This window comes from Canis lupus, chromosome 24 (assembly GCF_048164855.1).
Source record: "Canis lupus baileyi chromosome 24, mCanLup2.hap1, whole genome shotgun sequence".
Classification (NCBI taxonomy): Eukaryota; Metazoa; Chordata; class Mammalia; order Carnivora; family Canidae; genus Canis; species Canis lupus.
Window position 1 is genome coordinate 28,974,824 of NC_132861.1, and position 71,915 is coordinate 29,046,738.

Below are 71,915 nucleotides of genomic sequence, written 5' to 3' on the forward strand. Positions count from 1 at the left end.
TATAATGTTTGTCCTTCTCCGACTGGCTTACTTCACTCAGCATAATACCCTCCAGTTCCATCCACGTTGAAGCAAATGGTGGGTATTTGTCATTTCTAATAGCTGAGTAATATTCCATTGTATTCTTGTGTGACTTTCAGGTGGGTACTTGACCTCCTTGAACCCCTTGAAAAATGGGAATAGCCAACCATGCTTCATCTCTCTCCCAGGGTGGAGGGGACCCTCCCAGGTTAGCGTGGGAGAGAGACCTGACACTAGCCAGCAATGCCCCCACCGACAGAGAGAGAGCTGGGACCCAGAGACAGAAGAGATGTGGGCAAGATCACACAGCAGACTAGAGGTAGATCTAGGTTTAAAGCCAGGTCTCTAGCTTCTAGGGCAGCACTGGGTCCCCTGCCTCAGTCTAAGTGATCTAGGTTCTTACAAAAAGAAGGGTTTTCCAGAGAGGCTCTAGGTGGCTCTGGGTCTTCTAGCGGGGAAAACAGCACGTGCATAGCAGGCTACAGGCCATCAGTCCTGCTGTACAAATTGCAGATTGGAAACAGAATTTCAGGACCTGTTCCCACACTAGCCAGAGAACCACTGTGTTAGCTGGAAGTCCTTCCTGGTGCCTGGTGTCACCATTACTCTTATCCACTTAAACCCGCTGGTGGTAGTTCTATCTTTGGCACCTAAACTCAGGCTTAGTCAACAAGAGATGTTTGCCTACCCATGGAGCACAAATTCTGTGCTGAACAGAAAAAGGCAACTTTCTTCCACCATGCAGGGAAAATCCATTTGGGTTGGATTTTTATGGGGTGGAAGACGGTTTCCAGAAAGAGAAGAAATCTGAAGACTGATTTGTTTCTTTTAATCACTAGACATCTCTGATCTACTAGGTGCTGACTGCATCACATAATACTTTCATGATTGCCAACGGCTTGTCCTCAATCAGAGTTTTCTGTCAGTGGGCACCAGGGGTCCTCTACTTCTTTGCTTTTGCTTTCTTTCCTTTATTTGCTTTGTGGAGCTTAAGGGATTCATCTTGGCCTGGCTGGCCAGTGATCGAGAGTGGGGAAGGGATAGGAGCCTTGAGGTTCAGAGTCTTCTTCTGTAGTTTCAGATCCAAAATATCAAAAGTTATCTGTATCTCATACTGCAGCAGCTCCTTCAGGCATTCTATCTGAACGTGAATGGCCTCACTGATGAGATTTTCCAACTCCTGGAAGAAACAGAGCATGGCTGGTGATTAGGGCTCTGGGGAAAGCTGAGGCCATCTGCAGATAGGGTCCCTCCCTGGGATCCAGTTCTGAACATATCAGCATCTTTTTCTGTGTTCTAGAATCTTCCATTTCTCCCACCAGCTCTCTTGGCTACCTTTCTCCACCCTACTCTGTGCTTTGAGGGGATGACTGATAAGGGCTGCCTCAACTGGCTACCTTGACTTCTGGCTTTAGGTTGAGTTCAGCCAATGGGAAGCAGTAGCTGGGAAGAGAATGAAGTCTCTCGTCTCACTCCGGATCTGCTCTGGGTTGGCCATGGCTCTGATCCTTTACCTACAGTCACACCCCCATACCCCATAGTCCTCTCCCACAGTTCTTATTTTAGGTTCCATTGACTTTCTTTCCTTCCCCCTTCAGGCCTTCCCCCCTAAGTCCTTGGGGAGTATTGTACTCCAAGAAGATGCATCGTATTGATCCTATGGTTTTCAGTGTCTCTAGTTCAGGCACATGACCAGGGGCACACAGTGGAGGAGACTCTAGTCCATGAGCTTCACCAGGCAGGGACCAGCAGCAAAGTAATGGGGGGCTGGCAGGTGAGCTGGGAGGGGCAGGGAAGGACAGCTGTGCAGAGAAGAGGAGGGGGAGGGAAGGCAGCCCCTCACATCTGTGGCCCATTCACACATTCTAGAGTAAGGCTTCTCAGGGTGGAGAGAGGCTGTTGCTTGAGTTCTTTTGGGTCCTTCCTTGCTAGACATCTTAATGCACTAAGATTTCAGGGCGGCCAATGTGCTATTTCTCTGGGAGACTTGACTTAACCTTAGGAGAATATAATTTGTTTTGTGGTTTTAATTTCTCTTTAGATTTATTCTCCATATTTTTTATATATTTAAAGGAATAGGGCCACTCACTCCTTGGCTGACAATTTAGAAACATTTTGGAACATATAGGCCCTGTGTCTCTACCTCCACTCCATCCCCAAACCCCCCAACAGATGCACACAGTTGTGTATACACATATGCACACACTTGTCTCTTGTGTTCACAGATGGTGTGGCAGTGGTGATACAAGTGCCTGAGTCTAGTTTAAAAAATGAATTTGGACTCTATCAGGCCCTTAAGAGTTTGGCTGCCCTGGGGACATGCTAATTACCATTTAGCAAAGAGCTGGTCATTGAGACTCTGGATCCTGGAGCCTCAGTGGTCTTAAGACTAGTCAAGGGGGCAGCCCGATTTCTTAGATCCATGCTAGACTTTCCTAGGTTGTTTCTGACTCACCAGCCCCACTCCTTTGCCTACCTCATGATATCATCCACCTTGGGCTATCCCCATTGTCTGCACCTTCCTTCATCATCTTCCCCCACCCCCAGGCCTTGATGGATGAAGGGCCCTGAGAGAATCTGTGGTTCAGAGCCTAGAGTCTTCTTTTTGTGGAATCGGTCACTGATGAATGTTGCAGTGGAAAGAACTTGGACTTTGGGGCCAGCTAGGCTTCAGTTCAAATGTAAACTCTACCACTTGATAGCTTGGTGACCTTGGGTGAGTTAATGAAATTCTCTGAGCCTCACTAGTCTCATTACTGAAATGGGGACATGAATTATACCTCTCAGAAATGTTTTGTGAAACATGCGCGCAAACCCTGTGGCCCCTGCTCAGTTGACTGTCCCCTTCTCCTCCATCCCACGTATGCAGAAAATGGAGTCCTTCCCAGCCTTGATGTTTTCTTGGTAGGGATGGGCATTTATATGTGGCAGGTGAGCATCCTCTCACCTCTCACAGGCACAGCCTTACCTCTCTCTTCAGAACCCGGCTGGGCTGCCCGGGCACCTCTGAGAACTTTCTCTGTAGCTTGTGATCCTGTTCCATGTGCAGTGCCTCCTTCAGGAGCAGCATATTGGTGCGTTTCTGCACCTCTGCCGTACTGAGCTCTGCCACCTGCTGCTCTAGCTGCCAGATATCTCTGTCCATGCCCTCGGCCAGAGGGAGGGGCTGGGGTGGCGCACACACTTCCAGGTGTGTGACGGTCAGGTTGACTTCCTGCTCCTGGCCCAGGACATACTGGTAGAGTTTGTAGTGGCGGATGAAGGTGTTGTGGAAGTAGTCACAGAGGGCCAGCAGGTGGGTGGTGTTGAACTGCCCCTGGTAATCTCGGAGTTTATTCCCCAGAATTGTCACAGCCTCAGTGATGGAGCAGCCTGTGGGCACAGAGGGGCCAGACATTGAGTGTGAACTGAGGTAAAGCTGCATCAATAGCTAATCAATACAGGTGCTGATCCCAGGCCCTATGACACCAGAGCCCACATCCTACCAGCTATTCTATATTACCATTTAGTAGTTCTTAAAAGCTATGGAGTGCATCATGTTCCGCTTTTGCCTTGGCTTCTAGGAAGCTCAGCACCAATTTTATGTAGTAACTTACATTTATCTCATTTTTTATAGGATTATCCCACTCCTTACCTATATTTTGACTTAACTCTCATCTTAAAGGTTTACCTCAGCTGTAATTTATATTGTTTTCATTTCAAACCCTTTGGAAAGGAGATGAAGATGTAAAAAAGGGATTCTAGTAAGTGTGGAGCATGAGATAACTTAGAGAAACAGATGTTCAGGAAACCATTATCCTGGAGATGTGTGTCATAGAGCTAGGCATATATTATTTCTACCATGCAAACTGTCTTCTCCCATCCTCTTTCATTCACTCCTTTTACCCACAACTCCAACAAAAGCTTGGGGTTGTGCTGTGGTCAAGGAGGCAGGACTCTTCACAGCATATGATTGAGTTTTACCAAAGGGGGTGGTTCAATAAAGGGTGATGGCTAAATGATGTGTGTGCCTTAGTGGATAGACATCAGGCAAAGAGAGAAGTTAGACGAAGGACAAAGAAAGAACATGCCCTGGTGTAAGGAGACCTGGGTCCTCACACAGACACCATCCCTGAAGTGCACTGTAAACTCAATCAAGTGTCTCTTGCTCCCTGACTTAGTATCTACATCTGTGGAATGAGAACTTGGGCCAGATGACCACCAAGTCACATGTTTTGGTGATTACACAGTTTTATCTGTTTAAGATAGAGACCAAGCACTGGATGCAGGAAGCCTGGCTTTCCTCCTGGAGTGGAGGCCTGAGCTGTATCTAGGTCCCCTTCCTTGTCTCTCTTGTATGATCCCCCCATGGGACCCTGGTAGAGTCTCCCACCTTCCCAGCCAGAGGGCTCCATGCTCCATAAGGAAGGATAGTATCAGTCTTGCCCACGTAGTTGTTTGTAAACTCTTCCACCCTCCCATTCCCATTCTATGTTCATTTTGGCTCCTCACTCTTGGCTCTGTGTGGGAATATTTACCTTAAATCTCCCCAGAGTACTGAGATGACAGGGCATCACTATCTTAGAAAAGTAGTAGTAGATGGAGCGCTACTTCACTTTGAGCCTCGTTATAATATGTTGGAAAGTGTCACTTGGATTTAGACTTCAGCTCCTCCTTGAAGAGGTGCTTCTCCACTGTGCAGAACTGAAGGTTAGTGGGCTATGTTTTCCTTTTTTTTCAAGGCCAATCAGATGGCTCAGAGCCCCAAGAGAATGCTTCTGTTTCAGAGTGGTGTAGAGGGAGGGTTTGGAGGCTTGGGACAGCTCCTACCCTTTCTAGCTATGACACTTCGACCTTCATTCCCACAGATGTAAAATGGGGAATAATTATATTTAGTTGCTAGGATTGTTATAGGATCGAATGGGATGATATGTCCAAGTGCCTTGCACAAACCCTGCTACAAGGTGGTAATAAATAAATACTATAGGATGAATTAAAAAAAAATAAATGCTGTAGGGAAAGAAGAGTTTGTTCTTGCCCTGTGAGAAAAGTCTCTCCTGGCCACATTTATATTTCCTTCCATCCATCTCTCTATCTATTCATCCACCCACCCATCCACCCATCCACCCATCCACCCACCTGTCCACCTATCCATCCAAACACTCATCCACCCATTCATCCAAGATTAATTTGTCAACTGTTACTGAGTGCCTATTAATTAATTACTAGGCACTATGCTAGATCTGGCAATACTACGATAAATAGATCCCTGGCCTTCAAGGTGTTCACAGGAGAGACACACAAGTAAATGTTACAGTACATGTGTAAAAAGAAACAGAATCAGGTGAAGAGGAATGTACAGTTGAGGATAGGGAATCCCCCTGAGAAGATAATGCATGAGCTACATCTGAGAGGTTTAATGGGACTGAGCCAGTAAAGAGGGAGGCGCTTCTTGGGTATAGCCTGAGTGAGAGCACTGGGGCAAGAAGCTGCATGGCATGGGTGGAGAACAAGACTGGGTTTGTTGTTGTTGGCACTCAAAGATGGAGGCAGAATATGGCAAGTGTTGAGTGGAGAAGTAGGTGGAAGACAGATGGGAGGGCCTTGAATGCTGTATTCAGAAGCCAGGAGTCTGCACTGTAAGCAGTGCAGGGTCTGCACTGTGTTGTAGACAGGTTGTACACATGGCTATGCTTGCCTTGAACTTGATCCCACTGATGGTCACGTGGTGCTGGTGCATGGCGTGGCCCTGTGCAGATGGGAGTTGCTGTGGCCTGAGAATGCTAGGTCAACAGGTGTGGGCAGGAGCAGGTTTGAGTGGCAGGACTGATTGTCAGATGTGGAGTGTGGTAGCAACCTACATGACTCCCAGGTGCTTACAGTATGACACTCGAAGAGTGGTGGGGCCACTAATAGAACATGATACAGGTAGGACACTCATCTCTGACATGACCACTGCCCTCAGAGAGCATCCAGTTTGTAGAAGAGGTGACAATTACACAAATGCTCAGTCCTCAGCACAAGGCTTTGTGCTCAGTAGGGCCAATGGGTAGCTAGTGAGTAAATGGACACATTCTGATGTTAAGTGCATGATGGAACTATTCATTTAACCATCCAACAGGTGTTAGGGGCCTTTCAGGTGTCAAGAGCTCTTTCAGGTTCCAGGGAGGCCATGAAGGGCTAAGGAGAAAACACACAGAGCATAACTCTGCTCAGGGCTATACAGGCTGGGTGGGCACAGAATAGGAACAAGTGATTTTGTCACGGAAGCCAGGGAGCAACTGTCTGAGGAGATGATGAAAGAGATGAGATGTCAGAGGAGTCACCGGGCAAAGAGAAGAAGGAACGAGTAAAGCAGGCAAGGGCAACATCATGTGCAAAGGCCCTGTGGATGGAGAAAGCATGGCGCATTTGAGGAACCAAAAGGCTGGAGGTGAGGGGTTGGCAAGCTAGAAGTCAGCTGGTGAGAGATGAGATTGAGTTCTAGATGAGGTTGGGAGGTGGGCAGTGGCCTGGTGGTGCTGGGCCTCCTAAGCCCCTATGGGAGGAATTTGGTCTTCGGCCTGAGTGGTGTTAAAACAATGACCCTTTCACAACATGAGTCAGATCATGGTCTTCCTCTGTGTAAAACCTGCCTTTCCCCCCTCCCTCTGCTCCTGCCTGGCATGCTGGCATTCCCCTATTTTTCCACCATACCCTGCATACCCTTGTGCCAGGACTTGGTCTAGGATGCCCCCTTGCTGGCCATGGACATACTCTTACTCCCAGGGGGTGCCACCTTCTCACAGACACCTCCCAAACCACCCCCTCCCACCCCCTCCTGCCCATAATTTTGTTATTTACCGTAAGAAGTAAAAGTCGAAAGTTAAGTTTACTGAAAACAATTAAAAAAAATTAATTTTGTAAATTTTTTTCGTTAAAGAAATGGCAATTTTGAATGACATTTTAAGATTTAATTGCATTCCCCCTCTGGGAAAAATCAGTGAGGGAGACAAAACACGAGAGACTCCTAACTCTGGGAAACGAATAAGGGGTAGTGGAAGGGGAGGTGTGCGGGGGGATGGGGTGACTGGGTGACGGGCACTGAGGGGGACACTTGACGGGATGAGCATTGGGTGTTATGCTATATGTTGGCAAATCGAACTCCAATAAAAAATATACAATAAATAAATAAATAAATAAATAAATAAATAAATAAATAAAGTTTTAATTGCATTGCTATTATCATTATGTACCTATATAAATTGCTTCTTTGATTATGTAATTTGACAATTACAATTTACATAATAAATAAAATACATTAAAATTATTTAGAATTACAGGTGTAACATTAAGTTGGATGCTGATAGCTTTTTATTTAAAAATTTTTAAAGGGCAGCCCAGGTGGCTCAGCGGTTTAGCACCTGCCTTCGGCCCAGGGCGTGATCCTGGAGACCCGGGATCGAGACCCACATCAGGCTTCCTGGATGGAGCCTGCTTCTCTCTCTGCCTGTGTCTCTGCCTCTTTCTCTGTGTCTCTCCTAAATAAATAAATAAAAATATCAAAAAAAGATTTAAAGATTATTACTGAGAGAGAGAGAGCGCGCGCGCATGTGTGTGTGTGTGTGTGTGTGTGTGTGCATGGTGGGGATGGGGAGGGCAGAGGGATGGAAGGTAGGGGCTTGCGTGGGGATCAGGACTGGATCAGGATGCTGGGGAGCCGGGAGCCATGGAGGGCTTCCTACAAAGAGAGCATTGGAGCCCAGAATGGAAGAACAGAGATTGGCAGGAGATGGTGGAAAAGGGCACTCCCAGAGAAGGGACTGCAGGGATATAGGCTGGAAGTGGGGTACAGTGTGGCCATGTACATAATCCACATGGCTCAGAGTTTCTGGGAGGAAAAGCTGGAGTCTGGGGGACTCACCTGAGGGAACAAAAGGGCTTGGTGTCTTCAGTTTGCAAAGGGGAAGCTTGTATATGTCATGTGAAAGAGCTAGACTTCAAAACACAAGTTGGGCTCTTTAACCAGAATTCACGGACCCCAAGGAAATCCAAGGATGGGCCTTGGGACTGATCGACACCTGAAATTACATCCAGAATTTCACATGACTTTTTCCCCCCCATGGGGAGTGTGTGCATAGAAAGAATCATCACATTTCTGGAAGGAAATACAGAACTCTGACCGAGAGCTGCAGAGTCACTCAGAGTTCCTAAGCCGAGAAGGGAGGGGTCAGATGGGCATTTCAGAGAAATGGTGGTGGTGTGTGGAGGATGGCAAGGATGATCAGTAAAGGAATCTCAGAGTCTGGGGGACCAGGGTGAGGTCATTGATTTCTGGTAATCAAAGCTGGACCGTAGGTTGGTGTAGGGGCGATTGTGTGTGAAACTCGTGAGGCGAATCATTTCATCTTCTCTGGGCCCCGTGGAGCTGAATGAACATAGTGGCAAGTGCCCTGTCCTTCCTCCAGCCTGGCCTGGCATAGCACAGGGCTGGGATCACCTGCATCCTCCAGATGTGGGCAGCCACAACTGCCTGGTTTGTCAAGGCCGGCCCTTGGTCTTCTAGGTTCGGCTCCTGGTGGCATGCACAGAGCCCAGGTTTGAATCAAGAAGTCTGAGGGCCCAGTCATGCTGAGCGACCTCAGCAAATGTTGGCAAGTGCTCCCAGCTGCCTGTCATCCCGACAGGTGCTCTGTTATGGGCATGAGCTGTGGCCTTAGCCTCAGGGTCATAAAGCCCAAGGATGGACTTCATCCAGGGTCACCGGAGAAGGAGTGCCTGGGTTGGATTCTAACTTCCAGGCCCAAGACTCTTTTGACCAGCTCTGGTTTTCAGCAAAGATCATCCCAAGCTGGCTCGTGAGACACACTTTCTTGGCACTCAGACCATTGTGTATTTGCTGCAGGTTGAGAAGGTTCCAATGACTCAGAAAGCCAAGGATTAAGTCTCAGAGAGAAGCCTCTGGCTGCCGGGGGGACAGATCTGTACGTGCAGGTTGCTCTTCAATAACAGGGAGTGGCCTTCATTTGCATTGGCTGCTGGGAACTTCCTGAAGACGGTCCCCAAACCCCTGGAGCCCAGCACCTGCACGGAACGCAGGAATGGAGGAGGGCCACGGGGAGGGAGAGAGCGGGGGTGGGGTGACAACACCAGATGCTCCAGAGTCAGGGCAAAAAGGCACTGGGCTTGGACCAGGCACTCTGGCTTCCTGCCTCCCGCTGCCCCTCCTATGTGGGGTCGGGGGCTGGGTGAGAGCAGGGGAGATGTGCCATGTCCCGGAAGGGCTGGGAACAGTGAAGAGGTGCTGCTCCTCCTGGGTGGGAGTGAGGGGGAGGATCCAGGTGCCACCAGAGCCCCCTGACAAACCAGTTTGGTTGCCCCTGCCTTGGCGTGAAGGGGAGGAACCAAGTCAGGCTGCAGCCTGGCTGGCTTAACTTCCTAGCACCTGCCAGGGCTGGCCTGGGCTGGTGGGAAGCAGACAGAAGCATAGGACCCATGTCTTCACCACCATCCTGCATCCCGAACGCTGTCCCCTGCCCATCTTTCTGCTTAGGGGAAGGTTCTGCCAAACTCATATACACCAAGGTGCTGACGATAGGGACAGCTCAGAACCCAGGGTGTGCTTGCCTTCAGGCAGCAGAGGATTCTTGTTTGGGATGCTCCCACTGGGCCCCACGTGCCCTGGGTCATCTCAGGCTCCACCCAACCCCTCCTAGCTCTGTGAGGCAGGTGTACGCATTTTACCCATGACAGAAACTGAGGCTCAAGGAGTCCAGGGATTTGCTTAAGGACACATAGGTTGTGGTATGGGGAAGCCAGAACTCAAACCCCAACCTGACCCAACCATCCACTTCCAGGTAGCTGTGGGTTCTCTCTCTAGACTCTTGGAGGTGGACATTGGAAGGGGCCACCAATCCAGTTGGTCATGGTTTTCCAAAGGATGTTCTGCAATTGGTATCACATAGAAATGAATGTTCTGTAGCCAGAGACGTTGAATATATATTGAATCAAAAGAAATTAAACAGAGCCCTTAGTATGCCAGTGGGCTCGGCGAATGGCCAAAAAGGGTTGAGCGTATGCAATATTTCTCAAATTTATTTGAGGCAATTAGTTTCTCAGACCAAGAAGCATATTTCGGCAACTATTGAACTAGTCTAATCCTCTCACACTAGAGATGGGAAACTGAGGCCCTTTTCTGCCTCTGTGAATCTGACTGCTCTAGATACCTCATGCAAGTGGAATCTAAGGTAGGAATGGAGGAGGGCCATGAGGAGGGTGGCCTTTTGTGGCTGGCTTATGTCACTTAGTGTAATGTCCTCAAAAGTCATCCAGAATTTCCCCTCTTTGTCAGGCCGAGTAATATTTCATTTTGTGCATACATCTCATTTTGTTTATCTGTTCATCTGCTGACAGACTTGTTAACCCATATGAATGGGCTGCTTCTGCCTTTTGGCTATTGTGAACAATGCCACCATGAACATGGATGTACACTTATCTGTTTAAATCCCTGTTTTCAGTTCTTGGGGGGTTTATACCCAGAAGTGGCATTGCTAAGTCACATGGCAATGCTATGTTTAGTTTTTGGAGGAAATTCCCTACTAGTCTCCTGCCCACTAGGTGTTTTGTTTTTGATTTTAAGATAAACCAGTAACCACATTAAAGAAAAAAACCTACCCCAATAGCAGAATTATAAAGATTTTGTTGGTCTTTTAAAGATTTCCTGTGTTCACTATCCTGGGACTCAAAGGGCAAAGACAGGGCCACATATTTTAGATTGTCATTGGCTTTCGCCGAAGCTCTTCTCTTTGCCCAAAATGTTCCCCTCATCCGCTTAGCACATGCACCCCCCCATTGTTTCTCACCCCTATTCCTTGAGAAGTTTTTTTTTCATTGAAAAGGAAGTGTTTTTATTTTGCTTAAGTTTTTATTTTAATTCCAGTTAGTTAATACACAGTGTTCTATTATTTCAGGTGTACAATATAGTGATTCAACACTTCCATACAACACCTAGTTCTCATCACAAGGGCCCTCCTTAATCCCTATCATCTATTTCACCCAACTCCTGACCTACCACCTCATGGTAACCACCAGTTTGTTCTTTATAGTTAAACTATATGCAAACTTAAGAAGTTTGCATGCCTGATGCTAAAGTGTTTTGGCAGGAAGAACAGATGATCTTCTGGGACCAGAAGATCTCAAGGTTAATGACATTTACTGTGTGATAATTTGCAAGTTACCAAACCTCTCTGAACCTCAGCTGCATCATTGTGAAATAGGTACAGAGTACCCAACCACCTGCAATTGCTGTGAACATTAGAGAGATGTTCTGTGAGTATAGCTCAGTGCATAGGGACAGCTGAGTGGATGTCCCATCTTCTCCATCCTAGCATGCCTTGGCCATGTTTGCAGAATAGCTGAGTAAGTGGGGTCTATTAGCTGATTCATGGAGGAGGCTTTGGAGAACAGAACAGAAGTCTTCAGGCAGAAGGCTCAAAGAGACCCATTTCAGTTCAGCAGCAGGAAGAACTTTCTAGAAACAAGAGATTTATTAGCAGAGCAGTCTAGTCTTGAGCAGGCATTTGGCTGGTGAGAGGATTATCGAATAATATGTGTGTGGTGGTTTAGTGGGGTTTGAATCAGGTGATCTCTTGGGTCCCTCTTTGATTCTAAGAAGTTATGATGATTTCCAACAGGCTGACAATCTTCCATAGCCACATCTAAGGATGCTGTGGGCACCTCGTGGCCAGCTTTGCAGCCATCTCAAATTTAGCAAAGAGAGTCTTGACTTTGGATCTTCATCATCATCCTGTCCTCATTCCTGAGTTACAAATGACTAAGTAATCCCACGGTCTTAGGGACATGGGACTGTACCTAGACTAAAAATAAGCTATTTCATACTCATGTATTATCCTCTTTGATGTTGGGGGACTCCAAGACTGACCAGCATGTCCAGCTGACCCAGGGAAGGACAGGGGAAGTTAGAGGCAGAGCATGAGGTCACTCTAAAGGGCCAGAGGTCAGGTTTGAGGGCAGTGGTACCACCTGCCCACACACAGGTGGCACATCTAGGCCAGAACACATTAGCCAAAGGACACAGCTCCTCTTCTCAGTCAGGTCTGTGCCACCCACCACATTGGAGCCATCCTGCTGGGGGTCAGGATCCCAGGCACAGGCTGTAACTCCAGGTGACCTAGTTAGGAGCCCTGCCTCCAGGTGTTCCACACCTGGTTCTTCCAGGGACTCAGCTCTTCCTACATGCCAGCAGTCTCATTCCACTCACTGTGGGGTGCTTTCCCAGGCTTCATGCCTCTCAGACTCTCAGGTGCTCTGTGTACAGATCCCTTTGGTCAAGATGGAAGGTCACATGGCAGGGCATGTGCCCTGCTGTCAGACAGACCTGGGTTCAAATCCAAACTCCATCTACTGGAGGTGTGACCTGGGCCAAGTTCCTTCAACTTTGGACCTCAATTCCTTCATCATTAAAATAATGACTATGATGCAAGATCACAGTGAGGATTATAGATGCTACGTGCGAAAATACCAGAATCACAGAGTCCTCACTGAACCTCCCTCTGCAGGATGTGTGTTCTTTGGGGAAGGTTGGGGAAGGTTTCTATGGCACAGTCTTGGTTTCTAGCCTACTAACTGGCACAATCTCATCTGGAGAGCTGTGACTCAGTGTTACAAGCTGAATTAACATAGTGTCCCCCATAATTCATATGTTGAAGATCTAACCTCCTGTTCTTCTGGATGGGACTGTACTTGGAAATGGAGTCTTTAAAGAGATAATTTAGGTTAAATGAGGTCATGTGGGGGCCTAATCCAATATGACTGGTGTCCTTACAAAAAGAGGAAATTAGGACAAAGACACGCAAGAAAGGCTGTGTGAGGTGCACAGGGAGAAGGTGGCTGTCTGCAAGCCAAGGAGGGAGGCCTCAGAAGAAACCAACCCTGCTGATACCTCCATCTTGGGATTTCTTGTCTCTGGAACTGGGAGAAAATAAATGTCTGCTGTTGAAACTGCCCAGTCTGTGGTACTTTATGATGGCCTCAGCAGACTGATACACTCACAGAGGTATCTCTGAGATTGCAATTGCCCATTTGCCCCAAGAAGTGCTCTCTCAAGATTTCAATCAATGGCCTTTGTGGAAGCTTCCACTCTCCAGCAACAAAGAAGTTGTAGTCAAATTTCCCTCCTCAGGGTTTAGTGGGAGAGGCATTGGACTCAGTCCTCCCTGGAGAAGGCTGCTGGAGAAGCTACTTTCCAAGAATAGTGATGGTACATTTTCTCTTGGCTTGGGCTGGTCCTGAATTGCTGGTGGCTCCCTGATGTGGGGTGGGGTACTCAGGGGCTGGTGGAGTAAACCCTGGGCATGGCCATTAGTGTTCTGGCAGGAAAAACTGGCACAGGGTAGCTTGGGGGGAAGTAATGCCTCCTGGCAGCCCCAGGCTGCTGGGGGACAGATAGCATGGTTGCGTTTTATCCCATGGCTGCCTAGATGACATTTTCTGGCAAATCAGGAGTGGCCATGGATGGAACTACAAATACAGTGCCATGACCCACTGGGCATTCACCTGATTAGCACATCATGCCTTCACCAACTGACCATCAAGGCCCACTTCCTCACAGCCCCAGGATATGTGGCCAAGCCAGAAGGAAAAATGTTCTTCTAGCCCACATGTCTAGGGAAAGCATCAGACACAAAGCCTGAGGCAAGAGAGGCTGTTCCCCTCCCACCCCTCACCTGCTGCAATGAGCCAGTCAGAGACAGGATGCACAGGGCCTTCTGGGTACCCTAAATCTCTTCTACTCCCAGATGTGAAGTTGGAGACCTCAGGGTTCCCATATGCCCTAACACCTCTCTCCTCTCCTCTCCCAGACCCTCAACAGGGTGTGCAAAATCTGCCCACTTCCTGCAATTTCCACCAGGACAGAGCTGGCAGCTTATTGTTTCTCTGTGCTGTGTCTGGTGACTTCACTCCAGGCTCTATGAAGATAGCAGGACGGGATCTGCCCCGGGCTTCCTGCAGACTGGCAGAAGGGGTGAGGTCGACAGGACTCTCGTCTGGCCTGGGGTTGAGACCAGAATATCCTGGTGAACCATTTGCCAGGACAGAATCAGCTTATGTTTTTGAATAAAGAGCAGCTCTTTCCCTCCTGGTATAAAGGCCTGATTGGGCCAGGAGATAAGCTGGGCTGGCAGCTGTCCTGTCAAAGCTCTGAATCACTGTTATATAAACATGAGCCTCCTTAAATACCATCTGCCAGCTTTGTTATCTAGTATGCAAACAGAACTCAACCATCCCTAGCCCCAGATTAACAGCAACAACAACAACAACAACAACAACAACAACAGCAACAAGAAATCCCTGGAGAAGCTCCCTTCTAAGAAGACCAACAGTCCACCTATGGACACTAGCCCTGAAACAGAAGCTTGCACGTGAGCTGGCCAACCAGTGGGATCCCATTGTCTGCATCCTGCACCCCACCACCTGTGATAGGTGGGATGTGTACCCCAGAGCAGGGGCAGGGTGGTCTGTGAGATGGGAAGGGCTACAACTCTTTTGGGACCTGACCTGCTGTCTTGCCAGCTCTTCCTGCCCAGATCCTCTAACAAGGGTAGGAATACCTGCCTTCTCCCTTGTGCTGTTGGGCAATGGCACTTCCTCACATGTATGCCCAGGGCAGGTCATGGGCATGGGGTGGCTCCATGAGGGGCCAGGCTCAAAGTTGTCTGGACCTCCATTCTGCTGGCCTGTGATTTGAATACATCTGCAGTCTTGCCTACAAAGAGGGAAAGACAAGAAATTGTGCAGATGGCGAGCCCTCTGAAGGGCAGCACACAGCAGCTTATAGTCCTGGACTGCCAGCACCTTCCGTTCATCCCACCTTACTTCCATGTGTACAGGGGAGCTAACATTTGTTAAACATTTACTATGTGCCTGTCACCACACTGTACATTTTGCAGGCCCTGTCTCATTTAATCCTCCCAGCTGCACTAGGAATTGGAACTATTATGCCCACTATTTTAGAGCTGAGGAAATGAAGGTGCAGAGAGGTACAGTAACATTTCTGACCTCACGCAGTAATTAGAGGAGGTAGGTTTTGAACCCAAATCTTCTGACTGCAGAATTTGGTGCTAATCGCTCTGCTATGCTGCCTCTAACATCACATGGATGTGTAACACTCAACGAAGTCACCCTAATCTTCTCTCTGTATATAGGACCTATCATTTCCAGGAGCACCAAGAATCAATTCATCCATCCATCCATTCCTTCATGCAGCCCTACTGTATGCTACATGCTGTGCTTGGCAGGGGGTTACAAATAGTGGGAGAAAAATTGAAATTAAGGATCTAGATTTTCTTGTTGTCTAGCCATGGCACTTTGGGGGAAGAGTTTAGATCTGAATAGAGAAGGAAAGGGGGCACTCACATGGACACAGGGGTTGAGAAACATGAACAAGACAGCCACTGCTAGCGGCGGGTGGGTGGGGGAGTGCTTGCATGCATGTGGGTGCCCAGAGAGGATGCAGGTCCAGAAATCCAGTTGTGAATGGATGGGACTGTACTTGGAAATGGAGTCTTTAAAGAGATAATTGTGAAGTACAGAGGGCCTTGGGAAGTTGCACCATGGCTGGGAGAGAGTGGGCCAAACCTGGGCCTGACGTGGGAGGCTCTGAGATTGGCTCTGGGTGGCAAAGTCTGGGGACCTAGAGGATGAGCGGATGGCATAGGGTATGGGAGTGTGAGAAGACCCTGGGCTCTGAGATCAGTGCAGGGGGGACATTTCAGAGGTGGTTGGCAGGATGAACAGAAAGAACATTTGGAAACACCCTCCAGCAGATGGAGCTGATGTCAGGTGCCCCTTTGTCACTGGACACTGGATCAGTTAGCCCCCACTAGGATTGGGCCCCAGGTAAGGAGAGGAGTTTAACCCAGAGCTGGTAGGTACAGGAAGGAGCAAAGGGTATATGAGCCTGTGGTCTAGACCTGGGTAGTGTGTCTCAGGCAATACCAGGTGGGAGAGAAAGAAAAGATCAAGGTTGGGTCAGGAACTGGGTAGAATGGAAACAGAACTAAGTAAGCAAAGGCAGGGGTTTGGGAACAAAGCCAAGAGGAACAAACCAGGCACCCTCAATGAACAGTGCTGAAGCGCTGCCTCCTACTGTAGAGGTAAGACCTACATTTGTGGATGGACAGTGGAGACCATGGGAGTGCCTGGAACCCCTGAAGAACTGGGCCAGCTAACTGCACCTCCACAGGGCTTTCCACGTACCAGTCACTGTGCCACGTGCTTTACATAAATGAACTCATCTATCTTGAACGATCTCAGGAAGTTGGTGCCATTCCTGTCCTCGTCTTGTACTAAGAGTGATCTGAAGCACAGAGAGGTTAAGGGACTCTCACAAGGTCATACAGCAGGAAATGGCAGAACCAGGACTTGAACCAGAGCTCCAGGAATGTTGAGGACCAGTCTAGCCAGACACTGGGGTTGACTGTAGAGTGAGGAGGAAAAGCCTAGGGAAGAAGGAGGCTTCAGCTGAAATTCTATCCCCTATCTCAGGGTACTCATGAACTTGGTCATGCTCTTGCAAGTGCCCCTGTACTAGATTTCTGGAAAGCAGCGTGGGCTTGGCTGCCATGGAGATGCCATCTGGGCCAGCCTGACCATCTTCAGGAGCAACAGGCATCATCCCGAATAGCACCCTGGGGGGCCCAAGGTCAGCAGGACCTTGCTCAGGTTCTAGTGTGGCTCTATATGCATGGGCGCTCTCACTGCACCCCCATTGTATACTCTCTGCAAACCACAGCCAGCCTGGTATTGCTCTCAAGAGTCGGCTCTCACAAGTCAGTTACCTGGGGGTGGAGCGAGGAACAATCTTGTCTGCCTCCCCACTTGTGGAAGCATCCCCACTTCCCAGACAAGTCTGCCAATTTCCTTTAGCTCCTGGGCCTGCCTCTGGCTGTAGTGCCAGCCCCGTTGCTCTCAGCTTATTGTCCTGCCCCACTCCCTGTGTTGCAGAGTCAGCTGGCTTAGTGCTGGCATCTGAAGAGAAAGGCCTCGGATGGTCTCTGCTGCCCTTGGAGGGAACTGAAGCTGCTTGTGTACATTTGGAGGCTGATCCCTACTGAGCACTGCCTCAAAGTGCATGCAGCCACATCTGATCATGCCATCTCTGAATCACATCACTCTCAAGTCTCAAGTGTGTGAGGTCCCCTCCTAAGAATAATAGCTAGCTCTCGCTGGGTATTTATTAGGCACCAAATACCATGCTATGTACTTTACATATGTTACCTCATTTAATCCTTAAAGCAATCCCATGGAGTGAGTGAGTGCTCTTGCTTTTTCCATTTTCTAGATGTGTAACCAGAGGCTCAGAGGTGATGTGACTTGCCCAGAACCATACATCCAGTAAGGGACCGAACTAGGATTGGAACGTTCCCTTTGAATGTTGAGCCTCCTGTTGAAATCTGTCTTCAGTGAGTCAAATTTCAGACATGAGGAGCCCACCCAAGAGCTTGTTCCTACTCAGTGTTTGTACCGACTATGTTTCTTAAATTTTGAGATGATTTAAAGGTAAGAGGAAGAATTTGTAAGCTGGAGAAGCCAGGATCAAGATTTAAAAGATGTCAGGAGGAAAGAAAGATTGGGCCAACACTGACAAGATGGAATCAGTGGGGATGATTGTGAAGTCTTGTGTGTATGCTCAAAATTGGCATTGCACAAGGGTAGGATGGGAAAAAATGATTCCCATGTGAGATTGCCTGCTCAATATAAATCAATGTGACTTTGATGTTGATAAAGTATATGCACCCATAGGCTATATAAATAGGAGCATCATCAACAGGACAGAGAAAGTGATAAAATCCCTGATCACTTCACTGATCAAATTGCAGCCTGTTTCATGTTTTGATTTGGATGACATACTTTAAGAATGCTATTGACAAACACAGTATGCCCAGAGAAGGGCAACAAGAAAGAGGGCAGTGGTGGGGAGGTAGGGGAAGAGGGTCTATGGAAATGATGCCATACTGAGAATGACAAAAGTAACTGGGTATGTCTAGTCTAAATGCAAAGTCATGATAGTCAAATTACATAAATCTCATGAAATATCTGTGGGGCCTGCATTCTGGTTCTAGAGGATAGACTTTAAGCATTCTAGTAAAAAGTACAGAAGGCAGTTACAGCTAGGTATAAATAGGAACTTCCAAATAACAGGCATGGTTGTACAAAGGAAGAATTGCCTTGGAAGGAAGGAGCACCCTGTTGCTTGGAGGGTGTCGGCGGAGGCTGGAAGAACCTTGTTGGCTGGTTGAAGGAGCTCCCTGCAGTAGAGGAAATTAAGTTTCTAGATCACTCAGATCTGGGTCATCTTCCAACTGCAAAGTTTTAGAAGTCCATAAAGTATAGGTTGGCTGTGTTGGCAAGTTATGTGATAACCAGAAATGCTGAAAACTCCAGTATGATCTAATCTCTGGGGTTTGAAGTTGGGTTTGCATCATCATTGACTGTTTTTCACGGGCTCAGCCTGTGGAAGGCTCTGATGGAAACTTGAAAGAGCCCGAGTTCCCACCTGCTTGGGGCTGACATTCTTTTTCCCGCTCGTCAGTGTTTGTTCTGGCCATGAGCCACTGCAGAGCTCAGCCCATAGGGCTGAACTCTGGTACCTGTGCATTGCTGTGAGCAGCAGGGAGCGGGACCCAGAGGGATGCCAGGAAAGCCCCAGGGGTGAGGGCTGGCTTGGGGAGGGGGGCTGAGGCTAGGCTAGGATGAAGTTTCCCAAGTATCTCTGAAGCCAGCTCAGGAGCAATGCCATATCTGGCTCAAGACTTCAGAGTTGGATCACTGGTTTGGAGGAGAGAAGTGGAAGGAAGGGCACATGAGCAGCGTAAGAAATAAAAAGAGGCTGATCCATGAGTACATAAAATGTGAGATTCGGTGCCAGCCACTAAATGGCTTGAAGCAGAGTGATGGGGATTTTATTTGTGTCTGAAGAAAATCACTGTGCAGTTCAGTGGAAGGATGTAAAAGTACAAGATTTGAAAGCAGAAAGAGGTGGGTTAGAAATGGTGGTAGACAAGTTGCTAGTGAAAAGTTGTGAGATTAGGGAGGGACATTGAGGTACTCCTGATAGGATTGGTTGTTGAGCTCTGGGTGCATAAGGAATGAGGACATTATATATGAGGGACAAGGCACTGTGTATTCTATTTGCTTGGCAGCTGTTGGAGACCTTGGTCAGAATTCCAGAGGAGGACCCCAAATGTGTCACATGTTTAAAAAAATGTACTTAAACACTTCAAAATAAAGAAATACAGAAAAGTTTCAAAAAGAGTACATAATCAAGGCAGTGTGTGGTATTGGCAAAAGAATAGACAAATAAATGGGGCAGACAGAGAGAGAACCCAGAAATAGACCCACACTAATATGGGTGACTGGCCTTTGACAGAGGAGCAAAAGCAATACAATGGAGCCAAGATATTCTTTTCAACAAATGGTTTTGGAACAGCTGGACATCCACATGCAAAAAAATGGGATCTAGATACAGACCTCACACCCTTCATAATAGTTAAATGAAATGGATCACAGATTTAAATCTAAAATAAAATATAATTAAACTTCTAGAAGACAGAATATAAAAAAACCTGGATCACCTTGGGTTTGGTGACGAGTTTTTAGACGCAATAGAAAGACATGGCCCATGAAAGAAGAACTGATAATTTGGACTTCTTTAAAATTTAAATTTTCTGTTCTGAAAAAGACATCGTTGGGAAAATGGGAAGACAAGCCACAGACTGGGAGAAAATATTTGCCAAAGACACACTTGATAAGGGACTGTTATCCAACAGAGTCCAAGAACTCTTAACATTCGACAAAAATAAAACACCCTTCTTGAAAAATGGGTAAAAATCCTAACAGACACCTCACCAAAGACTTCTCTCTTTCTCTCTCTCATATATATATATATAAATAAGCATATGAAAAGATGATCCACATCATATATCTTCAGGAAAATGCAAGATACCACTACATATCTATTAGAATGGCCAAAATCCAGAACACTGACAACACCAAATGCTGGTTAGGGGAGCAATAGGAACTTTCATTCATTGCTGGTGAGAATGACACAGCTACTTTGGAAGACAGTTTGGCAGTCTCCAACAACACTAAACATATTCTTACCTTATGATCAAGCAATCTCATTACTTGTTTTTTATGCAAAGGAGTTGAAAACTTATGTTCACATAAAAACCTACACACAGATATTTATTGCAGCTTTTAATTGCCAAAATGAGCAAGCAACCAAGATACCCTTCAGTAGGAGAATGGATACATAAACTGATTTATCCAGACAATGCAATATTATTCAGTGCTAAAAAGAAATGGACTGTCAAACCATGTAAAGACATGAAGGAAATTTAAATGTGTGTTACTAAGTGAAAGAAGCCAATATGAAAAGACTCTATGGTTTCAACTATATGACATTCTGGAAAAGGTAAAAGTATGGAGATGGTAAAAAGTCGTGGTTGAGGGGTTGGTGGAGAAGGAGGAATGAATAGATGGATCTCAGAGTATTTCTAGGGCAGTGAAACTACTCTTTGTGATACTTTAATGGTGGATACATGACATTATACATTTATTGAAATCTGTAGAATGCACAATGAACCCTAATATAAACTATGAACTTTGAGTGATAATGATGTATCAATTTAAATTAATCAATTGTGACAAATGTCCTCCTCTGGTGGGGTATGTTGGTAGTGGAGGAGGTTGTGCATGTGGGGCAGGGTTTCTGTGGGAAATCTGTATCTTCTGCTCCATTTTGTGTGAGCCCAAATCTATGCAAAGAAATACTCTACTAAAAAAATAGCTAACGAAACCATTAAACTCATACAAGAGAACAATAGGAAACCTCCTTGATATTGGTCATGACCATGATTTTTTGGATATAGCACCTAAAGTACAAGCAACAAAAGCAAAAAGTCCAAGTGGGAATACATCAGAATAAAAAGCTTCTGCACAGTGAAAGAAATTATCAAGAAAATGAAAAGGCATCTTACAAAATAGGAGAAAATATTTGTAGAGCACATATTCTGATAAGGTGTTAATATAAAGAACTCATACAACTCAATAGCAAAACCCCAAATAATCTAATCAAGATGGGCAATGGACCTAAATAGACAATTTCCTAGAGAAGACATTCAGATGCCCAACAAGTCCATGAAAATAGCCTCCATATAACTCATCACCAGGGGAATGTAAATCAAAACCACAATGAGATACCACCTCACACCTGTTAGAATGGCTGGTATCAAAAAGACAAGAAATAAACTTGGCGAGGATGTGGAGAAAAGGGAACCTTCATGTGATGTCTGTGGGAATGCAAACTGGTGCAGCCACTGTGGAGGACAGTCTGGAGGCTCCTCAAAAAATTAAAAATAGAACTATCATACGATCCAGAAATTCCACTTCTAAGCATATATGCAAAGGAAATGAAATCGCTGTCTTGAAGAGGTACCTGTACCCACTTGTTCGCTCCAGCATTATTCACAGCAGTCCAGCCAAGACAGGTAAACAACCTATGGTCCATAGAAGGATGAATGGATAAAAGAACTATATTTTTTAGCCATAAAAATATTACTCATACATAAAAAAGGAAACTCTACTTTTTGCAACAGCATGGATAAGCCATAAGGGCATCAAGCCATATACTGTATGATCTCACATGTGGAATTAAAAAAAAAAAACCGAACTCATGGAAATGCAACAGACTGGTAGTTGCCAGAGGTGGGTAGGCAAAATGGATGAAGGTGTTCAAATAGTACACACTTCCAGTTACGAGATAAACAAGTCCTGGTGTTAATGTACAGCACGGTGACAACTGTGTTGTATATTTGAAAGTTGGTAAAAGAGTAGATCTTAAAAGTTCTCACCACAAGAAAAAAATTGTAACTATGTGAGGTGATGGATGTTAACTAAACTTAGCTTGGTAATCATTTTGCAGTATGTACATATATCACATTATTATGTTGCATACCTTAAACTTACACAATGTTATATGTCAATTATATCTCAATAAAACTGGAAAAACAGTGCAAAGAAATTTTTCCCAAACTACTTAAAGAATAAACAGCCCACAAGATGCCCCATCATCTCAGCTTGCCTTCAGATATGTTACCTAACAGAGGGCATTCATAACCACAGTCATCAGAACTGGGAGCTCACCCCTGACACACCACTACTGCTTAATCTCTAGACCTCATTCAAGTCTTCCCAGTTGTCCCTTATATACACCCTTCATAGCAAAAAAGACCCAAACTGAGGCCATGTGTCATGTTTGTGGCCACATCTTCTCAGTGTCTTTCAGTTTAAAACAACTCCTCTGTCTTACCTTGGCTCTCAGGTCCTTAATGATTTTGAGGGACTTTGTTCAGTGCCATTAATTTAATACTTTCTTGTGATTAGGTCAGGTTCTGAGTTTTTGCTAGAACCATCACTGAAGGATGCTGTGTTCTCCTTTTGCGCTCTACCAGGTGGAACGTGATTCTCCATATGTACTTTTACTGATGACGTTGACTTGGGTCATTGGATGGAGGAGCTGTCTGCCAGGCTCCCTCACACAGAAGTATTCTTTTCTCCTTCATGATCAGTAAGAATGTTGCGGGAAGGGAGTATGCAAATACCCAGTTTCTCATCAAGCATTCACCTACTGGTTTTAGCACTTATTGATGATCCTTGGCTGAATATTACTATAATGGTAGCCAAAGAGGGGCTGTTCCATATTTTTGTTTAACGAATGAATCTGCAGCTCACAGCCCAAGGGGTGGATGGGTGTGGTTACATTCTCTTGTGCCATGGAATCACAGGGAGAGATGCTCTTCCTCTTATGAAGCCAGGGCAGGGGTGGGAGAGATGCTCCCTCTATAAACTCACTTGACTGCCTTTCCCCCTTCCCTGCCAGCAACCTGATGCCTGTAAAGGATTCCTCCAAGATATTCAGCAGATCAAAACCTGATACGTGGTGGTTTATGTATACAATGGAATATTCCTCAGCCATTAGAAATGACAAATACCCACCATTTGCTTCGATGTGGATGGACCTGGAGGGTATTATGCTGAGTGAAGTAAGTCAATCGGAGAAGGACAAACATTATATGGTCTCGTTCATTTGGGGAATATAAATAAGAGTGAAAGGGAATAGAGGGGAAGGGAGAAGAAATGGGTAGGAAATATCAGAAAGGGAGACAGAACATGGAAGACTCCTAACTCTGGGAAATGAACTAGGGGTGGTAGAAGGGGAGGAGGGCGGCGGGTGGGGGTGACTGGGTGGCGGGCACTGAGGGGGGCACTTGACGGGATGAGCACTGGGTGTTATTCTCTATGTTGGCAAATTGAACACCAATAAAAAATAAATCTATAAAAAAAAAAACCTGATACGTGGAACAATTTTCAGTCTTTCAGGAATGCAATGGGGAGTCAACGAAGGGATTTAAACAAAGGAGTGACATGTTTATGCCGAGTAAAAACAAAACTAAACAAAACAAAAATTATTTTCACTAAAATAAAATCCGACTCCACTCTGACCCTACTTTCAGGCAGCTGCTCCAGAGTTATTGATCTGATAGTGAAAGTCATACTAAAGTGTAAATGACTGACCAAGAGACAAACACCCAGGCTGCTGTGTGAACAGCTTGGAGTAGTGGAAAATTTTCAGCCAGTGAGATGAATATAAAGCCTCAGCAAGGACATTCAGTTTGCTTCACTTCTCAGAAACCTAGACAGAAACCTGTTTATGAGCATGTGAGGATGATAAATGTCAGAGAAAGAAAGAAAGGGGCTTCTAGCTCCTCAGAGGACTCCTGAGGCTGCAGACTGCAGGGAGGATCCTATACCCCCCATTCCCCAGCAAGCCTCGCTGGTTCCTGCCGCAGATGCCCCATACCTTTGGTTTCCTTGAGCAGCTCTTCTGTGAACTTGACCACCTCGGCCACTTCCACCCACGGGAAGCCTTTGCCCACGGCAAAAATGATGCTTTCATAGAGGGTATCCAGCAGAATGCTTCGGCGGGAGTCTCTCACTTCATCAAACTCCTCCCAGTTCAACAGTCTCCGTAGGTGCTCCCTACCTTTTGGTTTCTGCAGGGCATGATATGAGGGATGGAGAATGAGATTGAGGAATCAAGATGCCATCCTCACTGGGCAAACCACTGGGGTCTTCACAGAGCTTCCCATCGTCCTGAAGAGTGACCAGGACCATGGGTATGCTTGGGCAGAATTATGCCTTCCCTTTCTGGGAATGTACTCTTCTTTCTAGCACCAGTTCTGAGAGTTCTCATGCTAGCCACTGGAGCTTCAGGTTTATATGACTCCAGCAGGCTTCAAGTCCGGACTATGGTCCCTCCTTCCTCTTCCCTAAAAAAAATTTTGACTTCCCTCTGAATCTATTCTTAACTAATTGCCCAAGTTATTAAGCTGATAATGAAATTCATACTAAAGCGTAAATGACTACAAAGACGCTTGGTGAGGCTATGCTCTCGGAGAAGAAATATGTCTTACTTGTTGAAAATTCAGGCACCTTAGCAGACCAGGGGGGTACACTTGATCAGAATCCTATATATAAGAACCCAATTCACTTGAGAGTTTGGTCCTTCCAGAAAGGTTCTTATAGGTCGTCAACAGATGTAGGAGAAGCAAGTGCCTTTTAAGGAGGGGCTAATATAAGGTGGGCAGAAGTGGATACCCACCAAAAATGGGAGTGTTGCTTCTCTGGGGTAAGAGGAGGCTTTGGCTGGGGGAACTCCTGTAGGGGAATTGATGGCAGAACTGCTTCCTGGGGGAGGTCCAGGGCCCAGTCCTCATACTGCAAAGACTCCTCTCTCACCATCTGACCCAAGCAGCCCTTCCCTGCAGTGCTCACGGATCTCCAGGTTGGTGTCTGATGGGACAACTGGTTGAGAGATCTGGATCAACTGGTGAAAACAAGGTCCCAGTGTGGGGAGGGAGACCCCACCAGGAAAGCCTCGCCTGTTGCCCACCCTCCCATCAACTCGTGGCTGCAGGCCAGAAGCGGATCCGTGCACATAGTTACATGGGGTCCTCTTGCCTGAGCTCTATAGCAGTGCCCTGACACTCCTCTGAGGACAGCCCTGTTCTGGAAGGAGCTTTCCCAAGCTCTAGGCCCTGTTGTTGGGTCTTGATTACTCCACAGACACCTCCTTTGTTCATGCCTTTCAGCTCAGAACTGGCTCTTAGAAAACAACAAAATCTGCCCCCTCCCTGCTTTAAAGCAACAACCTCCCTCCCCACTCCCCACAACCTCATACTCACAACCATATACACTGGCATACAACCCCAAAGGGTTCACAGGGCCTTGAGGCTCCTTGGTGAGGGGTGGCACCCCATGGTGACCAGCCCCAGGGACCTCCCTGGCCCTCCTCAGAATGGAGGCAGGCACAAAGCCTCTGTGCCAGGCTCTGTTTCTGTAGGCTGGGAAAACAACCTCCGAGCTCCAAATGCTGATAAACCTTTGGCCTGGCATTCCAGCTGGCACACACCCATTGTGGGCCTCACAGGAGGTGTGCTGGGGAAGGAGTCATGTCCAAGGTGTCTTTCTGGAGGAAGCACCATCGAGGGGCCACTTCTCACACACACCTCACTATTATACCAATCAGAACAAATTCCTTTTAAAAGCCATGTTTTCTCTTCACCTCAAATTGGAAGACTTTTTTTACTCCCTGGGGTGTTAAGAGTGCCATGGCCACTGCATCCAGTTGCTAGGAGACCCAGCCAGGACTGACTCAAAGTTTCTGGGACTCTGGGGGTGAGTGTGCCAGCTTTGTGAGGTCATGAAGGCCTGCTTCAAGGTGGCTTTTTCCAGGCTTTTACCCCTGGCCCCTCCTCTTCAGCTGGCCTCTGGGTCTCATCTCCTACATCTGCTCCAGGGGCCTTCATCCCTTTCCAATGTCCAACCTTTCTTTCACAGGAAGTGAGCCTTCTCATAGTTTCCTGAGAACATTCACAAATGTCCCCCATCCTATATTCTTTAACCTGAGCTTCACTTCTCTCCTTCCTTTCACGGTCAAGGATTTGTTTCTATGAAAAGTTGGCCTCCATTTGCTGTCTTCATGTCCTTATGGACCTTTCCTCCCACCAAGATCTGGTTTCATCTCATTTCTTCACTGGCCAGTAGCATCCATGACTCCTGCATCCTGACTTCACTTTGGGGTACAGAAAACAGTTCTGTGAGGGTGTCCTCTAGCTCACTGCCCAAGCATCCACATGCTGAGATGAGTAGGGAGTGAGTCTCTTCTCTTGGCTAGCTTTGCCTTCTGTGTCCTGGAGGCCCTGCTGCCCACTAATACAGGTAAGTTCTTCTTTGGCCACAAGCCATGACTCTGTACCCAGGGGCCTCCATGAGGAAAACCCTGGACACTCTCTGGAGTTGGTAGCTGAGCTATCTGGTTGTGGGGCTCCCTCTCTGGTACCTTTCCAGGCTTCCTTGTCTCTTTTGGTTTGGACCTGGCAAAGGAGTTCCTGGACAGGAGTGAGAGCTCCCATATTATAGTTCTTCCCTGAGCGGGGGAAGAAGGGCTTCCAAGCTTCCAGCATCTGCCACTTCAACCATTCAAAGGCATTTTTTCCAAAAGACCTGTGATGCCATCAGGGTCCCGTGGCCCACCTTTGTTACCCTCATGGGCATATTACCTCAGGGCCCTTTCTACCTTTCCCACCATGAGGAAAAACTTGGTTAGAGCCATTTAGTTCCACTCCTGCAAATTACTAGGGACAAAGGAATGGGAACGGGGCGCCCTTCCTTCCCATCGGGCCTTTTGGCTCCTTGTGCCAAGTTACTCATTCTCTTTTCAGCAACCCTCACACTCTTGTTAATCTTATGGAGGGTGTCCCTTTGCAGTCTGTGGTTATTTCAACATGGATCCCTTTCCATCCTCATCATCCTTAGCTGATGTAGCTTGGCTTCTTTTTATTTAATTAGTTAATTAATTAATTAATTGGTTTTATGTAAATTCAAGTTAGTTAACATATAATGTATTTTTAATTTCAGGGTAGAATTTAATGATTTCTCAGTTGCATACAATACCCAGTGCTCATTATATCAAGTGCCCTCCTTAATGCCCAACACCCAGTTACCCTGTCCCCCTACCCTCCATTAGATGCTTTCTCCTGAATGATTTCTCTCTCCACCTTTCCCTCTCTGCCTTCTCTGAAGACTTCTCTCCCTCTACTTATTCCTTACATGTTGGTGCTGTCCTTTGCTCCATCCTCATGCTCTTCTTCTTCTAGGCCACATATTCTTTTTAAAAATTCTATTATGATAGCACAAGATCTACTCTCAATATATTTTTAAGTGTACAACACAGTCTTGTTAACTATAAGCAGTCTGTTGTACAGCTGGTCTCTAGAACTTACCCGTCTTGTATAACTGAAATATTATGCCCATTGATGAGCAACTCTCCATACTCCTCTCTTTCAAGCCCCCACAACCACCATTCTACACTGACTCTATGAGGGTGACTACTTTAGATGTCTCAAATAAGTAGAATCATATGGTATTTGCCATTTTGTGAGTGGCTTATTTCACTCAGCATAATGTCCTTAACGTTCACAGGTCACATATTCTTGAGGGATTTTTTTTTCCAGTCACATGACTTCAATATCCATCCATAGCAAATAACTTCCAAATTTATGCAATGGGTGTGTCCATTCTCCTCTATCTCCAGCTTGGGGTGTGCTGATGTGCTATCTCTACCCAGAGAAAGCATGACTGGAAAGGTGTGCTACTTGTTAGGTTTGTGGGGGTGGACATGTTGCTGGTGGGAATCCTGATGCAGTGGTTTGAGGGGTAAGTCTCTGAGGCTAGGCCTACTTGGTAGAAGCTGTCCCTGCCTGTAGTCCTGAAGGCCAGCCACTGTGCCTGGATACTCTGATGCTCTTCCTTGACTTCTCTCCCAAGTAACATTGGACTGGGGCTCCACATCCCAGACCCAAAGCCCCTTCACATCTCCTTTCCCACCCCTCTCAATCTTCTTCTTACGGTTGCAGCTCTCTTTGTGGCACCAGAAACTCAAATGGGCTTAGACCAAATGCGATTTTATTGTTACACATAACTAAAATGCCTTGGGGGATGTTTAAGATAAAGCTAAAGTTACTCCAATATGTATTCATTCTCAGGATCTTCCCTGAGATTTCCTTTACCACCCCCTTCATTAAAATACACTTTTCACTCCCCTCACCTGTCTAACTCTCACAGATTTTTGCAAAACCCAGCCTGCATGTTAGGTCTTCTGGAAAGTCTCTCAGATACTTCTTCTCCAGGCTGGTTAAATGTCCCTTCAACTGCTCAAGCCAGCAACATGTGGGCAATGCCTGACTTCTTCTCCCTCTGTTTCTTCCCAGACACTCCAAGCTTTACCAACTTTATCTTCTAAATATTTATTGAGTTCCTTCTCTTCTCTTCATCCCCATTGCTACTACCCAAGGATAGCCCCCATCAATTCTTGCCCCCACTTCCTTCACCCATTCTCCCTACTGTTGCCAGAATAAGCAAACAAACAAACAAATCTGATTATGGGCTGGAAATTGGCAAGGAGGAACTTGCTAAGGCAATCATAATGTTCTGCATCTTGTTTTTGGGGTGGGTTACTTTGTCATATATCTTCACTTAAGATTTTTATTCTATTTTTTTTTTCTTTTTTTTTTTTTTTTCTTTTTTTTTTCATATTTGTTTTTTTTTTTTATTGGTGTTCAATTTACTAACATACAGAATAATACCCAGTGCCCGTCACCCATTCACTCCCACCCCCCGCCCTCCTCCCCTTCTACCACCCCTAGTTCGTTTCCCAGAGTTAGCAGTCTTTACGTTCTGTCTCCCTTTCTGATATTTCCCACACATTTCTTCTCCCTTCCCTTATATTCCCTTTCACTATTATTTATATTCCCCAAATGAATGAGAACATATAATGTTTGTCCTTCTCCGACTGACTTACTTCACTCAGCATAATACCCTCCAGTTCCATCCACGTTGAAGCAAATGGTGGGTATTTGTCATTTCTAATAGCTGAGTAATATTCCATTGTATACATAAACCACATCTTCTTTATCCATTCATCTTTCGTTGGACACCGAGGCTCCTTCCACAGTTTGGCTATAGTGGCCATTGCTGCTAGAAACATCGGGGTGCAGGTGTCCCGGCGTTTCATTTTATGTAAATTTATATCTTCTCCTTTCTCTACACATGCAAATACACACATAAAATCAGACTATGTCAGTTTCTTGTTTCAAAACTTTTAGTGGTTGCTCTTAGAGTAAGCCGCAAAGCCTTCAAAGCCCTATGATGATCTGGATCCTTCTTCCTTGTCCAGCCCATCCTGGCAGCTCTGCACACTTGTCTCTGGGCTTCATCCATCTGTACTTTTCCAGTGTAGGGCCTAGATGGTGGATGGCACTCAGTAACTGTTCACTGGTTGAATAACTGGAGACATCACGAGGTGATATTGACAGGAGGAAAATAGGTTATGGACCTACCTATCCACTTGACTCATTGTGGCCATACTCAGTGTTCTTTAGTTAAACATGGCTTTCTTAGATCTCCCCTGAGATCCAAACAAAAGCCACAGAGTCTGGCACTCTTAAACTTAATGGTATTTATCGTTTGTGGAATGAATATGTGTATGTCAGCTCATTTATCTTAAAGGTCTGTTTGGTTATAAGAATGATTTAATATACTTATCAAGCAATGCTAAAGAGTGTTTTCAGTTAGTAAATAATGAAAGGTACATTTCAGGAGCTTTAACTATCTCTTTTAACCCTTGCAATTATTCCATCGGATAGACATAATAATGATCATTCCCGTTTGGCATATAAGGAAACTGAAGCTTAGAGAGATTAAATATCTTGAAAAACTAGTATTGAAACCCTAATCTGAGTGCCTGAGTGGCTCAGTGGTTGAGAGTCTGCCTTCGACTCAAGGTGTGATCCTGGGGTCCAGGACCAAGTCCCCCATTGGGATCCCTGCAAGGAGCCTGCTTCTCCCTCTGCCTATGTCTCAGCCTCTCTTTCCCTGTGTCTCTCATGAATAAATAATCTTTTTTTTTTTTTTAAAGAAAGAAACCCTAACCTTAACACTTGGTCATGCTAATTACTATCGCAGGATTCAAGAGTTTTCTAGATAATATCTAGACATTTGGGTTCACAGACTCCAGTTAGTGCTCAAATAGAGTTTATATAACTTCTCACTTCAGGCTACAATATACACTATAACCTGGAGATTTCAAATACCTTTGAATGATTCAGGGAAGATCTGACCATTATTTTTATTTTTATCCTTTATCATCATCAACAACTTTTTTTGTAGCAGTCACCATGTTACATGTTAGATCCTCAGACCTTATTCATATTATAACTGGAAGTTTGTATCCTTTTACCAACCTCTCCTTATTTCTATTTCCTCAACCCTAGCCCCTGGCAACCAACAACTTTTAAACTCTTTGTTTCTATGAGTTTGACTTTTTTCTCTCTTTTTAAGATTCCAGATATAAGTGAGATCATACAGTATCTGTCTTTCTGTGTCTGGCTTTTTTCACTTAGCATAATGCCCTCCAATTTCTCCATGTTGTCATAAATAGCAGAATTTACTTCTTTCTTAGTGTTGAATAATATTTCATTATACATACACACACACACACACCATGTTTTCTTTATCAATTCATCCATCAATAGACACTTAAGTTGCTTCTATGCCTTGGCTATTGTGAATAATGCTGCAATGAATATGGAGGTGCATATATCTCTTTCATATCCTGTTTTATTTCCTTTGAGTACATACCCAGAAGTGAAATTGCTGGATCATATGGTAGTTGTATTTTTTTTAAGATTTTGTTTATTTATTCATGAGAGACACAGAGAGGCAGAGGCAAAGGAAGAGGGAGAAGCAGGCTCCCCATGGGACTCAATCTCAGGACCCCAGGGTCATGACCTGAGCTAAAGGCAACGTTCAACTGCTGAGCCACCTAGGTGCCCCAGTAGTTCTATTTTTAATTATTTGGGGAACCTCCATATTCCATAATATTGATCAACATTGTTTTTATCACCTTTATCATCATACTAAGACATGATGGCAGATATTCAAAATACAAAAAGGTATACAGTAAGGCAATATTTAAAAATATTTAATATTACATATTTAAATTAAAACTTTAAATGTTTTAAATATTTAATATTTAAAAATATTTCATCTGGAAGGGAACACAAAGATATTCTTGTCTATGGCCTTAAAATTCCAGATAATGGATAGAGGCCCAGAGCAAAGGGAACATCATTGGTTAGGTATAGGACTCCAGACTGGAACTCAAGCCTCTGACCACATAGTGCCATTTAATCTACATCATATTACCTATCTGTGATGGTTAGTTTTATGTATCAATTTGACTGGACCCTAGTATCCAGTTATTTAATCAAACACTAAGCTAGGTGTTGCTGTGAAGGTATTTTGTAGGTATGATTGACAGCTATAATCAGATGACTTTAAGTAAAGGAGATTTCTCTTTATATTGTTGGTGGAGCTCTTCCAGTCAACTGAAGTTCTAGAGAGAAAAATGGAAGTTTCTTGAAAAAGAAGAAATTCTGCTTCAAGACTGCAGCATCAACTCCTATCTGAGTTTCTAGGCTGTCAACTTGTCCTATAGATTTTGGACTAATACACTGTAATCACATAAGTCAATTCCTTAAAAAATCTCATAATATCTATCATCTATCTATCTATCTATCTATCTATCTATCATCATCATCTTCTTCTTCATCATCATCATCATCTGTCAATCATCTATCAATTTACCTACTATCATCATTATCAACTATCTATAATCATCATCTATCTATCTCTTCTCTTGGTTCTGTTTCTTTGGAGAACCTTGACTGATAATGTACCCTAAGGGAACTTACATGGCACACATAAATTTTGTTCACATATATACAGCATAGGCACTTTAAAGAAAATACATAAAGTTAAAAATTTTTCTAAAAAATGCAATCTACCTACTAAGAATATATAGGGTAAGGTGAAAGCAGTCTAATAGGATAGTTGATAGATTAGTTATGAGCTGCTGGTTTGTGGTGTCAAGAGAACTCGAATTTCTTCAGAAGAGATACAGAGAATGCTGGTTGTTCCCTAATACTTATCCTCCCTATTTGCATTACTAACAGAATTCTCATGTTTGGGGGAAGGGACAGCACTATGTTCAGCTAAAAGCTTCATATCTTAGACTCTTTCAGCTAGAGCTGACCATATGATAAAGTTTTTCCCCAATAAGATATAAGCAGAAGTTTCTAGCTGGTATATCATAGAAGGGTTTTAAGAGAAGCATATGCACCCGGAACACACATTTTTTTTTTTTGGTCTTTTTCTCCTTTATTCTTCTTGCCTAGAGCATAGATGCCATGGCTGAAACCTCAGAAGCATCTTGGACCATAAAAAAAAGGCTAATCAAACCAACACCATCAGTTACCTACTTCTAGACTATTCTTTGGATGACAAAACCAAACCTGTTGGTGTTTAACCCACTGTAATTAAGTGGCTGGTATTCACAGTTCTAGTAATTCCTCCTGAGGCCGACCACTGTACCAGGAGTGGGATGTTGCAATTAACAATCTAATATTTGAAAGTGACTGAATTAAGAAAGTATGTCGAGAGATAGTAATATATCAGATATCACAGAATAAAAGCTACATGATATATTTGAACGCATTTAAAACTGTCACCTACTGTATCTTGAAATGTATACCACATGCCAACCATAGGTATGGCATCAGAGAATATGGTAAGAAAAATCCAGACTTATGGCAGCAAAATCAGAGATATAAATTCAGGCTGAAGTAGGACAATCTAAAAGCAGAAATGAATAAAAATACTGATTTTCTTAGGGATATACCCTTTGCCTACAGTCTACCATCTATGTTTGCTGAGAGCATTGCAATATTTTTACTTATGTATCTATTAAATATGATGTTTTAAAATAATGGCAAAATATGTGTAAGAAAGTTTAGCACTTAAATAATTTTCAAGCATACAGTTCAGTGACATTAAGTGCATTCACATTGTCATGCAACCATCAGCACCATCCATCTCCAGAACTTTTTCATTTTCCCATACTGGAATACTATATTCAGCAAACAATAACTCCCCATTCTCTTCTCCCCCAAAAGCCCTGACAGCCACCATTCTACTTTCTGTCTGTATGAATTCAACTACTCTCGCTACTCATATTGAAGGTATACAGTATCTGTCCTTTTGTGACAGGTTAATTTCATGTAATGTCCTCAAAGTTCATCCATGTTGTAACCTGTGTCAGAATTTCATTTTTAAGGTAGAATAATATTCCATTGTATGGATAGATGACATTTTGTTTACTGATGGACACTTGGGTTGTTTCCACCTTTTGGCTTTTTCAGAATAATGCTGTGAACATGAGTGTCCAAAGAGATCACTGTAATTTGAAGTCTTACGGGATTAAAAAAACCAACTACTTCTATACTTCAAACTGAATAATTTATAAATAGTGGCTTGAAAATGACAGCCACAGTAAGAAAAGACTGCTGTGCCATGAGGCAAAGGCAATGATCACTTAGTAAAGATAGGATTAAACCTTCCAAATGGAAATTATTGTTAGAGATTACCTCAAGTCAGTAGTACTATTTTATGGGCTAAGGTATTACGCAGTGGCCCACAGAAAAAGGCAAGCAGCTCTAAAAATTAAGTCTAGATAGGATCTTTGGTTCTGTGGGTTGTTTGCACATGGAATCAACAGAAACAATTAGAACCAAAGTTAGCTAAGTTTTTAATATTACCATTGAAAGCCTAATCTTACCTGAAACATTTCATGACTAAAACTAACTATACCTCCAAACCCAAACAAGTAAGAGGTAAGCTTTAATGGCTGAGAATTTCCAAGAAAAGTCATCCTTCCAAACACCATTCTGAGATGGAGCTTGGAGAATAATGGATAAGAAAAGGTTCCCGGAAGGGAGAGCAATGAGGAAAATACTTCAGGGAGATTCTTTCAGAGGTTGAAGCAACTGGCCAGAAATATAGTCCATGGCCAAGACCAAGAGTCCACACTGGTTCTGTTCCAGAGTACTCCAGAATTGCTATGGATCAATGAATGCTGTGGGTTTCCCATTATTGTCTTTTGTTTGTGGGAGTTTTAAAGACAGTTATCTTCCTTTTCTGTCATTGCATATGGAGGATGCTGGGGCAGACTCTTTGACTTTCAGTTTTTAGAACTTTGGACTATAGTGACCACATTTAGACATGATAGAAAAGAGAGCATCACCCTTAGTGGGCATGAATATGAATACGAAGAATGGTATTTATGGATGATGGGTAGCTCAGGGGGTGGATCCTGACAGATACACTTTGTGGTCCGTCCAGTATTTATTCTCTCTTAGTCCTATGAATAGGACTCCAATTCTTCCAAGGGAGGAATGTACACAACTGAAAAATATTTCCCTGTCTCCTTTGCAGATTGGACTGATTATGTGACATAGTCCCTGGATAGGTTTTCTGGGCTTTGGAAAGCCCATTCACCCTTTATCTCCTTCTTTCTTCCAATTGGGAATGTAGAGATGATCACTGGAGCACTAGCAGTCATGTTGCAAGCACGTGAGTGAGAACTCCATCCTGGGGTCCCTGATGATAGCCAAGGCTACTGCACCAGTGACTGATTACTGAACTCTGGACGTTTTATGATATGAGAGGAAAAAACCCACCCGCTTTTTAAGTCACTATTATTTGGGTTTAGAGTTGTGTGTATCTATACTCAATCTCTCAGTGCTGCAGAAACTAATTTCTGAGGTCCAACCTGGGTCAAACCAGGTCATGAGATGGATCAGGCAATGGCGGTTTCTTGTTCACAGAAATAAAGTGATTTGCCAGAACCAGGAAGTGGGGGCGTTTAGGTTGCAGGATATCTCCTCTGGTCACCAATGTGCGTTGCACGTCCTACTTCCTGTCAGGGCCCTGAGAAAGGGACAGTCATCAGTCATCTTGGGAGACTTTTCCAGGGCTGGGGTGGTGGTGGGGTGGGCAGGAAGTCTGTTCATTAACATAAAAGGAGCTCCATTACAGACAAATTTTTATGAGAAGTCAAGGGTCTACCCTGTTGTAGACACTACTCAGAAGGTAAATTTAGGCTTTGTGAGCATGCAACCTGTTAGGCCTTAGCTTCCCTGGGAAAGGACCCCTGCAAGTGGGATGGGGGAAGTACACAGCAAAGAAAGGCCATTTTTAGGACATAATAAACCTCAGCATATTTCTAAGCAATCATTCATTCATTCACTCAAAAAATGTTTATGAAGAGTGTATCCATTCTGCTACAAGTGTGAGATACAGAGATAACCTATAAAAATCTTCTATGATGTGGCCCTTGTTCCTAGCACTGACTTGGAGCATGCTCTTTCTTGGAGATTTTGAACCTTTTCTTGCTTCTGTCCAGAAGGCTCTTCTCCCAGGTACCTGTTTGGCCAGCTCTTTCCACTCAGGATGTGACTACACGTCACATCCTCAGAGATGCTTTCTTCTCACTCTCTGTACCCTCATCCTGCTTTATTTTCCTTCACAGCACTTATTACCACCTACCATATATTTATTTGCTATTTGTTTGTATTTTTTTGTATTTGCTGTCCCACTAGAATGTAATGTCCATGAAAGGAAGGTCTTTGCTTTGCTCACTGCAGGGACCATGTGCCTACAACAGTGTCTGAGAAGACATTTCATACATATTAATTGAATGAATAAACACAGGCCTTGTCCCCAAGATGCTTGCAGTCTAGGAGAGAAGCAGATCAAATCACAAAGAGTGCTAAGTGTAAGGACAGAGCACTCAGGAGGCTGGGGGGAAGAGAGGAAGGACACCCAGTCCAGACAGGAATGGATGCCTGGAGAAAAGGACTCTGTGGAGACAGAGAGGACTAATGGGGGACTGAGGGTCAGGGCAGAGAAAGAGTATGGTGTCTAGTAGATTAGCTATGTGAAGCAGGCTGGTGAGCCCTTCTTCCCCTAAGTCAGGAGAAGTGGGTGGATGATAAAACAAACACAAATACCATATGAATTCACTCAAATGTGGGATTTAAGAGAAGGAAAGGAAAAATAAAATAAGACAAAAATAGGGAGGCAATTCATAAGAGACTTAATTCTAGGAAACAAACAGAGGATTGCTGCAGGAGAAGTGGGTGGGGGATGGGGTAACTGGGTGATGGGCATGGTAAGGTGAGAGTATAGGGTCATGATGGAAATTGACAAAGGTCTAACTTCAATGTAGGAAAGAGAAATGTGGAAGTTAGCCTTAGGGCCAGGGGAGAGATCATTTTGGGGAGAGATTTTTTTAGAATAACTTAATGGGCTTCTTTGGTTGTGCCAAGATGGCTCTCAGGGAATACTGGGGCAGAGGGCAGAAGGCTACATAAATGGCTCTGCAAAAGAAGTGGATAGGACTTTTAGTATTCAACCTCAAAAAGTGGGGTCCTATTGGCAATGAAGAAAGTAGTCATGGCAGTTAAGTAGACAATCAACCTCACCTGCCCCAACAACAAAGCCTTTCTGCCTGAGGATAATAAAATATTTGCTGGGGAAAAAGAAGGGGCAGGGCCTTGGATGTAGAAGAGGTGAGGAATCTGGGGACTCTAAAGAGGACCTTGAAGAAGAGGGTACAACAAAGCAAGTGGGGCCCAAGGAGAGGGTGTAAGGACCAAGGCCTTTGGCACACAGGGATGTGTCAGAGTCGCTTTAAAGTGTCCTCCCTCCTGACATTACCCTACCTGCCCTTCTTTGCCCCCCAAATCACAGACATCTATTATGCACAGTGGTCTGGTTATGAAGAAACACACTTCTGTTTTTTTTGTTTTTTGTTTTTTTTACTTCTCTCCTCATTCCTTTTTTGACACTTCATGCTCTTTCTTATCGCTTTAATAAAATCATTCCTTCTCTGGGCCTATGCTATTGTCCCCCAAAAGTACAGTGTAATGGTTAGACACAAGGAGGCTGATACCAAGCAGCCTGGATCTAAATTCTGGTTCCATCACATACCAGCCAAATGACTTTTGGAAAGTTAACCTCTCCAAGTTTCAGGTTCCCCATTCAAAAAGTGGTATCATAATAATACCTACCTCATAGAGTAGATGAATTGTCATTTATTGAATACCAATGAATGTTGTACACTTTACAAGTACTCAATGAGCCAACACATACCGTCTGAAATTTGTTTTGTGTTCCTTATGTTCTACGTTGGCATGAAGAATCTGGATCAGCCAATGACTATTGTGTTGGACAATGTCTCTTCAGACTTATTAAGATTACCTAGGCTAGCCAAGTATGACAGTTAATTTTACGTGTCAGCTTGACTAGGCTAAGGAATGCCCAGATGGCTGGTAAAACATTATTTCTGGAGGTGTCTGTGAAGGTGTTTCTGAAAGAGATTCGCATTCAAAGTGATAGCCTTAGTAAAGCAGATCACCCTCCCTGATGTGGGTAAGTGCCATCCAATCTGTCGAGGGCTCCAAAGAACAAGAAAGTAGAGGACAGGAGAATTTGTTCTTTTTGTTTAAGCTGGGACCTCCATCTTCTCCCGCCACATCAGGGCTCCTGGTTCTCCGGCCTTCTGGCTGAGATTGGAACTACACCACCAGCTCGCCTGGCTCTTCAGCTTGCAGATGTGGGACTCCTCAGCCTCCATAGCTGCATGGGCCAATCCTTTATAATCTCTGCACAGCTAGATCTTTCTATATTCTTATTGATTCAGTTTCATTTGAGAAATTTGACTAATACACCTAGCTTTCAAATACAGAGTGATCTCCGTTCTGGAGCCCACATGTATGCGCATCTGATTGGATTGAATCCCACATCTGTCAGCCAGAGGCAAGCCTTGAGTGATTTTGTTTGCAGAACTGATCAGTCATATTGATATTGAATGTACATTGCCTAAGTTGTTGCCCCTTTATGGCGATGGGCTCTCAGTCCCAATCGTTTCTGCAGGTGGCTCTTTCACCTCCTTAAATTCCAGTAAGGAAGCCACCAAGTTTTAGGTCACGTAGTTCATTCTGCCTCCAGGCAACCCTGCACCTAAACGTGAATATTCTTTTTTTTTTTTTAATTAGAGATTTTATTTATTTATTTGAGAGAGAGAGAGAGAGAGAGAGACTCTCTGTTGAGCAGGGAGCCTGATGTGGGACCTAATCCTGGGACCCTGGGATCATGACCTGAGCCAAAGGCAGACGCTTACCTGACTAAGCCATCCAGGCACTCCCTAAATGTGAATGTTCTAAGAAAAAATAGTTTTCTTCCCTCAGAAAGGGTGGATTTGATAATTCCAGGCTTCAATAGTTGCCTAGAAGTGTTGTCAACATAAAGCCAAAATGATCAATTCAGTCTCAAATGAGTAAGTGGGATCCCTCAAGATTGGTAGAGAAAACAACTGATGGATGGGTTTACTCACCAGTCAGTTCTTTAAAGTCTTCACATATCTAATTCCTACCTCCTGCAATAACACCCTATTTCCTTTTCTGATTTATTCAGGTAGATGGGAACCAGCCTGACACAGGGCTTGAGCTTCCATGGAGCACCCCCCTGCCATCACAGGCTGCTGGAGGCCCACGCTGGTGGCTGGAATCAGGCAGGAGCCCCTGGTGCTGGGAGGACTCCCCTGAAAGCCCATGGGGGCTGTGTTTAACAGTCTTGAAGAGTGTACCCTTGGGCAGAGAGCCAGGAACAATCTGTGTAACTCACTAAGCTAATTATTCTCTCTGCAGATGGTGTCCCCCACTAATCCTCTCTCGGTTTGTCATAATCCAGTTCTGTTCTGAGGAGAGCTGCTGGGTGTCTGGCTTTCGTGCAAAAGGGCTGTCTGCTTAAGCGAGGAGATAGGGTAGCTGCTCTGTGGGACGGGGGTTCTGGCCTCTCAAGTCAAGGAGAGTGGCTGCAAGGACTGTCCAGAAGAAGGCCACCAGCCCTGTGGCCCCAGGAGGTTGAACCAGCTTCAGAGAGTGGGGCAAGCATCTAAACTGGCCTGACACTCCTCTGCTGGTCATTTTCCTGGGGCTCAGAGGGCTCAGAAGAGCTGGCCATGCCCTTTTGCTTTGCAGAGAACGGTGAGTCTGTAGGTCTGTATCCTTTGGGGTCAGCCATCCCTGGGGTAGAGTATCTTGTTTCTGGGAAGTCATAGCCAACAGGGAGGCGTTTCAGCCTGAGACTCTGGGAGGGACGTCTTGAGCAGGATACCTGTGGTGATGCAAGATTGGGTCTCTTTCCCCAGCCTGCTGGGTTGTCTGGTGGTAGGTCATGTTTAAACACGGTGCTGCTGAGATTCAGGTTCCTGCTCGTTGATTTACAGGATGTTAATATTATAGCCTGTCTGGTTCTCCCACCTGTCCCGGGAGAGGGAACAATGCAGTCACTGAAGCCAGAGAGGGAGAAATCCCTCCTGAGGACCCTCCCTCAGGCTCTTAGAGTGGGGGGGGAGGGGCTGCCCCTCCACTCCTGCACGGTGAGGATAGCCCATGGTGGGATGGTTCAGGGATCACACTTGCTTCTCAGATAATCAAGGCTTTAAGAAAAAGCTATAAAGAGCCCGGATGAATATAAAGATTGGCAGGGAAAGGGGTTGGGAGTCCCTAAGAATTACCTCATTGCATTTTCTCTGCTGGTTTCAGGATTAGCATCACTGTGTCCATTCCTACAGAAGAAAGTGGGGCATAGAGAGATTAAATTATGGGCAGCCCCAAAGTCAAACCCAGTTTCTACCTCCTTGTTGCTCTTTTTACTGTCATCGCTGGGTGAGACAGATGCTATCTTCTGGTCCCTGTTTACTGACAAAGAGACTGAGACTTGAGGTAGCTGGATATTTTGCAGAGGGCACACAGCCGGTGAGGGCAGACTCTTGACCAAGTACAGTGTGACTGCTACTAATTGCCTCTGTGCCTCAGTTCTGCATCTTCCCACAGGGCTCCACCCTAGTGCTGACTCATCCCCTACTTGGAGGAGGAAGTCCACTCGATAGTATGGGGAAGGGGGTGTAAATCACTGTCTCTCAGTTGTGTAACCATGGAGGAGGCATGGGAAGGCATGTGGGCCCTTCCCATAGCCCAGAAGTGCACCTCAGACAGTGAGAATATTGAATATCCTCTGTGAGGGGTGATTCCTAGAGAAGTATAACCCACATCAGTCTGTATTTACTCTCTTAGATATATAAACATCATCCAGAAATCCTCTTATTATGGTGACCTCAGATGGGTCTGCTTTCCTTATCTAAGCTTGGGGTAAAGAGGAGAGCTGGTTGCCATTTCCAGTACCTATGTGCTTAAATGTATGTTTGTGTATTTTTGTGTGGGTATACATGCCTATATGTGTGTGTCTATGTGTGTAAAAGTGTGTATATGTAAATGTGCATGCCTGTAAGGTGTGCATATGTGAATGGGTATTTCTTTGTGCATGTGTATGCATCTTGGTACGTGTGTGTGTGTGTGTGTGTGTGTGTGTGTGTGTGTGTGTGTGTATGCTGCTGCAGGAGACTTGGAGATGCGGAGAGACCACTGGACTAACAGTTACAATGCCTAGACCTGCTCTGGATGGCTGCCTGGTACTTCTGCTCTTTGGGTCTTGGTTTTCCAGGTGGAAAGCAAGCAGGATGGGGTAGAGGAGCCATCTCTTCTTTACAGGGTGATAGCCTACACACGCAGTGTTCCGCAGCTTTCTCAGCTCCAAGTTAAATAACCCCAGTCCCTATAACCTTTCCCTGTAAAGCACATTTTCCAATCCTTTAATCAACTTGGTTATTTTTCTCTGAACTCCCTCCAAGATACCTATGTCATTGGATAAGTATGTCGTATAAATTAGTCAGTAAATCAATCTGTCAACAATATCTCTTAAGCAACCACCCTGTGGCTTGCAGGAGGTGCCGGGCTGATACAATCCAACCACACAGGAACAAAAAGAGTTTTCACTGTGGCTCAGACCAAGGGTTCATTTGTCCAGCAGTGGCCTGAGGCACTGTGGACATGTTGGGAGGATATCGTTTCTTCTAATACCATCATCTTTGAAGATCAGGGCCGTGCCTCAACATCAATATCTGAAAATGTTTTAAGTAAACATTTAAGGGCACCTGCTCTGTTTAGAGCTCTGTGCTAGGCACCTTGAGGGTTATGAAAATGAGTGTGATGCTGTCCAGGACCACTGGGAGGAAAGTCAGGTGCACAAGGTAGAGAGCAGGGTGGGTATGGAAGCAAAGAGGGATAGGTGTGTCCTAAGTGAGGACCTAGCCAACCTCAAGATTGCAGATAGGACATCGGTGTTCTATGTGAGATGATTTGAAAGCTTTTCTCCCAGATGCAGCATGATCAATAATAAAGTGAAGTAGCCAAAAGAATTCTGAATTTGGAGCAAACCAGACCTTTATTTGAGTAATGATTATAGCCTTCATTAGCTGAGTGAACCTCAGGCAAGTTAGTTAAGGTTTCTGAATCTCAGATTCTTTACATGGCAGGATAATACCAACAAAGAAGGATTGTTTGAGCTTAGACAACATCACATTTGTAAAGTGTTTGGTGCATGGTAGGTGATTGGTATTATAATCTCTCTTCCCCTCACAACTCATTAAGGATCAGTTTCTTGAAAGTCTTCATCTCTTCCGAATGGATATATATTGCTGGTCATACCACTAGTTAAGTTTCTAAGTTCTGTAAGTTGATTATATGATGTGTACAATAGTATCATCTCTGCTTATTGATCCTAAAATAATTTTATTCAAGGTTGGAGGGCAATATTTTATTTATAGTATAGCATATGCTTCATGACTTTATAGCTTGAGATCAACAGCTATGGTCTCATCTTCTATTGTTGTGGTTGGGGGTACATATTCTTTTTTCCGTTAGCATCAACTTTTTGTATGAGGAAGAGCACTTGGCCCTTGACTGAGACCCCTGGCTAACCTGGCAGGGTAACTTTGGGCAAGTCACTGAAAAGACAGCTGTGGTACAAAGCAAATGCTTCTCAAATGTGAGTGTGCATCAGAATCACCTGGAGGTCTTAGTAAACACCAATTGCTGGGCTCCATCCCAGAGTTTCTGATTCAATGAGTCTGGGTGGAACCTGATAATTTGCATTTCTAAGATATTCCCTGGGGACACTGAGTCTGTGGGTCCAGGGTCTTCACTATGAGAACCCCTGATATAGGAACTACAGCTTTGGAACTTGATGGAGTTTGGCCAAGTGAGTTGACCTTTCTGAGCCTGCTTCTTTATTTATAAACTTCTACCTTGCAGATTAGATTTAAAGATAATAATTAGAAAAATTATGATGAGCAAAGCACTTTATAAACTATAAAACACAATATAACTATTAATGGCTTAATATTTCCCATCAGCTTTAGCTTACTCACCTGTAAAATGAGGATAATAATAGTAATTTTTATGAAGATGAAGTGAGATGACTGATATAAAAGCAACCTGTGAAATTATAAAGAAATATGGAGTTTTGTTTTTATAACTTTCTTAAGTTTCAAATTCCTTATCCGTGATATGAAAAGTTGGCCAGTGGGTTCATCTTATGTACCAATCTTGGTCATGTAGTAGCTCATTATTCTACATGTGGATAATGCAACCTTCTAGTTAATACCTGGCTGCTGCTGTCCTGTGTCCTGTTGGCTCCTTTGGTCAAAGCTACATGTTGGGCCACTGTTACATTAGATGCTTCTGGCTACAAGAAACAGAATACTAGCTAAAAGTGGTTGTTTCATCTCACAAGAAGTCCAGAGGCAGGGTGATTTCAGGGTTGATTAACTCAATGGCTTGACCAAGTTAAGACTCAGGGATTCTTTTGGCCTTCTCTTCATGGTCACATGGTGGTTGTAGCAGTGCCAAAGATCACATCCACATATGAAAACAATCAGAAGCAGAAAGAGATGAATCCTTCACTTGCATTCCTGTTCATGTAAAAAAAAAAAAATTCTTAGAAGCCTCTTATTGGCCAGGGTTGTATTGCATGCCCTATGATGAGAAATGGAATTGCCGGATTGGTTTAGACTAGTTAATATTCAACTGCCATGGCTGGAAGAGGCTCATGGAACATGTGGTCACTGGATCAGGCCCTCTGTCAGCAAGTGAGAAAGTCACCAAGTGAGAAGGGGGCGGGGGAGGGTGGGTGGAGACCAGCAAAGTCTCTTTCTTTCTTTCTTTCTTTCTTTCTTTCTTTCTTTCTTTCTTTCTTTCTTTCTTTCTTCTTTCTTTCTTTCTTCTTTCTTTCTTTCTTCTTTCTTTAACTTGCACATCTCCCCACAGTGTTACGAAGTTTTCCTGTAGCTGGGGTCGCAGCTGGAAGGGGCCCCCAGCACAATCCTGAAACGAGAAACTGAGCTCTCTGGGAGTCAGGGGGAGGAACTCAGCTCCCTGTCTTGGCAGTGAGGTTACTGGTCTGGAAGGTCAGGGAAAAACCACAGCCTTGTGGACTCAGTTGCCACAGAATCTTTCCTAGACAAAGTGCTTGACCCTGAGAATTCAAAAATCAGCACCACAACATTACTACTGTATGTGGCATTTTCTCCTGAATCTAGCATAGTGCTAGTGGCTAGAGGATGTGCCTGACAAATACCTAAGTGCCTAAGAAAGACACTTTAATTGCCACAATTAAAATAGTTTGGTCAGCAGTGGGTTTGGGGAGAATGAATGCTTTTATAGTGGAATAGAAATATTTTGCTGGCATTCTGAGAAAGTCAGGTCTGTGGATTTAAAAAATCTAATTCTTCTTCCTCTGTCAGAGCTTTGTGAATCCATTGGAATGGTTGGATACAGGGGTTTTCTGAGGGAAGGGCAGACTCCCACCAAGGTTCTATTCTAAGGCACAGGCTCATGTCTTGGCCCAGGGATGGCCACACAGCTCTGAAAGGAAGCAAAGTAGGGAGGGGAGGGGATGGCCACAGCCCTCACTGCTCTGGCTCCTCATATCTATGGGTGGATGCCCTTGTTTCTGAAGCTCTCCATTTAACTCCTATTAAGTATTGTGGGAAAGCTATGAGGCTGATATCCCCAGGGGAGTCTCTACAGGAGATATGTGCAGGATTGAAGAGGATAAACACTGAGAAGGAAGATTGTGTCCAATTCCCCTGTGTGTGTGGTATCTGTCCATGCCCAGCAAAAATGATTTCTCTAAATGAGTTCCTACCTAGAACTCTAGCACAAGAGTTGGATAATGGCAAAGCCAAATGGACCTTATTGCTCTGTTTTGAAGGTCTCATTTTACTGGCAAAGACAAGGAGGTCACTTCAAATAAGACAAAGAGCCCAGAGCTTTGCATGTCAGGGTCCATGCGCGTCCCATCGTTCCATGTGATTTATTTTAAAAGCTTGGAGATATGTATCCGATCCATCCAGGAGTAAGATGTTGTGACTACTAGATTTCAGAGCTGTGGTTCTCAAATCTGTTTGTGGTGAAACTGCCTGAAACATTTAAAAAACACAGCTCCTAGAGGAGGAAGGCTGGAGACTTACGTTGAAAAACAATTAGCAACTAGCAATTAAATCGGTTACTATCAAAAGAAGAGGAAATAGCAAGGGTTGGTGAGGATGTGGAGAAACTGGAATCCTTGTGCACTGTTGGTAGAAATGCAAAATGATGTAGCCACTGTAGAAAACAGCATGGCGGTTCCTCAAAAAATTAAACATAAGATTACTGTACAATCCAGCAATTCCACATTTGGGTATATACCCAGAGTGATTGAAGTCAGGGTTTTGAACACCCATGTTTATAGCAGCATCATCCACTATACCCAAAGGATGGAACAACTCAAGTATATATAAATGGGTGAAAGCATAATGAAAATGTTATATATATATATATATATATGGAAATTCTGTATTCCGTACTGAACAACATGGATGAATCTTGAGGATGTTGTGCTAAGAGTAAAATACGCTAGCCACAAAAGGACAAATACTGTATGGTTTCACTTATATTAGATTCCTAGAGGAGTCAAATTCATAGAGACAGAAATGGTGGTTCTATCAGAAATGGTAGCATGGTGGCTGCCAGGGTCTGGATAAAGGGGGAATGGAGAGTTAGTGTTTAATGGTGACAACAACTGTTTTGAAAGATGAGGAGTTCTGTAGGTGGATGGTGGTGATGATTGTACAACAATGTAAATGTACTTAATGCCATGGCACAGAACACTTAGAAATGGTTAAAATGGTATACTTTATGTTATGTATACTTTGACACAACTAAAAAGCGCAGTAGCAGCAACAACAATGAAAACACGCTCTCAACCATAACAGATTCGGTTCTTTGGGAAACAGAATCTGAGAGGCAGGTTAGGGTACTGAGGCTTATAAGGTAGTGGCTTGGATCAATCTCCACAGAGGAGAGAGAAGAAACAGGACAGGCAGAAGGAGAAGTGGGCTGCCATGGAGTCTCAGTGGAGACTCAGCCAATTTTGCAGGGAGTTCTGAAAATAGACAGCTCTTTACTGCTGTTCCAACTTGGGGTGAGATGACAAGGCCTTTATAGCTGGGGATGGATCTGTCTTTGGATGTGTGACCCTGGGCAAGGTTGTCTTCTGCTGAAGCAATTCCTAAGGGGGCTGAATGCTGAGGGCTGTCATTTGATAACACATGCAAAGTGCCTATGAGCGTGAGTATAGAATAGTCTTCAACACCCATCCTTGAATCTTCTCCCCAATCTTTGTAGCATTTTCTGAAGAAAGCCTTATCTCCTTGTTTTGTATGTAAGGCATACAGCAGTTAAGTCACTTGCCCAGCCATATAGCTAGTAAGTAGCTGAGCTTATTTAGAACTCCAATCTCCTGGGCAGTCCGGGTGGCCCAGTGGTTCAGCACCGTCTTCAGTCCAGGGCCTGATCCTGGAGACCCCGGGATCGGGGCTCCCTGCATGGAGCCTGTTTCTCCCTCTGCCTGTGTCTCTGCCCCCCTCTCTCTCTATGTGTCTCTCATGAATAAATAAATAAAATCTTAAAAAAAAAAAAGAACTCCAACCTCCTGAGTCCAGGGCTCTGTCCACACCTGCCACCTGTAGATGCAGGAAATAGAGGCTCTGCCTTGGATGCTGGACATTAGAAGGGCTGGCCCTGCCACATATCCATTGACACTCATTCCTAGGGGACAAGAAGTCCAGAGGGAGCGGGGGATGTGCCCCACCTGGAGCGTATATTCTTCCCTTCCTTCTTGACCATACACTTGGGTCAATACTCAGGATTCCCTGGAAGTTCCTAGGGCCTGTGTCATCTCTTCTCCTAGTCCATGCTCCCAAGGCTCCTAGTAAAGTATGCAAAATCCTTCAATGGCTTGTAAATAAAAAACAAGGTCTTCACATAGCACACAAGAAAAAACCACTCAGAAAACCAGTAATGGTATCCATGGTATCCATGCTTCTGGGTTCAAACCCCGGCTTCCCTTCTCAGCTGCTGCCTGTCTCTAGGCTTTTAAATCTCCAATTTCTCCATTTTCTCCACCACAAAATGGAGATGATAGTGATGAGTCCTATGTGGTGCATGGGGATCAGGTTGGCAAGGTAAGTGACCCATAAATGAGTGCTGGCACTATGAAGTCCTCATCACATCCCAGCAACATTGCTGAGTCTGACTCACCCTTTGCTTCTCCTGACCCAGCCTTATCCTCCTCACCTGTCTCTAGACAAGACTTTAAGCTCTGAGGTGCAGAGATGGCTTCTGTCATGTTCTTTGCAGCGACCCCAATGCCCAGCCTGGGATGCAGTGTGTATCTGCTAATTGACACAATGAAGATGGGGCAAGGTGGACTGCAGGGTGTTGAAAGAATCAAAGTTTTCTGAGCGAGACAAAGTGCAAGCAGGAAGGTGGAGAAAGGCCACATCAGCAGGTATCTCCTGAGTCCACAGTGTGGTATCTGTGTTCACTGGTAACCAAGATAAGAATGTGTCCTCCATCTAGCCTAGTTGTGACATGGGAGCTGTACTCCCTTGCACAATGAGAAACAGTTTGTGGGTTATATCTCTGAGCACTGCCAGAGCCCATCATTTACTGGTGTCTCATTTCACAGTTGGAAACCTGGAGGCCCAGTGAGGAAGCAGAGGCCGAAGGCTCAAGGGCACATCACTGCTTCCCTTCCTGGAGGCCTTCTTTCCTGGCAGGATGTGCCCATCCCAGAATGTGTTAGCAATGATTCTCTAGCCTGGCTGTGCTTCAGAATCACCTGAAGTGATGGCTCATACCCATTCCCCACCCTCAAAGGCTTGGATTCAGTTCTAGGAAGCAGTGTTTGGAAAATCTGGGACTTCAACCAAAACCTCTGGTGGTTTGGATAATTTGTTGTTGAAGACTGATGTTTGGGAACCACTGGTTTGGAGAGATCTTTATAGAGAATAATTTAAGATTTTATTTCTTATATTTGTTTTTTTCATTCCCACAATAATGTAAACATTATAGAAACCCAAGAGATCTGGTGTTACAATAAATGGTCATTAGTACAAAAATCAGTCAAATGGGTTGTTAGTGCTGTATAAGCTAAAAGACTGCTTGGCTGAAATTTTCACCTTTATTAGCAACAACATGTATTTATGCAGAGTCGGAGAAAAGTGGTTCTCATTCCTGGGTATACATTAGAATCCCACAAGGAACATTAGGAAAGTGCTGGTTCAGTAGGGATCTCTGAGGTGGGGCTCTAGGTAGAGTCTAACATGCAGCCAGTTTGAGAACCCCTGCTATGGCATTGTCAGAGCTCCTCCTAGTCTCCAGCTTCATGGCATCCTCAGGGCAAGCCTGTGATATAGGCAGGGATTTGTTTTTATTTTATTCATGAAAAAGGATGAAAAGCTGAGGCCCAGAATGCTGAATGAACCAGCCAGAAGCTAGAGAGGGAAAGAGCTGGTTCTTTGTTTAATAGATGCTGTAACCTCACCTTGACCCGGGCAACTCTTAGTAGTCACATTTCTCCGTACAGTTGGAAGAGCAAGGGTGAATCTGACTTGCATGACCTATGTGCACAGGGGCGATCTGCTGTGGGCTGCCTTTCTCTATAAGCTACAATTTGGGAGAGCCATTGGCTTTCTGTAGAAACATAGACTTTTAGGATGGACAGCTTCTTTATTTTTTAAGAGGTTTTATTTATTTACTCATGAGAGACACACAGAGAGAGGCAGAGACGTAAGACAGAGGGAGAAGCAAGCTCCCTGCAGGGAGCCTGATGCAGAACTCGATCCCAGGACCCTAGCATCATAACCTGAGCCAAAGGCAGGCACTCAACCACTGAGCCACCCAGGTGCCCCTGGATGGCTTCTTTAGGAGCTGCTTTGTCCAGCCTCCTCATTTTTTGGAGAAGAAATCAGAAGTTCAGAGATATGGCATGAGATGAGACCCCTGAGTCCTTATTGCCCCACTGAGATAGCATGTCAGTCATCTGGCCTGTCCTGAGCCCTCCTATAATTCCAGTTGCACAGACCTTGAATTGGAGCTTGGATCCTCCTGGAGGATTTCTTAAGCCAAGGAACAGAGTATAAGCTTTCCTGGAGGTCAGAATTGGGCTGGATGCTCTCAGGACCCCGCATGGCCTTCTCACATCCCAAACTTGTCTCTGGCAATATGCCCCTTGTTGACAGATTCTGAAAGCTTCTGCTACCCTTCTTGACCACCTCCCAATCTCCTCCCACCCATCCTTGGCCACATTTGCCAGAATGACACAGGCTGTACCCAGTTTTATTGCTCGTAAATCAGTTTCTTGTAACATACCAGTTGCTTCCATTCTCTGAATTTCCATGGATCCGTCAACATGTTCCTGAAGCTGGGTGCTTTGCCACACACCACCACCTGCCCAGGTGAGAGGTAGCCGGCAAGCCCCCAGGCAAGAAAGGAGTGTTTTTCCAGCACCCACGTTAGGTTCTTGGCTGAACCAGGATCCTTTCTATCCTGGTGCAGTGACTGGCTTTTCTTTCCTAGGCAGGAAAGACAACATTCTAGCTTTTTCCAGAGTCTTCATTACCTTGTTACCTTGAAAAGAGACAGACTGTTTTTTTCTCCCAAAACATTAACCTGAATGTTTTCCCTTCCTTTCTGAGAAGCCAAGAATGTGTCATGACTGATCCCTGAATCTTTTGGGAAGCACACAACAGACTAACCACCACCCTATGGCAGCAGCTGGATTAGCAACCATCAGAAGAGGAAGAAATACCATCCAGCATCTATAGGGTTCCAGGCATTTTCACATACACGCTCTCATGTAGAACTTGGGGTAGTTTTTAGTTTATTTTTCAAATGAGAAAACTGGAGCTTGGGCTACTAGTTAATTTACTCCAAATTATATAACTAGTAAGTGGGGAAAAACCCAAAATTTGACCATACCTGTGTAACCATAAGCTTCCCTGTGCCTTACTTAAAGCTCTGCATTTTAAAAAAAAAAATAGAGAGAGAAATAGGGGCACCTGGGTGGCTCAGTCGATTGGCTGACCAACTCTCAGTTTCAGCTCAGGTTGTGACCTCATGGGTCATGGGATCGAGCCCTACCTCGGACTCTGGCCAGGGAGTTGCTGGAGGATCCTTTGCCTCTGTTCCTCCCCCTATTCATTTGCATGAGTGAACTCTCTAAAATAAAGTTTTAGAGAGAGAGAGAGAGAGAGAGAGAGAGAGAACCTCTGTGACATTCCTCTTCAAAAATATTTTTAAAAGTTGATTATGGTTTTGTTAGAGCCAATGTTCGCCTGCTTATGCCTCCTAAAACACCTCACTTTTTTCTTATCTTTCCCTTGAGTTACTGAGCATCTAGCTCAGGGGACCCTGGGTATATAGACAATTCTTGTGTAACCAGGATACACCTGGGCTGCCTAGTGGCATTTCACAGTATCTTGGGCAGAATCAGAGAAACTTGTTCTGAAATTTAAAAAATAATTTTCAAAAACCAAATATTTACTAAAACCTTCCTAAGAGGCCTGAAGGGGTCCTTTCACAGCAAAATATCCAACAGAACTTCTCTGTCTTCCCCTCACTGCCCAGATTTTTCTAGTTTTTCCAAAAAATATTTTCTCTCAGGATTTTGCTTTTTTTCTCACTTTCAACTTCCCAGTTATTTTTGTTTTTTCTTAAGCTTCTTGAGAGTCTTCTTTTCTTTTTTTTTTTTTTTAAGACTTATTTATTTGAGAGAGAGAGAGAGAGAGCAATAGGAAGAAGGAAAGTGAGAATCTCCAGCAGACTCACTGCTGAGTGAGGAGCCCAATGTGGGGCTCAATCCCAAGACCCCAAGATTACGACTTGAGCTGAAATCAAGAGTCGGACACTCAAATAACTCAACCACTCAGGTGCCCTGAGAATTTTCTAATATAAATAAATCAAGGCCTTCTCTGCTTTTTTAATTCTGCACTTACTCTTGCCTCTGAAACACAACTAAGCCCCAGGCCAAGTCGCCTTTCTACTGTGGGGGCGTAGGTATGGTTGGGACTGGATAGGGGGAGCTGAGGAGCTGAGGGATGTGGTGACTTGTATGGTATGCCAATTAGGTTAGATTTGACTACAGGTAATGGAAAATCAAGTTTCAGTGGCTTAATTGAAAAACTCAGAGGCAGTCCAGGGCTGGCATTTCCATGGCCATTGGCATCTAGGCTCCTTCTATCTCTTATCTTTAGTACTGGATTCCATCCTGGTGGCAGAATGGTGCCTGTAGCTCCAGTCATGGCATACACGTTCCAGGCACCTTGAGAAAGGTTTCCTAGAAGCTCCTCCCAATGATTTCTGCTTAAAACTCTTTAGTCATTCACATCTGAAAAGGAATTTGGAAATTTAATTTTATTAATTAGACATATTGTACCCCCTAATATGTAGGATTTGGGGAGTAAGAAGAAAGGAACAGTGGATATTCAGTCTTTGCCACACATGGTAATGATTTTGATCACTCTCAGGACTTTTTAAAAACTCCTTTTTTAAAAATTAAGTCTTTTATTTTGAGGTACTTGTAGATTTGTATGTAGGTGTAAGAAATAATAGAGACCTGTGCCCTTTGCCCAGTTTCCCCTAATGGTAACATCTCATAGTATACTGACACAACATGTCACAAGATGTTGACATTGATACAGTCAAGATATAGACATCTCTTGCACCAGAAGAATCCCTTATTTTGCCTTTTTATAGCTACCCATTTTCCTCCTTAACTCTGGCAACAATTCCTCTGTTCTCCATTTCTATAATTTTGTCATTTCAAGAAAGGTAGATGGATGCAATGAGAGTATGCAACATTTTGCATCACAACTTGTGGTGTGCATCAATAGTTTGTTCCTTTTTCATTGTTGAGTCATATTCTATGGAATGGATGTACCACCAGCCTGTTTAAGCATTCATTCATTGAAGCATTCTGAGCTGTTTCCAGCCTTACGAATAAAGCTGCCTTGAATACTTATGTATAGGCTTTCGTGTTAAACTATGTTTTCATTTCTTTGGGATAAATGCCCAAGAGTGCAATTCTTGGGTCTTATGGTAGTTGCTTGTTTAGTTTTATTAGAAACTGCTAAACTCTCTTTCAAAGTGGCTGTGATAATTTACATTCCTACCAGCAATGTAGGACTGTAAAATTTTGGCCATTCTGACAGTTAGGTAAAGATTCCTCATGGTGATGTTAACTTCCATTTCCCAATGGCTAATGACTGAACATATTTTCACGTGCTTATTTGCTATCCATGTCTTATCTTTGGTGAAGTGTTTTCTCATGTCTTTTACCCATTTCCTAATTGTATTTTTTGTGTGTTCCCTGTTGAGATTTCTTTATATATGCTACATACCAGTTCTTTGTTGGACTTGTGATTTGCAAATATTTACTCTCATTCTGTCATTTGTCTTTTTATCTACTTGATGGGGGTCTTTGCAGAACAAAAGTTTAAGATTTTGATAAGGCTGAATTTAATCAATTTCTCATGTGTTTGAGTTAAGAACTTTTACATAGGTCCTGAAGATTTTCTCTTATTTTTTTTCCTGAAAGTTTTATTATTTTGTTTTACATTAAAGTCTGTGATTTTGAGTTAATTTTCGTATACAACATGGAGTTTGGGTTGGTATTAACTTTCTTTCTTTCTTTCTTTCTTTCTTTCTTTCTTTCTTTCTTTCTCTCTTTCTTTCTTTCTTTTCTTTCTTTCTTTTTGCTATGGATGTCTAATTGCTCCAGCACCATTTACTGAAAAAACTATCCTTTCTCATTTTGCATTTTGGTAAAAAATCCGTTGAACATTTTTGTGTAGGTTTACTTTAGGGTTCTCTATTCTGTTCCATTCATCTATGTGTCTAACCCTCCACCAATAACTTTGGGGGGCTTTTAAAAGAAATTTTTTCCCACTAAAATTAATGTATTACATGATAGAATATTAAAAATACCCAAAACTAGTGTTTTTTAAAATTACCTGTATATATCATCACCTAAAAACAGAATTATAAACATTTTGGAATAATTTCTCTCTCCATGTTTAAAAATATTTTTATTGTTCTGGTTTTTTTAAAATCTTTTTAAAGATTTTATTTATTTATTCATGAGAGGCAGAGAGAGAGAGAGAGAGAGAGAGAGAGAGAGGCAGAGACACAGGCAGAGGGATAAGCAGGCTCCATGCTGGGAACCTGACGTGGGACTCGATCAAACCCTGGGCCTAATAAGACAGTGCTAAACTGCTGCGCCACTCGGGATGCCCTTGTTCTGGCATTGTTCTTTTTTTCTAAAAAAGATTTTATTTCTTTATTTGAGAGTGAGAGACTAAGAAAGAGAGAGAGAGAGAGAGCACACAAGCAGGGCAGAGGGAGAGGGACAAGAAGACTCCTGGGTGAGCAGGGAGCCTGAAGTGGGGTTCGATCCCAGAACTCTGAGATCATGACTTGAGCCAAAGGCAGATGCTTAACCAATTGAACCACCCAGGCACCCCTATTTTAACTGTTCTCATTTTTATATCATTCATTAGTGTAGATAGGCTAGGTTATGCTGCAATGGCCAATGACTCCCAAATCTCGGTGGCTTAGTCCAGTGGAGATTTATTTCTCATTTACAAAAGATTTTTCAGGCAACCTTTGAGGCTATTGCCATTTAAGTGGTGGGGTCCTAGATGCTTTGATTGGTTCTGCTGTCCCAGCTTGAGGCTTCCATACTCACTGTGTCAACATAGTAATGACATGTGTCATGTCTGTCCGCATTTCATTAGCAAGAGCTGGTCAGAAAGGCCACCTAATTGCAAAGGATAGAAAGGGTGGTCATACAATCAGGAAGGAGGAATATGACAGAGGATTTGGTGAGCCATGGCATTGTATCTGCTCCATATTGTATGAAAAATGTTGCATTTTATTTTATGGGTTAATATTATAAGAGTTTTTTCCTGTTTCTTATAAATTCTTTTAAGATATTTGAGTGATTTAGGGATGCCTAGGTGGCTCAGTTGGTTAAGTGACCGACTCTTGATTTCAGCTCAGGTCTTGATCTCAGGGTCATGAGTTCAAGCCCTGTGTTGGGCTCCATGCTAGGTGTGGAGCCTACTTAAATAAGAAATGAAAAAGAAAAAATTAGTGATTTACATCATAGAAAAAAGTCTTGGTATTATATGAAGTAAAATTTCTGTTATTTGGAAAGTTGACTTATGCAAAATGGCTCATTTTCCAAATAAGTGAGGTATATGAGACCTCACTGTCAAAACAATATTATTGTTGAAACAAAGGGAACAGGCTTAAGCTATTCAAATCGTGCAGCTTTCCTTGGCCAGTCAAAGGCTCCTGTTAACCTCACTCCAAAATCTTCCAGTTTCTGTAGTTTCTTTCCTATGACTGGTATCATTCTGAGGGAGCTTTATTTTTTGTTTTGCTTTTAAGTATTAAAGTAGAACCAAAAGACAAATGAACAACAACAGCAACAAACCCTGACCATTCAGAACCCTGTAATAAATGCATCTCCTGCAGCATTCTGCCAACAGAATCCCCTAAAAAAGAGGGAAATGCCACAGGAATTCTTTTGCCCAAGGTGTTCCTTCTACTTAAAATGCTTTTCATCCATCTTTACCAAGTTAAATTTTAGATTTGTTATATAGTGGATACCTTGATGCATTGGTAGTCTGAGTACAGTTTGGCCAAGCTTTTCCTGTGGCAATGCAACAGAAAGGCTTACAATTAAATGCATTATATGGTTTCATTCATACGGGGAATATAAAAAATAGTGAAAGGGATTAAAGGGGAAAGGAAAGAAAATGAGTGGGAAATACCAGAGAGGGTGACAAAACATGAGAGACTCCTAACTCTGGGAAATGAACAAGGGGTAGTGGAAGGGGAGGTGGGCGGGGGTTGGAAGGACTGGGTGACGGGCACTGAGGGGGGGCACTTGATGGGATGAGCACTGGGTGTTATACTCTATGTGGGCTAATCAAACTCCAATAAAAATATACAAAAAAAAAATAAATGCTCAAATAGCATGGTTTCTTAAATAAATTGAAAACATCATCAAGATAAGTCAATCAGAGAAGGACAGACATTATATGGTCTCATTCATTTGGGGAATATAAAAAATAGTGAAAGGGAATAGGGAAAGGAGAAAAAAATGAGTGGGAAATATCAGAAAGGGAGACAGAACATGAGAGACTCCGAACTCTGGGAAACGAACTAGGGGTGGTAGAAAGGGAGGTGGGCGGGGGTTGGGGGTGACTGGGTGACCGGCACTGAGGGGGGCACTTGATGGGATGTTATTCTATATGTTGGCAAATTGAACACCAATAAAAAAAATAAATTGAAAAAATAAATAAAATGTACCGAAGTTAACTCATGTGAAGTGCCTGGCTTAATGCCTGGCACAAAGTTAATACTCAATAAGTGTAAGTTCCTTCAAAAAAAAAAAAAAAAAGAAAAAGCAGAGAGAAAGAAGTAGGTCAGGTTAACACACTTAGAATAGTATTACCTGAATCCTAAATAACACAATGTCCATATGTCCTTATTTCTCTATCTCTGCTGCAGTCTTTCCTGCTGATGATGGGGTTAAAAGGACCAGAACTGAGGGTTAGCAAAGGGCCTCAGCAAAAGTAACATGGGTTTGCTCTGTCAGAAAGCAGAGGCAAGACTGCCTGGCTGTAGCTCTTCTATTAATCTGTTGAGCAGCTAATGGGTTTAATCTGTGTCCTTCTGTCTGGTGAACTCCTTTATTTGCCTCAGCTCTAGTCCCAATAATTTCAACTCTCAAATAATTTGAATAGAAACTTTTATCTAATATTTTAAGAAAAAAATCAAGGGAATGAATTATTTCAATTCTTCCTTCAAATTTTCACTTGTATGCGAAACTGTCTTAAGTCTCTGCTTAAGTTCCAGCATTCATGGAAAGTTCTTATTTCAATGCTTCTGTTTGTACTTTTATCATTAAGACTAACTAAACTATTTTACTATTTGGTTAGACCTCAGTGAGAATCACTAATAGAGCCACCTATAAATAAGTGGAAATGTGTTTAATTTGCATAGGCAAGCTTAGCTCATATTTTTGTATTCACATGTGTAACTCACATAAACCATACCCGAAACTAACAAAATATTACAAAGCAGGTGTTGTCCAATCCTTCTTTCCTGTCGTGGACTTAGGGAATATTGCCCAGGTCTGTATCTGCTCTGGCTTCTGTGGTCACCAGCTCCAGGAATGGGTGCCATTGCCTGCTCTTGCTGGAGAGTGGACCAGGCCCTGGGGCTGTAGACAGGAGGGTGGAGCCATCCCAAGATTTAGTTCCTTATCAGGAGGATACAGAGTCCTGAAAATCCCCCCACCCCCAGAGTTCGTATTTCCTTTTGGATCTCTGAGCATCTTTTGATCTTGAAACGAACCCATTTTTTCCTCTCTCTCTTCCTATTTCCCCCTGTCTCTTTCCCCTCCTGTCTCAACCAACTTAGGGAAATAAATGCCTATATGGGAGATAAGTTACTACAAATAACAGCTACATTAACTCTTTCTTTGCAGGAAAGCTCAACTGAGCACATTAACTAGAGCGTATAGCACATTATCAAGTGGGTCAATTGACTAAGGAGGAGTTCTTTGGACTATACTCTTTACTGCTGTTTTTATTCCTCTATTTAATACCAAAAAGACCTAGAAGAGTCTTCTGGTTCCTGTATAACATCATACACAGTAAATTTATCACCTACCTGGCTTGATTTCAGTATAGTAGAAGAGTACTAAAGGAGATGTGCTCTCCTCAGGAGGTGGTAGAAGGCATAGTCACTCAGATTCTGTGATAAGCTGGGGTGGTTGGGGAATGTGAAGCTGACACCTCCGTGTGAGCATTGAGTTTGGATCCAGATTCAAAATGCTTTCTCCTTACCTGCTCCTCAGGCCCTAAGCAGGCCCTTCTCCAATCTGGGCCCTGATCTTTTGCTCTGAATGCTCTCCAAGGATAGCTGAGAGCAGGTGAAAGTGCTTTGTGTACCACAAAGAGCCTCCCCTAACAGGGGCCTTTTGTCATGACTTGAGTTCCTAAGGCTGGTGGCCTGGGAGCTGTCTCAGGGAGCCATGTGGACAGACTGACCCTTGCCCTGGTCACTCCTGCTCCATCTGGGCAGCAGGCAGCTTCCCAAGGGGCATCTGTGTCCAGGCAGCCTGAGTGACAACAAGGATAGGTTGGTTCTGACCTGCTGCAGGCATCAGGCCCAGCTCTGAATTACCTAATCCCAACTAAAAGCATTTCTGATTGCTTGACCGCTGACCTCCTGCAGCTGGATTATCAGATGTGGCTTTGGGGAATAGGCTTGTTTATAATGCCAGAGACAAAGGGAGGAAACGCAGAGCAGTTAAAACAACAGTCCTTCCTGTTGCCCCAGCGCCTGTCATCCAAGGAGGTCATTATGAAGCAGGCTCCTTGGGGCTGGCGGGGCCCTGAGATGCAATTCAAGGGGGAAGGGGAAGAAGAGAGGTATTGACTGTGCAGGGCAGGTGTTGATGTGTCCATGTTACACAGGAGCAGTGACCAGGTTCAGATAGGTTGATTTATTAGTCCAAGTCAAGGCTTTACAGCTGCTAAAGGGTAGCACTAGGGCTTTGAGGGGACGGGGTCTGGCTGACTGCAAATCTGCCTCTCTTTCCTTTGCCTCATGTTGCCATCTCCATGTTGGACAAAGCAACCCTTTACCTACCCCAAATTCCCCCAGTACCCCTCTTCAAGATCCAGACATGAAGCATCCTAGAGTTCTTATTATAGACTCAGAAAAGGTGAGCACTCGGGACCCACAAGCATCACTGAGTCCAAATAATCCATTTTTTACAGATGAGAAAACTGAGGCCCAGAAAGATGAAGGAATTCCTCCATGCCCACACAGCACTTAACAGAAGAGGGCAGGTCATCCACAAGGAGTTGTTGATTAAATGACAAAATTAATGGTAGAGCTGGACATGAGCTCAAGCCCCATTCCTGTCCAGTTCTCATTCTGTGCCAGCCCCTTCAAATGGACTTCTGTTCACAGGTCAATGCAATGGCCTGACCTGGGATAACTTCTCCTGCTGCCTCCAAGCATTCTACCCACTGGCCTCCAGCTGATCCCGAGTTTCCATTATTCATGCTTTTTAAGTAACTAATATTTATTTTGCAGTAATCTCAAGCCTATTGAAAGGTTGCTGGAAGTGTACATAAAAACACCCATGTTCTCCACCATCCCTAGTAGGCACCCCATCACCTTTACCAATGGCTCCTTCAACCAACAACTCTATGACAGGTTCCCCACCTGGGAAGAGAAGTGTGGAGGAGATGGGAAGCTCTTAGTGTTAAGTCAAAGGGTTTTTCCTTTTTTCAGTTTCATGGTTGCCCAGAGAGTACAGCATTAAATAACTCTGTCCCAAGAAGTTACCTAGTCTTTTTTCTTGACAACATCCAGGTTTTGGTAGATATTCAGTAGGTTTTTCCAGAACAAAGGAATGAATTGGTCTCATAGAATAACATAGGTTTTGTTAATTATGTTCTTTTAGAGCATCTAAGAGAAACCAGAAAGTACGTGAGGCATTGGATATCTAGAGGTGGGTTGGGGGAAACAAGGCATGGTATGGTGAAAAAGACCCAGAGATTAACACGAAGGGTTTTGGATGCCTAGAAGGGGCTCCTCTTGGAGAAGGCAATAGAATCATGGGCTACTGGGCCTCAAGGGTCACTTGAAAAGCACCTGGGCTTCTGTATCCTACCCCACTTGTACCCAATGAGGTTAACTGACTTCTTCAAGGATGAATGTTAGTCCATGGTGGGATTAAGATGAAGACCTAGTCTTCTGACTCCTAAGCCTTTGCCTGTCTCTTCCCATTTCACAGTTCAACTGCTCTGTGCGTTTATTATTATTGGCTGATGTTAATTAGCAAAGAGGAGACAAAAAGCTTACAAACACTCTACACATTTTCACTTATGCATAGCAGAAAGAGTGACTAAGAAGGCCCAATAGTACCTAGGACCTGGGTGGATGCTTTCCTGAGGGAGGTGAGTCCCTAATTCTTGGTGAAGAGGGTCCCAAGGAGACTGGAGAGGCCATGTTTATTGGTGCCCCTTGAGGAGGGGAAATCCCATTTGAGAGTTGGTGAACTCATACAAGGTGAAAGAGCCATAATGCCTGGAAATAGATGAGATGGGACCCTTTGGCCTGGTGGGTTCTGTGTAGGGGCTTCAGTAGTAAAATATAACAGCTACCACCAGCCTGTAAACTCGATTCCTTCTGGGATGTCGCCAAATCCCTTGGATGGTCTCCTAATCCAGCAACAGCCTCGGGGCTTACTACTCTTCTCCAAGCTTCTCTGCTAAACCCAGAGCCTCCTTCAGCTCCAACAAGCAGTACCCAAAGTCAGTAACTTTGAGGATAGACCTGGAAGTCATGAAACCAAGTTCTCCTCATGCGGCAACATTAGACCCAACACTCCACTTCCATGCTCTTTAATTTGGTCTTCCTCAATCATTGCAATCACAAAGAATCAGTTCACATGCTTGTAGAAACCTTGAAGATGCCGGTGAAGATGAGGTTATATAGTAGAATGTATCTTGTTCTGTGGTCCACGTTCTGAGCATCACAGTCATGGTTGCTGCTGCTTCTTGGATAATGGGAAAGCATATATTCTGAACTATTTGCATAAGAGTGAATGAGTGGGGTGTCAGAGAGGAGCCAAAAGGTACCTTTTTTCTTCTGTAGGTGTTCTGTGGCATGAGTACTCTACCCCATTTCATGCCCCCATCATCTCTCTTTCTGCTCAGACAACTGCAGTGTGGTTCGCCTGACACTCTGAGCCCTATTTTCTCTGCTTCAGGGATCTGAAGCTACCTCAGGCCTGCAGTTGGGAGGCAGTGTGAGTTTAGGAACCTGGGTAGGCCTTTAGCCACGCTTCTTTACAGTAGGAGGGCAGGATGTCTAGAATCATGAAGATCAGATTCCCTTTACATTTATCAATCAATTTTCTCATCTGAAAAAAAGGAGGGAGGGTAGAAAGGAATATTAGTTTTTGTATTCCTCATGGTACAATGTGAAGATTATCTACAGTACTATGAAAATGCCTTATAAGTAGTGACCCACCATGAATTATGGTTACTGAAGTTTGTGTGAACCCTGATAGAGGTCTGGAGAACTCTTTGGGGTAACTTGGGTTACAGTCTAGAGGTTTGAAGCCCCTCTAGCTACTCTAGGTTGATATCAAATTCAAAGATAAAAAAATGACATTTTGCTTCTCTTCTAGGACTGTGGACTCCTCTGAGCAGGCTTATTACTTCCTAGAGACTCTCTGGTGCCTGGCACTTAGGAGAGTTGTAGAGAGGGTTTTTGAAGCTGAAATGCACTATGGTCTCAGGCATGTTATTGGTGCCCTGCCCAGTGTTTCCTTTGGCTGAAAGCTGATGTAATTTGGGATATTTGCGTTGTCAAATCTCTGTCTGCCCCTCCACATATATTTTTAGATTTTTGACTTCTATGGATTGCCTCATAGATTTCCTTGCCCTCTGACTTCTGGTTGGGTTTGGCCAATGGCAGGTTGAGAAGATAGAGGTTGGGCTATTTGTTTTCTTGTCCACTGCCAGACCACAGCTTTGGCAATGTCTGCATTTTTCTACTCAAGTCCATTGGGTACTTGCTCTGTAGCTTTACCTCTCACTGGTCCAGCAATTCTCTTTCCTCCTCTCAACCCTTCAGGCACAGGGGCAATAGCAACTTCCCACTGCTGTCATCTCATAGGCACATCACCATTCTTTGTTGGACACAGAGTGTTGGACGCTCTACCCACGTTTCTTCCCTAAACTCTCACAATCAACCCTTTGACTATGCCCTGTGTTTCCCAGGGGAACATTGACTGGCCAAGATGGATACCGTCAGATGCTGACCCTCACTTTCAGAATGTCTCCTGGGGTTCAGTGGATCCAGCTCCAAGCTCCTGGGGGGCCCAGCCCAGCATAACAGTTAAGCAGAGGAAGTGGCTGGGATGCCACTTACTATACATCAGTATTAGCCCAAGGAGAAGCGAGTACAAACTTCTAATTATTTTAACTCTGAGTATGGGCTGAGGAGTCTCAAAGACTGTTGAGGTTCCAAATAATGTCAGACCATCAAAAGGTCCTCAAATTGCTTTTAAATTCTAACATTGACCTCACCGACTCTATGTCTGGTCAGCCTCAGGTTGAGAATCACATGGCCATTCTGTCCAATGAATGTTCATTTATTTATAGTAGTGCCCCCTTGTTCACAAGGGATGTGTTTGTTCTAAGACCCCCAGTGGATGCTGGAACTGTGGATTGTACCAAATTTTATACATACTACATTTTTCCCGATACATTCATACATTAAGCCCAATAGGAGATTAACAACAATAACTAATAATAAAATTGAACAATTAAAACAATATACTGTAATAAAAGTTATGTCTCTTTCTCTCTCAAAATACCTTATTGTCTTGTACTCACTTGTTTCCTTGTGAGGATGTGAGATGCTAAAATGTCCACATGAAAAGATGAAGTAAGGTGAATGATGCAGGCACTGTGATGCAGTGTTGGACTACTACTGCCTTTCTGACAATATGCAGAAGGAGTCTACTTCTGGATGGCTGCTGATGGTGGGTAACAGAGACCACAATAAGGTTGGAGGAGGGCAATTGCCTTCATTTAGGCACACAACAGACATTTCCTGAGCACCTTCAGTGTGCTGTTCTCTGTGCATAGCTATGCACTGGGAACCCCAAAACAAATGGCCTAGTTCTCACCCCCAACCATCTCCTAGTGCAGTAGGAGAAATAAGTCGTGGGCACATACTTCAATGATGCAGTCAGCACGAGAAATGAGGGCTGAGAAATAGAGCGCTGCAAGAGTTCAGGGAAGAAAGGAAATCAGGAAGAGATAGGGAATCATCTCCCTTGGATTTTGGGGGACGATAACCCCATAAATCAATATATTGCATTGTATAGCCAAGAGACAATTGTTTACCAACAAGCTAAGTCAAAAGGGATACCTAACCTTTATTAGTGTCCTGCTATGTGAGCAATGGCTTCACAATCATCATCTTAAAACTCCTGGTAAACACTATTATCCTCACTGTGCAGGGAAGGAAAAAACTGAAGAAACTGAGTGGTTGCCCAGCAAGTTCTAGATTCAAGGTTTGCAGGTTTGTAGTCTCTTCCACCCTCCATACATCACAGAAAAATTTATCCATTTCCTGGAGGAGAAAAGAAGGTTCTGCCTGCATCCAATGAAGGGTCATAGAGTGGAGAGTTAGCTAGTTGTTGCTAAACCCAAGCAGGAAAACAGGGATTGCCTACAGTTCTTGCATCCCAGGGTTGCCACAGTTTCTTTTATATCATTTGTCAGAACCAAAGTGTGATGAACTTTAGGTGTCACTTTGGGCTAAGACGGTATCCAGATAGCTAGTAAAACATTTCTGGGTGTATGTGGGAGGATGTTTTCAGAAGAAAATAGCATTTGAATCAGTAAACTGAGTAAAGAAGATGACCTTCACCAACACAGGGCAAGCATCATTCAATCCACTGAAGGCCCACATAGAACCAAAAGGCAGAGGAAGGGAGAACTTATTCTCTGCTTGAACGGAGAACTCCATCTTCTCCTGTCCTCAGACATCAGAACTCCTGGTTCTTGGGCCTTCAGGCTCTACTAGGACTGATATCATCAGTTCCCCTAATACCGTCAGGCCTTTGGACTCAGACTGAACTTATACCTCTGGCTCTCCAGGGCCTCCCCCTGGTAATGGTGGACAGTAGGACCTCTCAGCCTCCAGAATCTCCCGCACCAGTCCCTCATGATAAATCTCTATATTTCTCTCTACATACATTCTGTTGGTTCTGTTTCTCAGGAGAACCCTGACTACTATACAGTCGTGGGATTGTGGGAAGAGAAACCACCTGGCCTGTATTCCTATGCCTCCTCCTCGGCCTAGGTCTGTCTCCTGTCTTTGCTCCCTTTCCTTCCTTAGTAGGACCTGTCCTCTGGTGGCCTTTTGAAGACTCCTCCCCCACCATCTCCCACCATGTGAAACATGATGACAAAATGACAAAAACATTCTCAAGGAAACGAGCAGTCCCGCTCATGGAGGCCACCGTAAGTGTCAGAGAAAGCAGGATTTGGAATTATTCATTCTACTTCCATGGACCGATTCCAGATCTGCTCTGTGCTAGTTTCCCCCTTCCTGTTTTTGAGTCCAGACGCTTGCAGTCACAGTGTCTTCCCCAAGGTGCAGTCTTTAAGGGTTTGTTGTCCTTGGTTTTCATTTCATCAAGGATGGGCTGCTTCTCTTCAGCCTTCAACCACCCCTCAACGGATTGAGGCACCCTGACTGAGAGCCGCGGTGTTGGCGGTCTGAAGGCTGCAGGAGCCTTGCCTCTGTCATTTGTGACCCAGAGGCCAAGGGACAAACAAACTCTGGAACTGTGCCGGGCCTCGGATTTCTCTTTTGTTCAGTGGGGTTTCCCACGCTCTCCCTTGTAGGTTATGGTAGGAACAATGAGATAATATGTATGTGTGTATTATTATATTTGTATATAATGTAAATATATTCTTGTATATATTTAAATATATATTACATATATTATAAAATCACTTTATTAATTGAAAAAAGCTTTACATATGTTGCCTTAAAGGGTTCTTTTCTTCTAATTTTATGTTTACAAGGGCATTTTATGTCAGGATTATCTATAATAATCAGTAAGAAATACCTACCCATAGGATATTAGCTAAATATATTTGGTAAGTCTATTCAATGGGATATCACAAAGCTTGTCTTTACATTAAACTTTATTTTTATTGAAGTATAACATGCATACAAAAGAGTATATAAATCAGGAGTGCAGAGACAGCTATACTTAGTGAGTTGTCACGAGCACCAATGTAACCACTACCAGCTCAAGAATCAGGAATTATCAGCACTCCAGAGTTGTCCTCAACTGTGTTCCAATCTTCAATCCCACCCTCCCCTCCCCCATAAATAGAATCACTATCCCCTAACAGCATAGATTCATTAATCATATTCTGAACTATATAAAAGATTACTGCATGATTTCCTATGTATGATTAAGGGTTCTTTAGGTTTCATGAACTCTTGCTGAGCTGTGGTTGTTTATTCATTACATATTTCAAAGCAGTGTCCCCTGCCCATTTTGTTATTGTGTGTGTGTATGTGTGTGTGTGTGCAGGTACTGTTGCCATGACAATATCCTCCCCACAGGCCCTCTGATTCATCCTGCTAGTTGATCTTGGGTAATCATAATGCTCCTGCTCAGAAGTCCTCCCTGGTTCTCAGTGTGCAGCCACTTTATATACAACCCCCGCTCCCAAACCAGCAAATGTCACCACTCCTGAGAGTTGGGTGTTCTCTTCCTTGACCAAGGCCCCACTCACAAAGTTGCTGCAAGCCTCACCCTGCTCTGTCACATATATCTTCCCATCCCCGGAAGGCCCACTGGGAAGTCCTGTTCAAATTCTCTGTCTCAGTGACCAGTCTATGAATTTCTGTTGTATTTAGACTTAACATCACTTAGGCTGGCCTGCAATTGCCAATTCAATATTGTCCAGGTGTTACTCTAGGTTAGTGATTTTCAACACTGGCTGAAAATCACTTGGGGAGGTTTTGTTTTGTTTTGTGTTTTTTTAAAGAAATTGAAAGTCACTTCTAAATTCTAAAAAATTGTTTGGGCCTCAGACCAAACCAAAGGTTCAGAATCTCTGAAGGTGGAGTCTGGGTATCAGTACTTTCAAGAGCTCTTTAGAAGTTATGGGCTGAATTGTGTCCCCCACCCCTACCCAATTTATGTGTTGAAGTCCTGACCCCAGTACCTCAGAATATGATTATATATACAGGGTCTCCTAAGTGGTAATTAAGCAAAAGGAGGCTCACATTAGGATGAGTCCTAATCCAATATGACTGGTGAAGAGGAGGACATTGGGACACAGACATACTCAGAGGGAAGACCACGTGAAGACACAGGGCGATGATGGCTATCTTTAAGCCAAGGTGAGAGACCTCAGGAGAAACCAACTCAGCCAAAAATTTGATCTTAGACTTCCAGCCTCCAGAATGATGAGAATGTAAATTTCTTTTGTTGAAGCTGCCCAGCCTGGGTACTTTGTTACAGCAGCTGGGGCGAACCCATATATTAGGTGATTCTATTGCATATCCAGGGTGCAGCATTTGCTGGCCCCACTGATCTCCCTCCAGTTCCCACCTCCCGGCTGCAAAATTGGCTCCTTGAGGCCAGTGGTGGATCTGTACATTTGATTCCCTTGGCATAACAGCTATTGACCCATCAGTAACTAATGGCTTATTATGTCATGGAACATGGGCTCCACGTGCATCTCTTCACAGTGGTTTTTACTTTTTATGCCCCCATCGTACTTGTGGATGGTTTGAACATTTTTTGAATGATGATTTTCTGCTTATCATCTTGGCCACTTTCACATCTTCATAGTTTTCCATAAAAGCCCTTTTTCTCTTCCAGGGAGCTTGACCTGAGTTGGCATGTTTAATATTTTCTCTTATTTTGAGTAAACATCTGACTTTTCTGACCTTCTTTATATGGCATCTGCTTTTGATCTATTGGTGTTGAATAACTGGCACCTGCGCTAATGACTTGTCACTTCCAGTAGGATTTTAAATCTTATTCAGGGATGCCACTGACCATACTAGCTCCCTTCTCTCTGGGGTTATCATTCTGTTTACTCCTTCTGTTGTATATGAAGATAAAAAACCTTGCCAAAGGGATTACCCACCTCCACATACCTTTGGTTGCTCAAGATCATCACACCCAGGAGGGCTTTTTTTTTTTTTTTAGATATGAACCATTTGAGAACCACTGGATTCAGAGTTTGGAAGTGAACATAGGTATCATTTATTGGTGGGAAACTGAGGCCCAGAGGTGAAAAGTGATCTGCCCACAGTCAGACAGCTAGGCAGTGGCCAAACCCATATTTACAGGCTGCCTGTCAAATAGTGCAGAGCTCTTTTCTCTGACCCACATTGCTACCTTCTAGATAGGGATTTATTTTCCTCGGAAACAATGTGGGCACAAAGTAAAAACAAAATGCTTCATTCTCCAGAACTTGTCTTGAAGTTTTCTTTCTCTCAATCTGTCCTTTATAGCCCTCAAACTTTATATCACATTCTCTTTTCTCCACTTGAAAGCCAGCAATGGCCCACGCTGTCATCACTGCCAAACCTTGTTTCTCCCCCTGCCAAGTCATTGCTAGCTGGCCCCCTGTGCAGGTGCAATGGCCTTATAAGTTCTGTAACAGGAAGAAGGTGGAAGACAACAGCTTCAGGTCAACTTTCTAAGGGGCTAACTCAGTTGTTGGTAAGTGCCTTTGCTTTCCTACCTTATTCCTCATGAAATTTGGATGGGTGGCAAAAAGAAGTGTGCAGAGCTGGAATAAAGCAAGACAGAACTCTGGTTCTTTGCTCTCTAGACTCTGCAAGTGAATGACACTTCAATAGCAAAGGGCTTTTGCCCAGTCCAGCCCCATGACTGAACTCTGAAAAGACCTCTTTTTGGACACCTTACCCTTATTCCACCTGGAACAAGTCTTCATCAAATTATTTTGGGCAGAGTGTGGGGACTCTGATGTTCACTTTTCTGAGATACTTAGGTGTCTTGGGGTATAGACATCTAATACCATGCAAGAGCTCAGGGACTGGCAGTAAAGTTGTGGTAGGAGGTCTTAATGAGCAAGGAGCCAAAGAAGTAGACCATTAGTGCTGGGCTGAATGGATTCCAATCAAACTGCTGGCCAACAGCAGCCATCTTGTGACCATAAGGAAACTTAAAGAAGGAAATTGGCAGCAAGTATAACAGGGCAGAAAAATGAAGTTGTCAGGAATACTCTTTACTAGCTCAAGAGTGTCTACCTCTAGAAATCTTTCACTTGAGTGATAAATAGACAACTATCTGGTTTAAATCATTTTGGGAGGAGAGCCTCTGTTTCTAGTAGCCAAATGCAATTTCTGATACAGCAGTCTTCTTGGGGTGACTCTAGTTGTCTAAAAGTTGCCTCCTAAGCTCAGCTGAGAGCAGCCTCAGTGTCTAAGGAAGGTCCTGGCCATTTTCAGTGCCCCTAATTCTGTCTTCTTAGTCTGCCCCAATGACATCTATCTTTTCGTTCTCTCCATCTTCTGCCCAGCTCCTTCCCATAACTTTTTTATTTGATCTTTACGCCATTGCTTTTACCTGAGATTGTATGTTTGTTGGACCTTAGTTGATTTCTTGGCTGCTTGGGATGATGGGTGGCCTAAGGATGTGTGCCCTGTCTGTGTGCCTCACAGACCGTCCCAGTTGTCTCTAACCCATAGAAGCTATTGGACTTGCATTATTGGCTGTTTGTCTTTTCCATGCACTGGTCTATGGGCAGGCAAGAAAGCTTTTCACCCTCAGGTTATACTGTCCCTATTTTATTGTTATCTAATCTTTCTGACTGTACTCCTCACCCCACTCTTACCACTGCATGGTTCCCCAAGCATCATTCATTCTGCAAATATTTGTGATGTGCCAAGCACTGCCTGGGGCAGCAGAGACAGGATCAAAAACACTTCCTGCCTTCTTAGGAGCTCAGACATCCCACTCTGCACATTCCACTGTGCATTTTAAGCCCTATAAATCCAGGCCATCTCATTAGCCTACTTCCCTTGTTGATAAGCTGTCTTGACAATATTAGCAAGTGTGTGTGTGTATGTGTTGTGGAGGTGGGGGCAGGAACATGCTCTAACCATGTTTGTCTTTTTTTTTAAGACAATTTCCAAGGATTTTACTTCCTATGTCAATGTCAGATTTCTACCCTTCCTAACTCTCTTTGCCTGACTTGTCATGGATGTGTCTTTCTTTTATCATCAGGCAGAAAGGGAATCATCTTTGGAAAACTTTTCCCTGTAGCTACAGGTTGAACAAGAGCATATATGCTCACAAACACCATTTCTTTCCTTCTTCTTAAATCCCACTTCCAGTATATACTGGTCAACCAAAGCTCCGGGTCTTCCTCTCAATTGTCTCTCTCCTCTCAGTTTCCTCATCTCCAAGAACTACATCATAGGTTCTTTGTATATGTAAGACAACATTTAAGTTTTACTCTCCTGGGGACACCTAGGTGGTATAGTTGATTGAGCAATTGACTCTTGATTTCAGCTCAGGTGACAGTCTTGGGATGGTAGGATGAAGCCCCTTGTTGAGACCCTCATTGGGCTCTGTGCTCAGCTTGAAGTCAGCTTGGGACTATTTCTCTCCATCTCTCTCTGCACATCCCCCTACTTGCTCTCTTTCTCTCAAATAAATAAATAAATAAATACATCTTTTAAAAAAGTTTTACTCTCAACAAATTTCAGTTATGGAACACAATGTTATCAACTATAATCATCATGTTTTATATTAGATCCTAAGACCTAGATAAAAAAAATGTTAACCTGGATTTTGTGAATCTCTGGGGGTCTTCTATGGGTGGGCTTCAGAGGTCCCTGCCACCTAAAATTATATGCGATATTTTGTGCATGTAATTGCTAGATATGTGGAAAATAGGAATGTGCTCATTTTTTTTCCTGGGGTGTTGTTCATGGTTTTCACCATATTTTTGAAAGGGGAAGATATTACCTGGACAATTTTAAGAACCAATGACTCCAATATTTTTACAAGAGGTCTGCAAGATTCAAGGGTAATCATTTATAACACAGCATTGTGTGTTCTCTTTTCCCACAAACTCCTACTGTAACCTCAGTGGCCCTTTAGTCTGGCACCTTCTTCTTATTATTAGAGTAACTGATGCTCAGAGAAGTCAAGTGGTTTGCTTAGAGAGATCAGCTAGTTATTGGAAATGCCAAAGTGGGCTCATGACCCTGGATCCTCCTGGAAGCAGCAGGGACACTGATTGAGCCCAATTGTACCCAGGTACAAATGTTCTGTCTCCTTTCCTGGCTTATAAATTCTGTTAGACATAAACCTGTGACTTCATACCATGCCTCATTCCTGTGTCTAACCAAACTTCTAACAGATAGCAGAACAACTACTCTTGTTACACCTCCTTTCCCTTTCACTCTGTTGATTTTCTTCCTGAATTCACCACTCAGAAACTTGAACAAAGAGAGCACCTGGTCTGCTGTGTGGAGCTGGCCTGCTGTTTCCTTCACCCGTTGTCACCTCAGCACCAGATCTGGGAAGTCTCTGTCTGCCAAATCACTTTTCTCCTCACCATCTCCTTTGAAAATTTTCTATTACTATATTTTACATTTTTTATTGTGGTAAAATACACATAACACAAAATTTATGAATTTAGCCATTTTTAACTGTATAGTTCAATGGAATTAAGAATATTCGCATTGCTGTGCAATCATCACCACCATCATCTCAACTCACTTTATCTTCCCAAAATGAAATTCTGTCCCCAGTAAACACTAATTCCCCATTCCCCCACCTCCCAGCCCCTGGCAGCTACCATTCTACTTTCTGTCTTTATGAGTTTGACTGCTCCGAGTATCATAATAAGTGGAATCATACAGAATTTTTCCCTTTATATCTGGCTTATTTCACTTAGCATAATGTCTTCCCTTCCTTTTTAAGGCTGAATAATAGTCATTTGTATGTCTATGCCACATTTTATTTGTTCATCTGTCAATAGATATTTGGGTTGCTTCTACCTTTTGGTTATTATGAATAATGCTGCTATGAACGTGGGTGTGTAATATCTGTTTGAGTTCCCACTTTCAGTTCTTTTGGGTATAGACTCAGAGGTGAAATGGTGGAACCATATGGTAGTTCTATATCTGATTTTTTGAGGAACAGCCATACTGTTCTCTGTAGCAGCTGCACCATTTTATATTCTGATCAGTAAAATCTCCACATCCTTGTCAACATTTGTTTTCCAGATTTGTTTGGTTTTGATAACAGCTATCTCAACAGGTGTGCAGTGGTATGGCATTATGGTCCCCTCCTTTTTTTAGAAAGAGAGAGAGACTGGGGGGTGCAGAGGAAGAGAGACAATCTTAACCAGGATCTATACCCAGCACAGAGCCTGACATGGGGCTTAATTGCACAACCCTGAGATCATGACTGAAGTCAAAGTCAGGAGTCACACACTTAACAGATTGAGTCAGGCAATCTGGTCCTCTTTTTTATTTTTATTTTATTTTTTTTAGTAAGTCGCATTTGCCCATCTGATCATCATGACATGATTGTCAGGTTGTAGCACAGACTCCCTGATGCAGTTTTCACTCCAAATCAATAGAACTTGAACTTGAATAAGCGCTGTGGCTTTGTCATAGCTGTGTACAACCTGTTCTTGGCTCTTTGTCACACTGTATTTCACTGACTTTAACACATAGAGCTCCCCTCCTTACCCTCATGTTTTATTATTTCTGGAATCAGGATGTATCTTGCAATTAATAGCATGTTTTTGTCTGCCACCTTGCCTTTCTTTCTTTCTTTCTTTCTTTCTTTCTTTCTTTCTTTCTTTTCTTTCTTTCTTTCTTTTTCTTTTTTCTTATTGGCTCATAAGATAATGGTGCTCCTGACAAATTACAGTTACTGAAAAGTGGTGTTGAAATGGCTCTAGCCCCTAGACACCCTGAAAGGACCCAAGAGGAGTTGGAGGAACCTACGAAGGGCTTAGCTGTCTAGAAGGACATCAGTTCTTGTTCTCTCTGGAGGCTACGTGCTGTAAGCATTTTTCTCTGGGGACATGTACTGTTGACATCATTGTTGCTTCTTTGAGCTGTTGATGTGTAATATCAATCAACCCTTCAAGGCTTTGGCCACAGTGCTCTCTCCACTTCCTGCTCATTCCCTCTTAGGTCTAGCTTTGGTGTCCTTGCCACTTGTAGTTTTTCTCCTGCAAAGCCCAGCCTCCATCCTGCCTGCAGACTACACCTATTTATTCCCTTCCTGAATCCATCACTCTTGTTGCCTGCTCCCGCCTTCAGCTCCTCACCCTGGCTGAGCCTGCTTCCAGGACTGCCGACAACACTGTTTCCTCCCCTGCTGGCCCAGCCTGCCAATTCCTCTACCAGGGCTGTCGCCTTTTTGAGCATTTCCTGTGACTTCTATTTTTTTCTCCTTTGCCCCTTAATCTGTTTTTCCCTACTTCCCTCCCCCTCCCACACACAGCTGGAATGCCTCCTCTGCTTTCTTGCCCTGCTTCCTCCTGAAATCCCCTGGTACCCCTCCCTCATCCTTTGCTGCCCTAAAGCAATCCCATAATAGCTCTGACTGGTGCTGTGAGCCCTGGGGTTTGCTGGGACCCATTCAGCACCAGTGGTTCACCCCTCCCCCCCCCCCCCCCCAGTCTCTGTGCTCACCAAGACTACCCACCAGATCTTGGCAGCCAGGCCCTGAGCTCCTGCAGCTCCCTGGTCACCTGGGAAAGCTGACATCAGAGTCCCCTCCAATCCAATCTGCCTGGCATACCTCAGAGAGTCCCTGCCCCCAGTGCGAGTGGGGTGGGGAGTCCAAAAGGAGATCTCCTTTAGAGCTCAGTGGTGGAGCTTGGCTGGCCAGAAGCCCTCTGTTATCAGAGTGTCTCTCACCTTATCCAAAGCTCCCCATCCCCCACAGCCATCAATATTCCCCTTCTTGACTGCAAGCTGGGAGCTGAATGTGGAGAGCTGGAAAGCAGGCTTTATTTGCTGTCTTCTAGTTCTGCACCCTTCCTCTCTTTGCCCCTTTCCTCCAACTATTCCTTGCATCCAGAAGGGTCAGGCCTCTCCCTTCCTTTATACCCTCTTAATGAACACATTTCCTCCCATTTTCAGGGGAAGGATTTTCTTCTCTTTACCATGAGGAAGGTTCATATGGTAAAGAATTGCTACATAGATTCGGGCCACCCTCTCTCTGGGCCAGGCCTGGAGTCCTGCCTCACTTGTCTGTTAAAGAAGCCCTCAAAACCTGTCCCGCTCCAGCTCAGGGTGAGAAACCTGATTTTACAAGGAGAAAAACAATGAGGGAAAAACTGATAAATGCAACTGTATGTGACAACTGATTATTAATCCTTTGTTCCACGCTTGAGGGTCTGTTTTACGTTCTCTCCCTTCCCACCCTTACTGGCATGTAGGATTTGGGCAGTGGTTCCATACTGGGAGAGAGTGGGAGTATCTGGCAAGGGCTTGAGGGTCACCCTCCCCACCTAAGGGGACTTCCTAACTCAGAAACCCAGCTTTGGAATCCAGGAAAGGCAAGACATTCACTGATCCTTCTCCCTGGTGGGTCCAAGTCCCTTTCTATTTCAGATGATAGAAACCTTAACTCAATCTATTAAGTTAACTAAAGAGCCTGGTTTCCAGTTTGGGTTTTAGACCTTGCTGAATCCAGGGGCTCAACCAGCTCCACCAGGCAACCTGTGGCAGTGCCAAATTGTCTCAACCTCTACCTCAATAGAGGGCCAGTGCCAGAAAGAGGCCACCTGATCCTGGGAAACCACACAGACCCCCCCACTAAAAGTGACCAATTGTCTGGTTAGCTGTGGACCAGGGGTGGCAGGA

The 71,915-nt window shown here is 44.1% G+C and overlaps 1 protein-coding gene and 1 long non-coding RNA gene across 4 annotated transcripts; one reads left to right on the forward strand and one right to left on the reverse strand.

The window, feature by feature from the left end:
• Nucleotides 1–829: 829 nt before the first annotated feature.
• C24H8orf74 (chromosome 24 C8orf74 homolog) lies at nt 830–25,828 on the reverse strand. Of its 3 annotated transcripts, none has more exons than XM_072796073.1 (4): nt 25,688–25,828; nt 23,924–24,116; nt 2,990–3,393; nt 830–1,201 (listed from the first exon to the last, which is right to left on the reverse strand). In XM_072796073.1, the coding sequence occupies exons 1-4, from the start codon at nt 25,733–25,735 to the stop codon at nt 965–967; spliced, it is 882 nt and encodes a 293-aa protein (XP_072652174.1). In that variant the 5' UTR covers nt 25,736–25,828; the 3' UTR covers nt 830–964. The 3 variants fall into 3 exon arrangements, with proteins under 3 accessions (XP_072652174.1, XP_072652175.1, XP_072652176.1); XM_072796074.1 differs by lacking the exon at nt 25,688–25,828 and adding an exon at nt 25,308–25,434; XM_072796075.1 differs by lacking the exon at nt 25,688–25,828 and adding an exon at nt 24,862–25,106.
• Nucleotides 25,829–25,877: 49 nt separating this feature from the next.
• On the forward strand, nt 25,878–47,813 carry LOC140615937 (uncharacterized). Its single transcript, XR_012016459.1, has 3 exons — nt 25,878–26,343; nt 46,728–46,878; nt 47,059–47,813. It is a non-coding gene; the product is annotated as an uncharacterized lncRNA (long non-coding RNA).
• The last annotated feature ends 24,102 nt before the right edge of the window (nt 47,814–71,915 follow it).

Bases quoted from the DNA above. Each gene is read 5' to 3' on its own strand.
- C24H8orf74 (XM_072796073.1), bottom strand. From the start codon at position 25,735: ATGGCACTCTTAACACCCCAGGGAGTAAAAAAAGTCTTCCAATTTGAG. The intron at 3,394-23,923 runs GTATGGGGCATC...CTGTGCCCACAG, and splicing joins GCTGCTCAAGGAAACCAAAG to GCTGCTCCATCACTGAGGCT. The intron at 1,202-2,989 runs GTAAGGCTGTGC...TGTTTCTTCCAG, and splicing joins GCCGGGTTCTGAAGAGAGAG to GAGTTGGAAAATCTCATCAG.